Source organism: Podarcis muralis, chromosome 17 (assembly GCF_964188315.1).
Source record: "Podarcis muralis chromosome 17, rPodMur119.hap1.1, whole genome shotgun sequence".
NCBI classification, from domain to species: domain Eukaryota; kingdom Metazoa; phylum Chordata; class Lepidosauria; order Squamata; family Lacertidae; genus Podarcis; species Podarcis muralis.
In genome coordinates this window covers 15,892,397-15,963,071 of record NC_135671.1, presented here as the reverse complement: position 1 = coordinate 15,963,071, position 70,675 = coordinate 15,892,397, and the positions used below count along the sequence as shown (strand labels likewise).

At 43.6% G+C, this 70,675-nt stretch overlaps 1 protein-coding gene across 1 annotated transcript; it reads left to right on the top strand.

The window, feature by feature from the left end:
• The first annotated feature begins 10,305 nt into the window (after positions 1–10,305).
• Positions 10,306–44,137, top strand: UGCG (UDP-glucose ceramide glucosyltransferase). Its single transcript, XM_028712252.2, has 9 exons — positions 10,306–10,771; positions 25,041–25,182; positions 28,620–28,722; positions 30,289–30,390; positions 32,454–32,566; positions 33,890–34,068; positions 36,146–36,232; positions 39,366–39,555; positions 41,563–44,137. The coding sequence occupies exons 1-9, from the start codon at positions 10,674–10,676 to the stop codon at positions 41,731–41,733; spliced, it is 1,185 nt and encodes a 394-aa protein (XP_028568085.1). The 5' UTR covers positions 10,306–10,673; the 3' UTR covers positions 41,734–44,137.
• Positions 44,138–70,675: the final 26,538 nt, after the last annotated feature.

The following is a 70,675-nucleotide window of genomic DNA, read 5'->3' as shown; positions in this document are numbered from 1 at the left end:
CAGAAAGGGTGAAAACAAGAGTAGAGTCAGATTTTGAAATCAAATGTACTGGATGTACTGCATTTGGTTTTTAGAAAGACTATACATTTGCTTTTATATTATCACGGTCCTGTACAACTATTACAGGTGGGGATTGAAGAGGAGGAAGGAGGGTCTTGCATACACTTGTGTTTAATATTTATTTTTCCCCTGCATGCACAATTTTGATGAATGAGAAGCTTCATTAGCATGCTTTTTAAGGAAAAGGTAATCTCAAAACTTACCTAAATCGTTCTTTGATTTCACCCTCCCCCATTAATTTCAAACGTTTAGTTATTCCAACTAGAAGCAAAAACTGAGTTCTTTTTAATAAGACCAAGGTGTTTATAAATAATCAAAGTCTGGGTTTTGCATAATCTGCGACTAGTTTGTGAACTATTCAAACACATTCAGAATGAAAAACGCTTTCCAATCTTTAGGTAAGGTAAACGGACCCCTGACCATTAGGTCTAGTCGTGACCGACTCTGGGGTTGTGGTGCTCATCTCGCTTTATTGGCCGAGGGAGCCGGCGTACAGCTTCCAGGTCATGTGGCCAGCATGACTAAGCCGCTTCTGGCGAACCAGAGCAGTGCACGGAAACGCCGTTTACCTTCTCTCTGGAGCGGTACCTATTTATCTACTTGCACTTTGACGTGCTTTCGAACTGCTAGGTTGCAGGAGCTGGGACCAAGCAACGAGAGCTCACCCTGGCGTGGGGATTCGAACCGCCGACCTTCTGATCGGCAAATACTAGCTCTGTGGTTTAACCCACAGCACCACCCACGTCCCTTTCCAATCTCTAGTACCCAGTTAATTCAAAAATAAGGTTGGGGGAAAGGTCTAAGGGCCTTTCCAGAAACTGTATTTTCCTTGGACGGATTGCTGCCACTGAACCATTAAGATGACATCACCCAGCAAGTTTACTCAGGCTGCTAACTCAGAGCTAAACTAGTTCCTATCAGAAGCAGAAAGCTGCTGTTGCGCCATATATGTTCTCTCTGTGTTCCCTCCCTTAGACATAAACACTGTGTGAAGTAATGCCATTGCTCCACCAGCCTACGATGCAAAGGGAACATAGGAAGCTGACTTAAACTAGGTAAAACTATGCCCATCTAGTCCAGCTCTGTCAACTCTGGCAGTTATTGCCCAGGGTCCGAGCCACAGTTTCCCATCGGCTGCTACTTTTAACTGAAGATGCTAGGCTAGAGACTGAACCTGTGCTATTACAGAATAGCTATAGCTCACAGGTTCAGCAATGTTTCCTGTCTTGACAGGTGGTTATGGGATGATGATGAAAGGGAAGCAAGTGAGCTAGAGCAGGGCTTCCTAAACTTGGGTCTCCAGCTGTTTTGGGACTACAATTCCCATCATCCCTGTCCAATGGGTGTTGTAGTCCAAAACAGCTGGAGACTTGAGTTTGGGAAACACTGCTCTAGTGCAGTGGCTACACATATTTCCCCCTAAGTCTTCTCCAAAGAGACAAAATAGGGGTAAAACAAGGACAGTGGTTTAGCCAGGGATGAAGGATCAGGAAATGCAAGAAGCCAGCTCACCTTTTTCATGCGGGCGGCATTGCAGGACGGAGGAGGCTTCACTGGGGCCCTGATGAGGGAATTCAAACTGGCTGTGCCAGGGTGGATTAGATTAAGACTTAAATCACTAGTCAGTAAGACTTGATTTAAATCATATTTTATTTTTTTTACAGAAAGACTCATTCTTGCTGGTATAATCTTAATATTTACAACCAGATGAAGGTTTCATTTTTGGAATAATAAATTTTCAGAGTAGTTTTTACAGCTATATCAAAAATTAATGATTTGAATATACAATTAGAAATACATTGACAGATAATTATGAAATTATTGCGATGTTTAATAAGTTAACTGTATTTGCACAACTTTTCTGCTGTACCTTATTGAAAGGAGAAAAATAATCATTTCCTTAATAATAATGTAAACAATTTATTTCACTAAAACAATAACATTATAGCAAATCTATCTATGTTTGTTAACTGATGTGGTTAAACAATTTTAAAAAAAACACCAATAACCTTAAACTGAGTTTTAGCACACATGAAAAACTTAAAACAAATCCTAATTTCCTGATGAATAGCCTTTGGACTATACTGTAACCAAAATAGAAAACTATCTTTAGAAAGATTTCCCCCCCAAAAGCATTTTATTTTAAAAGTCCAATTTAAATATTTTTAAAATCCTATTTAAATTTTAAAATTCCAATTTTTTATTTTAAAAATCATTATTTTTATCCACCCTGGGCTGTGCCCTTCCTGATTGGCCTATCAGGAACCGTATCCTGGCCCGCTCCTTGCTTTGGCAAATGGGGGTGCAGGCCGGGGCTTGGGCTGTGCCAGGGGCGGAGCTGACGGAGCTGACAGTGGACTTCCCTCAGATTCACCCCTTGCCCATTTAAGCAGCCAGCACCTGGGGCCCAGCCTGTCAAGCATTTGCTCGGTTGGCGGCTGGGCATTGGGGTAATCCTTTGTATTGGACGGAGGGGAGGTTGTAGTCTCCGCCTACCCCTCCAAACTCTGGGGTATCCCGTTAAAGGGATCCTGGGGGAGTGGCCATGTCCGCATGCCGAGGGGGGTCAGGGCCAAAGGCACTCCCCCAGACGGCGGTCCCTGCGGGGGTCACCCTATTGGGTCTTAGGAACCCCTGCCTGGATTGACCATGCGTCACTTCCGGCGGGCGGGATTGCCCCATGCCCAAGCCAAACCTCTTTCATCTGTATTCAATAAAGTTGTGGCCTGTTTTGACCCAAAACCAGTCTCATTGGTCTCTTGTTACAGTGGTACCTCTGGTTGCAAATGGGATCCGTTCCGGAGGCCCATTCGCAACATGAAAAGAATACAACCCACAATGGCATGTCTGCGCACGCGCTGGTTGTGATTCTCCGCTTATGCGCATGACATCATTTTGTGCGTCTGTGCATGCGTGAGCGGCGAAACCCGGAAGTAACCCTTTCCGGTACTTCCGGGTCGCCACGGGACATAACCTGAAAGAACGTAACATGAAGCCGACGTAACATGAGGTATGACTGTATTTGGGTTGGGCTATGGAAAGTCCGATGCCTGGTCCTGCAAGGGGCAGTTGGAGCCTATGCTGTTACGGATTGGGTAGGGGTGTATTGATGAAGAAGCAGGAGCCAGCCAATCAACACCATGCACTGCCATTTTGTGTTGCTAACTTGCATACCTATCTTGGCTTTTTATCCATTTGCAAGGCATTTTGAACAGAGGGAAGCAAGGTAAAAAATAACCCTTGCCCTCCCCACACCAATGTGAATGGTTCTGAAATGATAAGCTCTTTTGTGCTTCCTTTCCCCACTTTCCCCCATAGATCTTATGCCTGGCACAGCCAAGCTGGTGCCTTCCACATGTCAATGGGCTACAGTTCCTATCATTCCTGACCATTTGCTATGCTGATTGGGGCTGATGGAAGTTGTAGTCCAACCATGTATGGAGGTCACCATATTGCCTAACCTTGTCTTATGCTCACCATAACCTGATGCCATCTACAATCTTGTAAAACATGAGGCTCTCGTCTAAAATATTCATCCTCTGTTATGTAGGGGCAAAAGAATTCCATTATATGGTGCTACCAGTAAAATGAGAAAACATAATTGTCTCTATAGAAAAATTATCTTTATTTGGAAAGCCCCAAAGTTTGAACAATTGAGGGCAGTTTCCTACATGATATAGCAGCAAGTTTTTACAGAGAACTGCAATTAATTCTGGATCTCTGAAGAGTGCCTTGTGTTTGCAAGTATGAATGCACTGCATTCATATTTTAAATTTGTATATGGACCTGAAAACAAATACTCTAGTTCCCAGGCTCTTTCCTGCTTTCCAGTCTCTGAATCTTCACTGATCTAAGTGCTCTGCAAATGCAACACAAAATATAGTGGAATTACTTCTGCACATTATGTTTCCTGGCATTTAAACTTTTCTCTTAATGTGAACAGTTTTGATCGTTGGCAAATGCCTCTCTCTGGGGCCTTTCAAAGCAGGGAAGGTCACCCTGCCTTTTAAAAATTGCTGTCAACCTCCGCCTGCCACAAACACACACTTCACCACACTTACCACTAACAGACAATGTTTCATGTGTGAACGTGAACAGAGGCAAAGCGTTTGCATCCATGTACTGTGCTGGCAATCATGTTAGCGGCGACTGCTATTTTTCTTTTTATTTATGTATTTATCCAGAAGATGCCTTCAGTGTTTCCCACCCTCATTGTTGCATCTTCCATAAAAAAAATAAGGGGAATGGGGGAATTAGCACCCAGTAAAAATGGGAAGTATGAGTGCTCCTACTGCCAGGAGGACACAGATAGTGAAGGGGTGGGGTGGGTTTTTTATCTCCCTCTCTCCCCTTTTGAACTAAAAACAAAATTAGCTAAGAAGACCAAAAGCACTCTTGAACTAGTTTGTGAATAAATTATAGTGAGCTAGCTGCTTTTAGGGATACTTTGCCTCCCTTTTCATTTTTGAAACAATTTTAGATAAGATGCAAATATACTAAATGAAGAAGATGATGATGATGAAGAAGAAAAGGCTTGATGAATTTTGACTGCGCTCAGAAGGCTTGTAGACTGTATACACTAGGACAGGGGTCTGCAACCTTTAAGACAAAAAGAGCCACTTGGACCCGTTTCCGAAGAAAAAACAACAACTGGGAGCCGCAAAACCATTGCGACATTTAAAACAAATATATCTCCGGAGCCGCGATCTGACAGCGGGCGGGAAGGTGACGTCGGGACGGTGCGTGACTAATGCACGCACTGCCCCATGCGACGTCACAGCCAGTACAGCGCCCGCCACAGTGAGGAGTGTCGGGGCGCACAATGCGCCTCCTCCCCTCGCTAGTATCCGCCCCGGAGCCGCGGCAAAGATGTAAAAGAGCCACATGCGGCTCCGGAGCCGCGGGTTGCAGACCCCTGCACTAGGATGTTTAGAACTCAGGTACAACTGCTGAACCTCCCCTATTATTTTTGCTACTGCCAGGAGGTATAACGTTGCTACATTTTAGTCTTGAAACGCTGTTGTTGTATGCTGTTACATTTTGAATATATTGCTGCTTATTACTGCTGTTACTATGAAATTCTTCACGGTAGATTTTGTGATGTATCGGTCTCAGTGTTGTAAGCCGCTTGAGCCGAATTTTTGTGTGTGTGGAAAAGGTAGCATACAAATAAAGCGATGCTGGTATTCATTGATGGAAAGAATTGCATTCTAGATGATTTACGAATTAATTCATCCTAGGTAGGCAGAGGGGTGTGCTTTGCGTAGTGAAATATGTTGGCTTGCTGGCTTGCTTGAGTTGGCAAGAACATAATGCCTTCTTGCTCCCCCCTCCCAACCTGAGATCTAGATTGCATGGATTCATCCATAAGGGCTGGTGGTCAGGTGACCCTTCCTTGAGCCATGCAGCAGGACAGGCCTAGAAGACGGCTATTTTATGAAGCAGTACGTCAGCTTGGTAACAACACGAGGCTCAAAGAGTGTTCTATTTTAAGACATCTCTACCAGCTACAGATTGGCATCTGTCACAGTCACAAAAATGGTATGCAGTTGGACATGCAATTCGGATTTATCAGTAAGTCGGTGGCTATTCCTGATATATCTGTGACACTGGCTTTAGATTTCCCATCAAGAATGAACAAAGTTCCCCAGCCCAGAACTGTTTCTCCTCTCTTAAAAACATAAGAAAAGCCCTGCTGAATCGAGCCAGCATCGTGGTCTCATGATAGCCAACCAGAACCCCCCCCCCTTTTTTAAAGTATATCTTTATTGATTTAAAATAAATACATTTATGGGAAAACTGACAAACAAACAAATAATGAAGTCAAACAAACAACCACAATATAAGAAACAACAAAATTAGTATAACCAAATATAAAATACAGTGAGAAAGTCATTTTTAATTTCTTTCTTTATAAGTTTTATAATTGATTTCAGTATCGGGAGTATAAATGATGTTAGATAGCCAACCAGATCCCTATGGGAAGCCCAAAAGCAAGACCTGAGTGCAACAGCACCCTCCCCACTTGCCGTTTCCAGCATAGAATCATAGCATTGTAGAGTTGAAAGGGGTCACAAGGATCCTCTAGTCCAGTCCCCTGAAATGCAGGAATCTTTTTGCCCAGCCTGGGTCTCGAACCCATAACCCTGAGATTAATAGTCTCGTGCTTTACCGGCTGAGGTATCCCAAAGGCTATCCTTCACGAATTTGTCTAATCATCTTTTAAAGCCATCCATGTTGGTGGTCATTATTATGTCTTGTAGGAGTGAATTGTTCAACTGTGCACTGTGTGAAAAACTGCTTTGTTTGGTTTGTCCTACATTTTCCAACACCGGATGTCCCTAATTTTGAGTATTATAGGAGGACAGAAACCTCTCCCTATCTGTTTTCTCTACACAGTGCATAGTTTTGTATACCACTTCCATGTCCCCTCTTTCTTCCCTTTTCTCTAAACAAAAAGTCCCACATGTTGCAGCTATGGATTGCGGGGGGACGGGGGACGGGCGGGGGGGGGGGGGGAGATTTGATTCAGTTCACAACTAAAGGTCAGTCTACCCAATCCACACCTTCTGAAACAAATGCAAACCAAAACACAACCATCGTTCAAAATTAGTAGTTTTCCAAATTCTGCAATACAGTTCTCCAGCCAATATGTACCAAAACATACTAAGGTAAAGTGTGCATAGAATGCATATATGTTAGTGAAAAGCACGTGCAGAAATGCATTTTACTATGGGAAATGTAAATATTAGGGAAAATATGCTGTGCAAAAATGTGTATATTGGGCAAAAATGCATACAAAAATGTGTACTTTAGGAGACACACTGAAATCCTGGTTCATTTTCGTAAGGACTTTAAAAGAATCATACTGCTGTGGTAATGTGGAGAGCTGAACTTCTAAGATAGGAGAAACAAGAAACTGAGAGAAACTAAAAATGACAGAGTTGCCCGTTCCTATTTGCAACCTTTCCTGATAGGTGAGTTGCTCCAGCCTGTTAATTATTTTGGTTGCCCGTTTTCTGAACTTTCTCTTGGCTTGTAGTACTGGACACCTTTTCTAATTTGCCTTTGTTTTGCTCTTTCCCCCCATCTATAATTGGAACTTTGCCTCCTCTTTCTGGTGCTCCTTCTGCTTGCAACAGCCAATCTCTTATCTTTCATACCTCCTCTCCCTTTTCAAGTTCTTCCTCAAAATAATTGTCTTGATAAGGTGTTTTGTTAACCATCCTACCACCATTCTTCCTGTTCCTCCACAGCCATCATACTCAATCCTCAGAACTCACAATTCCCTGGCCCCTCCTTCTCCCATTTTCTGACAATGCCATTTCCTTTTTAGAAATTGTCTCTGCAAAATTCCAAAGCTGCTGTCTAAACTTCTTGAGCTGAAAGTGGGAAGCAAATGGAAAAAAGCAGCACTGGAGTTCAGAGAAGGGGTTACAGTTTGAAACTGGAGATATATAACTGCTTTGTACAAGGAAACTTCCCACTTCTTACTACAGTATATTGTTAACAACAGCCATAGTAGTGGTGGCGGAAGCATATACATAAAGGCTCCTGACTCCTTTGGAGCAATCCGTTTAGAGGATGCAACAAGAACGGGATAAGGACTCTGTCTTACTCTACTAACTCAGTGTGTTCCACAAGCTGGCTGCTGTTGAATGAAACTTGTGTGGTTTTCTTCTCTTCTGTCCTTTTAAGGTAAAGGTACACCTGCCCGTACGGGCCAGTCTTGACAGACTCTAGGGTTGTGCGTCCATCTCACTCTATAGGCCGGGGGGCCAGCGCTGTCCGCAGACACTTCCGGGTCACGTGGCCAGCGTGACAAGCTGCATCTAGCGAGCCAGCGCAGCACACGGAACGCCATTTACCTTCCCGCTAGTAAGCGGTCCCTATTTATCTACTTGCACCCGGGGGTGCTTTCGAACTGCTAGGTTGGCAGGCGCTGGGACCGAGCAACGGGAGCGCACCCCGCCGCGGGGATTCGAACCGCCGACCTTTCGATCGGCAAGCCCTAGGCGCTGAGGCTTTTACCCACAGCACCACCCGCGTCCCTTCTGTCCTTTTAGAAGCAAGCTATTGCCTAACGTGGGAGTCTGAAACTGATGATGTACTTCCTCTCTGTTTCAACCACAAAGGATATTTCAGACAAATTTTGATTTTGAAACGCAATGATAAGGAAACAGCTTGGGTTCAGCGGGTTGAATCTAGACTTATCGTTATGCTTAGAATGACCAATTTATAGCGCAATCCTAGGCATGTCTTCTGTGGAACTTTCTTTCTAGTCAGTGGGCTTAGGGTTTCAGTCTTAAGTTCCATTGATTTCAGTGGGTCTGCGCTAAGCATGACCAAGGAAGCGATTCTAACTCCCATTCCTGCTGGAAAAAACACTTCTCCATCCACTGGCCTGCTGCTCATGGCAGCCATGGCAAAAAAAGACAAGACGGCAGTAGGATTGAACCCTATCTGGAAGCAATCACTGCACCAGTGGGCCTTCTGCCTGCATGTCTGGCAGCCAGAAGGAGATTGGCTAAGCTGGATGAAAGGACACCTAATCCACATACACCCCTCACAGCCTGATGTATAGGGGAACTGAACCAGACAAGCCATTGACCGAAGCCAGCAGGCTTGTCTTAAGTTCACCAGGTTTATCTACCATCCTATCCCATTTGCCACATCTTTTGAAGAAGTAGGAGTTCCAGAAAAGCATCTCACCCATATTAATCACTAAGCTTAAATGTGCCATTGCAACACCATGAGTTTTGCTACAGCAAACAATCCGCTTTTTCTTTGTCAGAGGCTCTGCGCTGGAAAGGGTTCCCTTACAGAGGATATAATGAGGGATTTGCATGTGTGGTGTGGGGTTTCCTGCTTTAAAAACTACCCACCAACTCACCTTTCTGTCTGCCCCCTTCAAGACTTTTTACAGTGCTATATGAGGTTTCTCCTTTAATTGATTTGTGGGATTTCTGTTAATTTCTGGAACGGCACAGGTGCTTCCTTTTGCTCAGTGGCGTAGCGTGGGGGGTGCAGGGGGGGCCGGCCGCACTGGGCGCAACATTTGGGGTTAGGGCAAATCCACGGGTTAGGGGGCGCAAATCCACAGGTTAGGGGGTGCAAATCCACGGGTTAGGGGGCGCAAATTACTTGCCTTGCCCCGGGTGCTGACAACCCACGCTACGCCGCTGCTTTTGCTCTTTGCTCTCTTGCTACAACAGAGAGGGTTGTGTTACTACAGCCATCAAGAGAATGTGTTTGTGTGGGTATATATAAAATACATGTGTGTGTGTGTGTGTGTGTGTGTGTGTGTATGTATGGGCATAGCCAGGATTTTTATTAGGGAGGGCCAGGCTTTCTGTGTGTGTGGGGGGGGGGAGAACCTCAGACTTGTATTGATTTGGGGGGGGGGTCAGCACCTGCCCCCCGTTATGCCCATGTATGTGTCTATGTGTGTAAAATCAGGGAAAGGTTGGGCGCGGAGACATGACGCTGTGAGGGACAGAAAGAAAAAACACAAGTGCTTCCTTCCATACGCTTTTGACCCCAAGTGCCCAGAAAAATCTGCCCAAATCTTTCCACAAGTATTTTTATTTATCTACTTGATTCAGGGGCGCAGCTGACCCCTCCCGATCCCTGGCTACTCCCATGAATATACGTGTGTGTGTGTACACACACACACACACACGTGTGCATGTGTCTACACAAACACACACACACGTGTGCATGTACGTGTTTGTGTATAGATATATTAAAATGTGTGTGCATGTGTGTAAAATCTGGGAAAGGTGGGGCGGTGGAGACCTGGCACTGTGACGGACGGAAAGGACAAAAAACAACAACCCCAAAGCCCTTGCTGCTTGTCCTTCCCCTCCCGCGCGCACCCCTCTCTCCTCCCCACGCGAGCGGGGCTGAATGCCGCCCAGTCCGGCGGCGGATGACATCACCGCCCCCTTTCCCGCCCGCGGTGACTCACCCTCACTCTCTCTCTCTCTCTCTCTCTCTCTCTCTCTCTCTCTGTGGCCTTTCCCCGCCCCTCCCTGTGACGCGGCGGAGGGGCGGGGCTTCCCTTGAAGCGGACGGCGATGACGTCAGCAGCGCCTGGGGAAGAGAAACTTAAACGGAGAGAGAGGGGAAAGGAAAGGAAGGGAGGGGCAGAGGGGAGGGGGCGTGGCTTCGGAGGCTGACAGCATCGGGGCGGGGCGAAGGGCGCGAGGCAAGTCCGTTTGGCTCAGCGGGGAGGCAGTCAGTTGCGCGCGGGAGCGAGCGGGCTGCAGCAGGAGCAGGAGTAGCAGTAGCGCTAAGCGGGAGGCGGCGGCGGCGGGGCGAGAGCGAGCGAGCCCGAAGGGAGGGGGAGAGAGGAAGGGAGAAGCGGCCGCCGTCAGGGGAGGAAGCGGCCTGGCAGGCGAAGAAGCAGCAGGAGGAGGAGCGGCGGGGGAAAGGAGCGAGGCAGAGGGGGAAGGAGGCGGGTGGGCGTCCGCCTGAGGGGCTACGTGAGGGCAGCCGGCGAGTGGGAGGGGCCTCCTCGCTGCCGATTCTTCCGCTGCTCGTGTTGAGGAGGACCGACTCCCCCTCCTCCTCCCTCCTCCTCCTCCTCCCGCGTGTGGCCCACGGCGGGGATGGCGGTGCTGGATCTGGCCCTGGAGGGACTCGCCATCTTCGGGCTCATCCTCTTCCTGGTGCTGTGGCTCATGCACTTCATGTCCATCATCTACACGTAAGTGAGGCCTCCCTCCCCGGTGTGAGGGTCTCTCCTCCGTTTCCACAAAAGGTGGGGAGGAAGGAAGGAAGGGGGGAATTTGGGGTGGTGCCAAAATATTAAGGGGTGGGGGGGTCGCCCAGGTAAGTCCCGCCCTGCATAATCGATCACAAGGCCACACACCATTTGAATGGCAATGGTCATCCCCTTGTGTGTGTGTGTGGGGGGGAGGGCTCTCTGGCTCCTTCAAATATTTTATTTGGGGGGGTGGGCGAAGGTGGAAATGTGCCCCCAGGCTCCTATGGGGGGGATTGAGGTTTCTGGATCTCGGTGTGCTTGCCCCCCCCTTCAGAAACCTCCATGCATTCTTCCTCCCTCTCTGGTTACATATCTGAGGCACCTGCTTCGCCCTGCCCTGCCCAGCCCATAATACTGATAAAGGCATGAATGTTGCCCTGTAACCGTAGGCGTGTCCCCTTGCCTTGCCAGTCTATCGTGTTTTTGGCCATCGCCGAAAGTCACCCGCTCCTTTCATGTGGGTCCTGGGGTGCGGGTGAATGAAATATCGGGGGGGGGGGGGAGAGGTAAGCTCCGCCTGCATAACTGATGTGGCGCATGCACACCTTTCGAACGACAACACCCATCAACAATTTTATTGGGAGGTGGGCCAAAAGGACCTTGGGGCCCTAGGAGTTGGGTCCTATGGCTGTCCCCCTAAAGTGCCACATACCTCAAGCCGGCTTTCTCCTCCCACCTTCACACGCATGCTTTGCACACACCAATGAACCTCGCTTGTGTTCAGTGTATCTGTAGTCGCACTGTCCCTTTGGATTAACATAGCCTGTGCTAAGCAAGAGCAGAGGAACAAGTGGAGTGCCAGCTACAGAGTTGATGCTGATAGTCATAATCATAGTCCCTTTCAATTCGTCTTGTTTGCCAGCTCAGCTCATTCCTGTATCACAATGTACATAGTTATTTGAACCTGTTCCTTATGGCGTCTGTCCAGATGGCCACCTACACAGTTGCCTTTATTGCAGTGTAGGTGGTCTATGCATGTGAATTTCATAACGAACATTTTTATGATACTGTGCTTTGTTGTTGTTCACCTGTCTTACCTATTTAGAGGCAATGGCTATGGAGCAACCATGGCAGACTTTGATGATCAGTGCTAAACTGCAACCCTACCTCTTAACTCCCATTTCAAAACACTTATGCTGCTCAGTGGAATTTTATGTTGTCATTGTATCGGTAGCCTGTCTTTCCTCCTAGATCCTCAAGGCAGTGCCTGTATTCATCCCCCCTTTAAGTAAAGGCTATAGCTGACAACTTGTTTCTGGTTTCCTTGTTAGTGCTAATATTGCAGGCATGTGTGTGTTCTTCACTCTTCATTATAGTCATATAATGCTCTTAATGTTCACTGCAACCTTGCATGGATTCATTGTGCATACATACATTTAAGGGTATTCTGTGAAGACAGGTGTTCATTGTCCTTCTATGCTTGCTTCAGCTTGTACAGGCAAAGTGTGAAATAGAACACATGATTTCAAAGTAGGACATGTTCTGCTTCTCAGCGAGGAGCCAAAAAGATGTGACAGTGCAATGTTATATACTGTACATTACATTGGCTTATCACCAAAGAGATTGCTACTCATAGCTATGTTGCAGTGGAGGTGTAAGCAAATGTTGGAATATTGATATATTATGGAATTAATCTCATATTGAGAGAAAAAGTGGCTAGAATATTTTACGAGGTAAAATATGTTTTGTTCTTGAGAAACTGATTTGGTGGTGTGTTTGAGGAAGAAAATAGCATATAGGAAAAAAGATTGAGAGATTACTATTTGTTAGTGTTGATTCTTACTTGAATGAAGCACTGGATTTCTCATGCCTGCCACTAATTACTACAGATGGATTCCTGACTTACACATGATGTATTGAAATGAATCCAGTGTCACTAAAGTTCTCTTGTTTGACCTTTTTGGGGACTCTATTGCAAAATTATATGGCTGTATGTGTGTGTTTACAGGACTGAAGTAGTAATGATTTGATAATAAAGCAATAATTAGTTTGGAACTGTAAGCCTATTTATGAGCCTTAATACTGTGATTGTGACAGATCTCTCTGGTTTTCCCAGGAAGCCTCCGGATGTAAATGCAATACACCACACTCCTCTGTACTCTGTCATAAACTTTAGCGTAAGGAGTGTCATCCTTCTTGTGCAACAGAATTCTGCCTGTGCAATAAAATTTCTTCTTCTGCAGCCTCCTGTGCCTCCCAAATTTGTTTTGCAGGGTTAGGGAGGCTGCCAGAGGTGATGGGGGGGGGGGGAGGGAGGGATGTCTTGTTGCAGCCTATGGTGTGTTGTTGGCTATTGCCTTAAAAGTGCTGCCAAAAAAGAGCTTTCTCTCTTTTTTCCCTTTTGGTTTGCTAAAAACTGCTGTGAAAGGCAATAGGACTTAAGCTGCAAAATTACAACAGGGTGCCATTAAACAGATCTGCTAATTATGAACTTTTTTTTTTGGTGTGGTGTTCATAGGAAGGAAATGTTCCTTTTCATTTGGTGTGTATGGCACACTAATAAAAGTTAATGCACTGTGAACAAAAATATCCATCATCATCTTGGATGACTCCAATTATCATGCAGTGTATATATGAGTACAGCTGCAGAAAGTAGTTGAGGAATTGCCATACAAACAACTATGCCAGTGAATTTGTTACTCCCTCTTTAGCATGCTTGAAATTTCCTTGAGCAGCATGCATATAGCAACCTATGCATGGTGGTTATATGAGGGCAGGTAGCTGCTAGCATACTAGGCTTGTGTAATGCACAAAAATAAACTTGTGCATGAAAATGCATATGTCCCTGTATGTCTGAGTATTAGTACTGACCTTTTACTGTTAAATGATTTGCTTTCAAGGATTATTAGTTCTAAAGTCCTGTCAGTGACTTCTTCAGCAGTTTATCAATCAGTTTTAAAGTTAAAAACAGATCTGCTACTGCTTCTGCTGAATTTTCTTTAAGTCTACAAGGAAGAAACATATGCACAATGTTTCCAGAAATAATGGTTGTTGCAATAATACAGCCAAGTACTGTAGCAAAAACTGTATCTTATTTGAACACCTTTAAGATAATTTGTAGCATAGCACTCTCATACTATAATAGCTAATGGTTCTATTATAAAATGGATAAATCTGTTGTTCAGGTGTAGGGCAATGGCCTAAAATGGGTATGTAATGCTCAGGGAATAAAAATATTGCCTTCTAATACTTGTTTTAAATGCTTTTCACATATTAAGTTATAGTGGGTCTGTTCAAAATTGTGACTCTTTCTATACTGTATGTATTTAGATGTATTATCTACCCTTTTGATCCTGCATTTTCTAAATATCACCCCATTTTGGAATTCTTTTAATTTGATATTAATAGTGCATGGATTGTGTTGTCATTAAACAGCATACCGGTAATCGGGAGACCATGCTTGCAGACATCATAAACACAGCCCTATAAGCTGCATTTAAAACCACCATCATACAGTTTTGTGCACTTTAAGCTACAGGATGTGTGCAAGTAAAAATAGGGTTGTCTTTATACAGAATTCCTTCCATGTAACACTATGATTCACTGATAATGGATTGGGGAAGTACTTGAATTAAAACAAAATATGGGACAGGGATACTAAAAAGACAATTGAATACTAGAACACTCATCTGTAGTCCCTCTGTAGGAATGGATACACTCCTTTGCTCTGGGTCTCTACATGCATGCTGATCAGAAGCGCTTGCAGTACTGATCTGTTTGGGATATGAGGAGCATCCCACTTATCCCCCTTCATTGATGTCAGAGCTGACTATACATTGGGGTGATAGTAGCTCTAGTTCCAAATGAGCACACCCCACCTTTAAAAAATAATAGTGAAAAGTGGCTAGTAGTGATTACCGTCTACAGCAGAATAGTGTTAAGGGAAGGTGGTTTACTTAATCCTTTCTCTTAAGGCCATTTAAATGCTCAGTATTATCCCTCAGTTGCTTTTCCCTGTAGGAGAAAGATAACAGATCTTAGTGTATTTTGCCCTGTGGGGACTGGAGATAAGCAGCTTGAAAGGCATGCAATTTATGCAGGGAAAAAATCACCTGGAGAAAAAGAGCCCCTAGCCCAAAGGTACTCTGTTCAGGATTGTATTCTCCTGCATCAGCTTCTCATTTAAGAAAAGTGGAGGATTTATGCTTCACTATATGTATTTGGACAAAAAGCATTTGGATTGCTCTTGCAGTTTTCTTTTACAGTTAATATTTCTCTAGCATTATGAGGTAATTACTGATGGCAAATAAGTGGATGCTGATATAAATCTAGGAGGAAATCCGAATAAAAATGGTAACTCTCCTAGCATTAATAATGCTTGAGAATAGTTTTTAAGGAAGAATAGATTTTTTAAAAACCCAGAATGGTACTTATATTAATTTATCAGACTCAAAAGGTTGTTAATACAGACAGGAGATGCTTCTGAATAGTAAATCTCTTGAAACATTAAATGAATGTCTAATGTATTGTAAGAAAGGAAAATGTGCTTCCCTACATAAAATACGTTGACTTCTGTAATATACTGCAACATCACATCTGAGCATAACATCTTGCTAAGGTGGGACTTGTGAACAGCCCTCTGGTTTTTTTCTATAGCAAATACCCCCCCCCCTAAAGGTATTTATGTTCAGTCTAGAGGCTTAAAAGGGGGGATGGGAATGGAGTGAATGGAAGTGAATGAATAACGTAGCAGAGTTTGGTTGCCTACCTTGCAGTGCTGGGAGTGCCTTACTGCTATCCTTTGAGCCGATCTGTTCCTCTGTAGCAGCATGTGTTGCTGCTAATAAAGGTTACATTTATTGCACACATACTATGCAAGGAGCTTTATTTGGTGTAGAGGAAGTAGAAGGTGGATAGAGTCTCAGAATAGCATCCAAAGGGCTGAGAGGAGCAGTCCTGCCCATCACCCTAAAAAGTATTGCTGAACAGTTTTGGCCACCAGTGATAAACTCTCCTTGAGCTGAATTCTTACTTGTGTTGAGTAAGCAGTATTGTAGGCTTGCAAATAACTGCCTAGTCCTCTGATCAGCATTAGAAATTAGCCAGGTGTGCTTTGTGACTAGTGTGGGTCCAGTTGCGACCATATGGAGATCTCTGGATGCCAGGTTGGTAACTGACATCTCCATCTGGCTGGCCTCTCCAGCTTTCTTAAGCAGGTAAGCAGAAGAGCTTATTTATTGCATTTATAGCCCACCTTTTTCTCCAATGAGTACATGGTTCACCCCTCCCCCTCTGCAGTTAATCCCTACAACAACTCTGTGAGATTGAGGCTGATCTTCCAGGTCCTAGCCTGACACGCTTACCACTCTCCCACAATGGCTTCCTAGGGTACTTCTGCTATGGGGCAGCTATATAAATTAAGCAGGTAAATAAATATAAAGAAAGCAAAATGTCCCTTGGAGAAGGATCTGAAATACTTTTCTTGAAGCTTGAATTTGTTTTATTCTGGATTGCTTTATTTGGTGTTTTAATGTGTTGTAAACCAATTTGAGATTTTTTTTCTTTAGAATATAAAGCAGTATAGAAACGAAATGAATAACAATAAAAATAAAAGGTGCTTAGACATTTCATTGTGACAACCACAAACTCTGTTTAGGGTGCCATTTGGTGATTAGCTTATATATCTAGTTTCTAATACTGCTTCTGAGGCTTCTGATAATTTTCTCTAGGTGGCCAAGTGGGATAGCTCTTGTGCAGTCCCAGCCCCCCTTGTAGAAATGAGGGAACTGCCTGGAGGATAGTCTTAGTCCTATTTAACACAGATATATCTTCTGGATTAGGTAGATGAGAATGTTTCCCTTCTTGCAAGTGTGAGAAAATAACTAAATGAGTTTTCTTTAGAGTCTCTCCTGAAGATTGCATAAAGGGCTTGCTCCCTCTGTCTATTCTGGGCTGTGGAAGATGGGGATGTTCTTACATGGTTCCTCCAGAATGGAGCTCCATTTTATGTAGAATTCTGCATAAGGTAAAGGTAAAGGTAAAGGTACCCCTGCCCGTACGGGCCAGTCTTGACAGACTCTGGGGTTGTGCGCCCATCTCACTCAAGAGGCCGGGGGCCAGCGCTGTCCGGAGACACTTCCGGGTCACGTGGCCAGCGTGACAAAGCTGCATCTGGCAAGCCAGCGCAGCACACGGAACGTCGTTTACCTTCCCGCTGGTAAGCAGTCCCTATTTATCTACTTGCACCCAGGGGTGCTTTCGAACTGCTAGGTTGGCAGGCGCTTGGACCGATCAGCGGGAGCGCACCCCGCCGCGGGATTCGAACCGCCAACCTTTCGATCGGCAAGCCCTAGGTGCTGAGGCTTTTACCCACAGCGCCACCCGCGTCCCCAGAATTCTGCATACAATATGCCAACTGGCAGGACTGTCTTCCTTTTCCATCCCTGCAATAGGAACAGAAAGAGGATGCAATTTCTGCCAGACCCACTTGTTCACCCAGTCAGACAGACACAGAGGAGCTGGCTGCTTTATTTCTTTCTGCCTCTCACCTCCTGCTAGAGTGAAAGAGACAAAAAGGCCTGGATGGCTATATTTTGCTTTCTGTCTCTTTCCCTGGTAGTAAGAATAGAAGGTTGTACACTCTCTCTATAGCAGGATAATGCACTTCTGGCATTTCCATTCCTTCCTGACTTCCCGTGTCTTCTAGGATGCTGTGGCATAAGAGCGCAGCATCTTTTCAGGTTTTATTGTACAGTTTCTATTTCCTTCTGAGACGGGATTATGGTTCTAGTTGTTTCTGTTTTTCTGCTGCTGAGCTAATGGAAGTTTTGGAGTTTATTTACACCCATAAAACAGCATCAGGGAAAGGTTGAACACTCTTGCTCAGCACTATTGCTCCAGTCAAATTCATACTCTTGTGGCTGCTTTCAAAGTTGTTTCTAAATGCAAAATTAGATAGCTGATTTTGCTCCCACAAATTGAGCAGTTTGGCTTTTAGTTCTCTCCTAGTGCATTTTGGTGTTTTCCTTTTAATGCCATTGTATAGTTTTTACTGTCTGCAAATCTATCCAAGATTAGGTTTTTTTTTAATTTTTTAAAAAAGATAATCTTAGATTTTTCACTTCATTTTCTAACTTTCACTCTGCAAGTCTGGCAAGCATACATTTAATTAATTCAACAAGTTATTGGCAAGGATACTGAATACCATTGAATCCTTAATATTCCCACATTCATCTTTCCCAGTTTGTTGTGTATTACATTCTGTACTTCCATCTTACGTAATTTTGGTCAGCTCTGTAATTTCTCAAGCTTGCTTATGATAATGATATCTGGAACTGCAATAAAAAAAACCTTACTGGGATCTATACACATTGTAGGAACTGAATTGCATAATGGACCAATTATTTTTCCAAGTAAGGTAAATGGGCTAGTCTGCCACATCAAATGATATAGATTACTAGCATTCAGTTTCATCCAGTGTTTGAATATTAATATTTCCCTGGTATCTTCTAAAATAAAATAAAATTACTAAGTCTGCAATTTTTGGCTTTTCTCTTTTTAAAACCCTTTTCCTGAGACCCTTTAAGGTACCATATATACATAATAGTGATTCCAATTTAAATGAATTCAGATTTTCCTGATGCAAATGTCCTTATCATTTCATGATCATCTGCTTCTCTCTTAGTGTTCTTTTGTAAAGGATGAACCAAAGTAAGTGAGAGTCCACTGTTCATTCTTTTCAGCATTTCAGCTCCCTACAGTTCACCTAACCATCCAGTATATTCTCTAGTCTCTTCCTTTGTTTCTAGCATATTTCTAAACACTTTAAACACATATTTTTAAACACTATTTTTAAACTTTGGCCTTTGGGTAGTGTAATACTTTTTGGGAAGGTATTTTCCCACTAGATAAATCCCATTATTGTACCATTCTTTCCACATTCTGTAACATTTCCCCCCTCTTGAGATAATTAAAAAGATTCCAGTCCTAACTGCATGAGTTTTATGCTGTAATTTTCCATGTGGATATAATTTAGCATGTGCAGCTTCAAATATAGATTTACTCAAAACCTAGCAGACCTTTTGGAAACAACTTGTACAATAACAATATAATTTATATAGTGCTTTCAGACGTTCAGAATAGCTTCACACGCATTACTAAAATCCCATAAGATACATTACTGTTACTATCCCCCATGCTGCAAATCGGGAGAGGAGGTTGAGAATAGTGGCTTGCCTAAGCTCCCTAGTGATTTCACTAGGGACTTCCTCATTTGCATGCACCAGCTCTATGGAAAATTATTATAATGAAGATGAGCTTGTTTTCTACAGAAATCCGCTGCTTAGGAAGTTTTTTTAAATTGAATTTTGCTTGCATATTTCATACACAAGTACCCTAAGCATGATCTACTTACCAGAATATCAAGAAGCAGCATAGGGGCTTTAGAACAATACTTTGGAGTTTGCAAACCTCTGTAATACCATCCTAGGCCATCGGTGTTATGCAAGTGTAAAAAATTCAGGGGGCTCAGTTTGGCTGACAGTGTGTTGAGATTCCAGATTCTATTATTCTACCACTTGTCATGTTTTATATCTATGCCATTCCTTTTATATCTTATATATGCACCAAAGTTGCATGAAATAGCTGTTGTCTTTAAATACCAACTGGAGAGTTGCATTAGATCACATCAAGGGCTAACATGACCCCATAGGCACTTCTTCCCTTTTTGGAATGCTGTGTCCTCAGGCTGTAACACAAATTGTTTCTGAAACTCTCCTGGGTTCTTTTGAACCTGACTCTCTTTTCCGATATAGGTGCGGTTAAGAAAAGTGCACCTGTGTACACTTGTGTCTGTTTTGCTATTTATAAATATCTGGCAGCTTTGAGTACACAGTGAGGATCCTTGGGAAAACAGCATTGGTTAAGGGAGAAATTGCCCTTGGACGAAATTCACCTTTGATCAATGCTATCCACCTCACCTGTTGGTTAAAGGGGCACGCCCTGCTGTAGTTTACAGATTATGATGGACTGATCCCCTATGGCAAAACTTTATCTCCAATAATGCTCTTAACCTTTGGAGGGGATTGGTCCTTTACAGTTTAGAAAGCTTTGGGGAGCATTCGACAGGTGTCTTAAAAGATAATCCCTTTTCAGCTAAGCCTAAAATGTTTGCTTCCCTTTGTCCTCACTCCCAGTCCAGGCTGACTGTAGGGAGGAAAAAATGCCAGTTTTCTGAAAAAATGCAAAGTTTGTGCTTTACTATTGAATCACAGCCCTTCCCCTATGATTTAATGGGCCTTACCTCTGAATAGAATTAAACATTGATTTTGGTGTCCTCCCTTTAATGTTTTGTATGGAATTACATTTGAGGGGGGTGGTTGCTGCTGTTCTAATTATATTGTACTTTTATAAACTGTAACCTGCCTTGGGATTTTTCTGGTGAGGGGGGTGGCCAAGAAATACTGTTACTACTAATAAGCATTTGATTACAACCTTAGTCCCTCATGCAAAGGTTCTTAGTCAAGCTACAGAGCAGGGGTGGGGAGTTTGTGGTCCCCCAGATGTTATTGAATTATAACTCTTATCATCCCTGACAATTGGTCACAGTGGCGTAGACTGATGGGAAATGGGGTTAATATAATCTGGAAGGATATAGATTTCCCACCCCGATATAGAACATTTTTTGGTTCTACCTCTCCTTGCTACTCAAGAGGTTACTTACAGGAATGGGTCATTTCCCACTGACTCTTCCAGCTGACCCTTAGATAAAGTTAGTTGGAAACAGGGTGTTTTTTTTTAATTAAAAAAACCTTTCAAAATATAGGTCTTTTTTTGTATGTATTGTCATCCAGACAGGGTTTGTTTTAAGTTTGTGTGGGTGAAAAGATGTGATAGTCACCTCCTTTGTACACTTTGCAACATCATCTTAGTACACAGGATTTCAGCTTAGTCATGCAAAGCCAAAGTTGCTAGCAAGAAAAATAAGCTGGACTAAAATTGTTTATATCTCTGTAGTGGGTGAAATATGGTGCAAGTGAGATGAGATCATAAATGCCTTCTCCATCTGCTCAGTGCATCTTGTTAAATCATTAACAGTAACATAATAAAAAGCAATCACAAACATAATGCTTAGAATTAAACATCATGAACCATACAAATCTTGGAAAAGCTGGCAGCTAAGTCTTGCATATCTTTCAATGAGAAAAGTGCATCCCTGCACTTTATCTTGGAGCCCATCTCAAATCCAAAGCCTATCACAGAAAAGGCCCTGATATTGTTTGCTAAAATAATTTTAATTGTGGGCTGACCTGCTTATCATAAAGGTGTGCACACACTCACAAAGTCACTTGACTTTGGACTGTGGTTATCACAATATGCAGAATGATGGCAAGTACTTGGGTGTCTCATTAAGCTGTTCTGAATATACCATAATAGGGTATAGGGTGGTGACTTGAACATTCCTTTATTTGTGAGTCTTTCAGTGCAATCCAAACCCAAGATCTGCCAGAATGAGTGAGTCTGTATTTGGGTCTTGGGCTTGCCTGGCTAAACTGGGGCTAAGATAGCATAAATCCCTCAACTTAGCTCGTCCAATGGAACTGAGCACTGGCAGAACATGGCCTTAATTCCTGAAAGGGCATTCTGTGGGTAGGGCCAGGAGTGACTTGCACCTGTTTTTAAACCCTTTCAGCTCTGTGACGTGACTTAGCAATGCAGTGGAACCTAGCCAACACCAATGGTGGTATATTTCAAATTCCTCCTGAACAGAGTTTGGAACAGCAGTAACTAAGTGCTGCTTTCTGTAGTTAGGTTTGGTCTGTTGGTCACTCACCCCCAATGCAATGGCATGCACAGTATGGACACAAGGGAAGAATTGCCCTATTAACTTTGGTGTTGAGGAGTTCTTCTGCATGCATCACATAATGGAAAATTGTCTTCTTCAGAACATGGCTGAACTGCTGATGTTTGGAAATTTAGATGATGCTTAAAATGCAGAATCTCGAGGTTACAATCCATGAATGGTTTTCATATAGGTTTTACTCAGAGTAGACCTGCTGGAATTAGTGGACACAGCTTGGCCATGTACATTCATTTTAGTGAATCTGCTCGAAGTAAACTTAGTTGAAATACTGCCCTCTTTGCATGGCTAATATGTTTGTGCAAACAATGTGCCAAGCCTTAGAGAAATATGAGATGTTCTGTTGTCAGAACAGCCTGTCTAAACAAAACTTCATTAGTAGCTATGCTTCTATTAGTGTTTTGTGTGGAACTGCTGCACCTCATGTTTATTAGGCATCCACATTACATCATCCAAGTATTAGCCAGTCTTCCTGTGCTTTCTCTCAGTTTCTTCCATCATTTCTCATTGTGTACAAATCTGACTTATTTGGAGAATTGGAACAGTAATGCAAACTCCATAGGTGTAAGTGATTTTTATTGCTATTTTCTGCCTTACCATAAGGTGTGCTTTCCATTTATATAATGTATCAGGAAGGTGAACCTCTAGCACCTTAACATGCCTGCACGCTAAACTTTGTGATGGGCCATTTGAGCACCATATTTATTTTCAATCTAAAAATAATTCGTTTATGGTCAGCTGACCACCAATAAAATAAAGTTGTAAGGCAGGGGGTGGGGATCAAAAGGCAAAATCAAAAGGGAATATTTGATTATCCAAGTGAAATAGCTGCATTTAGGAATTTTGCAACTTGCCCTTTGACTGAAGAGTCCTCCAGTACAGTCATACCTCGGGTTGAATATGCTTCGGGATGAGCGCGTTTGAGTTGCGCTCCGTGACAACCCGGAAATAACGGAGTGCTTTACTTTTGGGTTTCGCCACTTGCGCTTGCGCAGACACTCAAAATGACGTCACACACATGCGCAGAACCGCTGAAACGTGACAAGTAGATGCGCAGACACGGGTTACGTTTGCTTCTATATGCGAACGGGGCTCTGGAACGGATCCCGTTCGCATCTAGAGGTACCACTGTACTGTATAAGTAAAGATAAACAGATTCTTCAGTATAAACTGCATTTAAAAAGATGTACACATAACTGACGCACGACAAAGTGGCAGTTAAATTTCAGGCTGGCAGTTGCAAAGAATGGTAGAGTCAGATAAAATGATGATTTTTCGTAACTGATATTGTGAATGATGACAGCGAACTTGAGTCAAGAACAAAGAAAGTGGACCCTAAAGCAGCATATCTACTTTTGGGCCACCCTGTATTTAGGAGCAGATAGTCAGTTTAAATAAGGCACCCCATTCATAGAATTAAGACATGGCAAACCTAGTAATGAGGGAGTTTTAGTTAATTCTAAAACTCTTTTCTGGCATTAATCACTCCCGGCCCTTGCAGTAGACCTTAAGGAAAAGTGTGTTAATGTGTGTTTGAGATTGGCAAAAGGGACAAATGCTTCATTTCTTGTCACCAATATTTTAGCAACTTTTTTCTTTCTTAATTAAACACTTCTGATCTACAATTCCACTCCAAAACATATTGAGCACATTGAATAAATGACCAGCCACTTAATGCTGACTTAAATGGACAAGGATGTGGCTACTCTTTTCCTCTTGGGTAGCCTTGTGGAAAGAGACACTCCTGGCAGGGACGTTGCTACAAAGGGTGCATGAAAGAGGGTTGATATTGCAGCCACTGTATGGAAGGTTTTTAAATGTTGGGCTTTCTGGGTTTCGTGATTTGTGATGGAAGCTTTATGAAACTTGGTTCTTTTCTTTTAGAGCACACAAATCCTTTAAGGCAGAAATATGTGGGAGGACTGCTAAAAATGTTTGTAACCTAAGCTTATTTGTGAACCTACTTGCAAGTCTACTAATTAAGCTCCATCAACTCTCTGCATCCCAAATTGCTGGAACAGTTTTGCCTCAAATTTACTTATTTAAAGGCATTTCTAAACCACTTATGTAAAAATCTGTAAGTGGTATTCAAAAATAATGTAATATAAAATATCATAAAAATCATAAAACAGTATCAGAAAGACCATAAAATACTTTTAAAAACAGACCATCTTATGAATCTGGCACAGAATTACCTTCTTTTGACCACGAGGGGGGAAATGGCACTCGTATCTCAGTTTCAGATTCTGTTTTCCACATTTCAGCTGTTCTAAAAGCCAAAATACATTAATAAATGTGTACATTATTGTGATAAAGCCATTTTTTTAGATGAGTTTCTATAAGCAGCCGGAAAATATTATTGGAAAGCTGACTTAGGTGTAGAAATAACTTCAGGGAGAGTGTGTAAAAGGGGTGGGGGTAAATTAATGGTTGGGTTTGCAGGTCCTTTCATAGTTAACCTTCTGCTACATTATAAGGAAACCTCAACAGTTATTTTGCAGTATAAACTCTACAGACATCTAATTTATGGCAACTCCCCAAATGTTTTTGTGCTCTATTCTAGAAAGTTACCAGCCTCTGTGCATGCAATTTAAAAACACAGGACTTACGACAAACATCTTTTTTTTAGTGTGAGCCTGTTTAAAGTACAGTATAGATATGGATTAATAACTCATGATTAATATAATCACTAGGATGATTTTGTACCAAACTAGATGCGACATAAAATGCCACTTGGCATTTTATATGCATTTTTTTTTAAAAAAAACACCCTGTCAGCTGGAGATGGCTGATAATTATCAGAGCAGGTGTGGAGAGGAAATTTAACACTTTTCTTCAATGCTTAAAGACTTGAGGGAAAACCCTTTTCTGCAACCAATAGAAAATATTTTTGGGGAAATTTGTCACTGTATAGAGAGGAGATATCTATTGCTGTAAAAACTCAGAGGAGGGATTCAACATTAGCAAGCTAATTGGTTTAAAATTCTTACCTCCTTGGACAACAACTGTGATCTGCAAAACACAGTTCTTATTTCTGCAAACAGTTCCTGTTTCAGCTGTTGGGAACGAAGAGCAGTGGTCCCATAGCACTGATTGACTCTATAGCTTGGTGGGCACTGAAAAAAGGGAGACCTCGACTGGTCCTGTGCATCCATTCTGCCCTTTGTGGTCCTAGTCAGATAAGTGGAGTCAGGTGTGTGTGCTGTACATAAACTTGTAGAATTGTTGGATGTGGTGTTTCCCTTGCGTCCTAACCTGCTATTTAGAGCACACCAGCATGCAGAAAGCTATTTTTGCAGTCTCCACTACAGAAACTTAACTGTAATTAGCCTTACATCAAACTGTAAATGAACAGCAAAATACGAATGTTTAAATAACCAGTGTTCCTAACCAGCATTTTTCTTTTTTTAGGCACTTACACCTAAACAAGAAAGCGACAGACAAACAGCCATATAGCAAGCTTCCTGGTGTTTCACTTCTGAAGCCTTTAAAGGGTGTTGATCCAAACCTTATCAACAACTTGGAAACCTTCTTTGAATTGGATTATCCCAAAGTATGTATCAACAGTCTTCTTTTTAAAAAAGCTATCCTCTTGGTCTTCTCTCTTGCCTAATGGAATATTAAAATGCATAATACTTCAAAGCAGCCTTCTCCAACCTGGTGCCCTCCAATGGTTGTTGGTCTCCAGCTCCCATCAGCCCCAACCAGTGTGGCCAATGGGCTGGGCTGGTGCAAACTGTAGTCCAGCAACATCTAGAGGGCACCACACTAGGTAGGGATGGCTGCTTCAGAGATTGTGTGTGTCTGTGTGTCCTGTAACCCTTGTGGATTACTGTCAGAAGTTTTGCATCTGTAACGATAACCAAAATAGGTTGTAGCAGGCATCTAATTCCATACCGATAAATGGACTGAACGATTTGTTTTCTATGCCCCCGCTGGGTAACAGGCCTTTGGGGTCAGAGTGCATAACAAGCTTACACTTGTTCCTGCATGGTTTGTTGGACTTGAGCTACTTTCATTTCAGTATTCTCCTCCAGTACAGAATACTGTGTTTCTCAGAAAGATCTTTTGCAGAAGCACTAGGAATAGAGTTTTTGCCAGCCCAGCTCCAGTTCATTTCAGTGGTTCTGGCAAAAGTGATCAGTGAATTTTAATGACTTTATGCACCAGTAATCCATGTTTTACTTTTATTTGTGCTTGATAAGATAGCTAATGTTGTAGATGAATAAATTCCATATAAGAACAGTATTATGTAAGTTCACAGATGTTGACACTGTCTTCCCAGAACTTGTGATGTGAGTACGGGGTCAGTTGTTTCCCCTTACTACATAAAACTTGTTCAGACCTGCCTACTATATGCTTTGAACTGTAATTTGCTGGCCAAGTGCTCTTACTCACATCTGTCTTAGCTGATACTGACCTATATGAACTGAAGGAATTCCCCTGGATGAGCTAAGCACTGTAGCATATAAAGTTACAATGTGCTACCCGGAATCTTGGCAATATCTGACAATCCCTCAATTCATTTTCTGGGATACAGATGTCTTGTTCTTAATTTCATCTGTCTTTTCCCTTTCTTTGTAATTTTATTTTTCTTGGTTTTCTCTAGTGCTTAAAATTGCGGTAGCAGTGACTGGCTTGTTTCGTAAGAGAAGGGGGAAAAGTCCTAATTAATATCATAATAATAATAATAAATTTTATTTATATCCCGCCCTCCCCAGCCGAAGCCGGGCTCATGAAGAGCTAATTTGAATAAGTGCAGTATGAGAAGAGCCATACTTTATTTCTTTTTAGATATTGTATTATATTTGGCTCAGATTCTAAACTTTTATTTACTGCAGCTTTGTATAACACCAAAAGTTTCATAGAATTGTAGATAACCCCAGGGGTCATCTACTCCAGCCCCCTGAAATGTAAGAATCAACATTCTTAGAACAACATTCTTCAGGGTTGTTGTTTTTTAAATGGAAGTATTTATATAATGCCCTCTATATAAAAAAACATTTAAAAGAACACTAAAAGCAATGGAAAACAATAATTAAAATGATTGGCTACTCAAAACAGCTGTATTTGCCTGTTAGCATACAGTCTTCTAAAGATGCTTGAAAGTCAAATGCACGGTTTCTCCTAAATCTCCTGGAAAAATGTTCCACAGTATGGGACTGTTGACTTTAAATTCCTGGCTTCTGGCTGAGGCTAATTGGGCCTTTGTAACATTGGGGGACGGGGGACTAACAGCACTCCTCCAAATAATCTCAGTCACTGAGCTAAAATAGAAGGGCCCAAGCAGTCTTTAAGGTATTTTGGACCTACCGTATTTTTCGCCCCATAGGGCGCACCGGCCCATAGGGCGCACCTAGTTTTTTTGGGGGGAAATAAAGAAAAAAAATATTTCCCCCCCAGGCATGGGGCAAGCCTAGGGAGCCCAGCGGGAAGTCGCGCCGGGCTCCCTAGGGTTGCGGAGAGCTGCGCGAAGCCCGGGCGTGCTCTTCAGCGTGCTCCAGGCTTTGGCATGTAGGCAGCTCTGCGCAACCCTTGGGAGACCGGCGCGACTTTGCGCCCGGCTCCGTAGCGTTGTGGAGAGCTGCACGAAGCTCGTGGTGCGCTCTTCAGCCCACCCCAGGCTTCGGCATGCAGGCAGCTCTGCGCAACCCTTGGGAGACCAGCGCGACTTCGCGCCAGGCTCCGTAGGGTTGCGCAGAGCTTCCTGAAGCCTGGAGAGTGAGAGGGGTCAGTGCGCACCGACCCCTCTCGCTCTCCAGACTTCAGCGAAAGCCTGCATTCGCCCCATAGGATGCACACACATTTCCCCTTTATTTTTGGAGGGGAAAAAGTGCGTCATATAGGGCGAAAAATACGGTAAGTTCAAATCCAAGTGATGGTGACATTTATTGAAATGGTAGAATTTTAGAAAGGTGAGTTAAACATTATTGTCTGCTATCAAAAATGCTGATTCAGAATGTTAAGATCAACCTTCCCCATCCCCATTCACATTTATGCAAAATCAATACTTAAGGATAATTTGCAGTATATACTTAATGTAGAATATATCTAGCCTCGTTAGCTTACCCATCTTAGGTATGATTATTATTTTTTCAGCAGCTTTTTGGGTAAGCAGGAACTGTATAGTGATATTTATGTTAAAATCTTACTCACCTGAGCTCTCTTCTGGGAAAGCAGTTGAATTATATCCTGAGTAAAATTACGTCTGCACTATTACTCCATGTCTCTTGATTATTTTTCCTAATTGGAACAAAAGATACAGTCACATCCTGAAATGAATGAATGCATTTCATTGGTTTCTGGAGGGCAAGGGGAAAGGGCTTAATGGCTGCATTATTAGTGGCTGAATTTGTGAAACCATCAAATGAAATATTATCAAGAAGAAAAGGGAAGCACTGGCACATTCTGTTTTATAGAATGGATGTTTTCTATCAGCTTATCTGAATGCTGCTGCTCTAGTATTTCTGTGGCATAGGACTCATGGAAAACAGATTTATTTATTTTTATTCAACTAGGGAAACTGTTGGGCAATTTATGGCAGCAGCGCACATAGAACTCCTGTCAGAAATGTAAACCTTCTGTGAAGTTCCATTTCTGTTTATAGAAAAGCTTGTGTCTAAGGTTTTCTAGAGCAGTGTTTCCCAACCTTGGGCCTCCAGCTGTTTTTGAACTACAATTCCCATCATCCCTGACCACTGGTCTTGCTAGCTAGGGATGATGGGAGTTGTAGTCCAAAAACAGCTGGAGGCCCAAGGTTGGGAAACACTGTTCTAGAGGAAACAAATGTTATCTTCTGATGGGGAAAACTTAAGAATATTGCTTTGACAAACAAGATAGTGTAATATCTAATATCTTACATCTTACACCCTTCTCCTTTTTTATTCTTGTCATTAAACATTAAACTGTTTTCATATATATATATATATATATATATATATATATATATATATATATATATATCAATTTGCACTGTATCTCTTTTCACAGTTTGAAGTTCTTCTTTGTGTACAAGATCATGATGATCCTGCCATTGATGTGTGTAAAAAGCTCCTTGGCAAATATCCCAATGTTGATGCGAGGCTATTTATAGGTGAGTGAGGAAAGAGTTCTGTCATGCTGTTGCCTTTGAATAGATTGGACCAGTTGGCACAGAACCCAAAAGATTTTTTTTTAAAGCTTAATATGTTAATATGCAAGTACTGTTGGTCAAGAAGTATGTAAAGCATTCTTGCTGCAGAGTTGAAGATCAGTAAATCAAATTCAAACAGCGCTGAAAATAACTTTTCTGTGCAGGTGACTCCTTCCATATAAATCTAGAATTAAAAGATTTCCTACCATTTCGAAATGTATCTCTGTCATACACTGTTCCAAATGGAAACATGTGGATGTGGATGCACTTAGCCAGGTGCTATCTTAATCATGCTTATGTCCCCATCCATAGACGTCTGCAGATTATGGAAACATCCTAGAGCTCTATCACTGATTCCCAATCCCAGTCTTACTCAGCCCATCTTTACACTGATGTTAGGAATTGGCCTACTATTGTCTCCTCAGCTAGATCAAAATGTAACATTAAGGTTGAGAACCTGGTCAGATAGCAGAGCACCTTAATGTTGAGCTGAGAAGTATCCTTTCATCTCTATTTTTGTTTGCAAAGTAGTATCACTGGTGCAACTGGGGAATTTTAAACCAGGACTTAATGGCTTTGTTGGGTGGTGGTGGTTTAGATAGCTGTACATATTAATTAGTTTGGTTGTGAAGCACAATTTTAACATTTCTGTTCTCACCCTGTCCCCCACCATCATATATTAGAGGAAAGAAAGAAATGTAAACAGTTTGCCAACCCTGCAAAAAGAAAGAAAACGTTTCACATTTTAAATCATAGCACCATCTTGATTACAGAATAACAATAATAATTACTCTGTCCATCTGGGTGGCTCCCAACAGAACTAAAAGCACAATAAACCATCAAACATTTAAAATTTACCAAAACAGGGCTGCCTTCAGATGTCTTCTAAAAGTCAGATAGTTGTTTATTTCCTTGACATCTGATAGGAGGGCATTCCACAGTTCAGGCGCCACTACTGAGAAGGCCCTTTGCTTGATTCCCTGGAACTTGCTCCTGGTGCCCTGATGCCAGTGCTTTTTTTTCTGGGGGGGATGCAGGGGTACGTATACCCCTAAACATTTTTGTGAAACTAAGTTTGGCCTCATTGAGGGGCAGTATTTCCATATGAGTAGGAAAATGAGAGCACCTCTAAATATTTATTTTTAGAAAAAAAGCACTGCCTGTTGCTAAATATGCTTACCTGAGAATAAGCACCATTTTGTTGCAGAAAAGGGTGGTATGTTTTAAAGCAAAAAGAATGAAACAAGCACCTGTAATTCTGTACATAGCAGACCAGCTGCCTCTGACTATGAAAGAACAAAAGGATGCTGTAGTCCTGGTGGGCCCTAGTGTCAGCTGAGCTGCTGATGCAGGATCTGCTGATGCAGGGCCTGTTTGCTGCTGTCCCCACATGCCAAACTCCAGGTGGTAATTTAGGAGGGCTCCCAACCTCAGCCGTAGTTTTCAGCCCTCACTGCACTACTGAGCAGTATATTCTGAAAACATATGCATGATTTGTGCAAATAACTAAAATTTTGTATTTTTCAGGTGGGAAGAAGGTTGGAATAAACCCAAAGATCAACAATTTAATGCCAGCATATGAAGTTGCCAAGTATGATCTCATATGGATCTGTGATAGTGGTATAAGAGGTAAGTGTGTACCATCAGCAGTAGTAGGTTTTAAAAAATGTTTCCTAATTATATGCTCTTAAAGATGTTGCTGCTGTTTGAACACTATCCATGTACATAGCACTTGACAGAGTAAAGTAAGACAGGTAAAAAAGAGCAGAATTTAGAATTAGAATAGTAGGGCATAGACAGGGGTAGGGAAAAGCAAGAATAGCGTGGTTCCAATGTGAACAAGTGAAGTTGTGTTAAGATTAGAATATTTTACTTTAGGGACGCGGGTGGCACTGTGGTTTAAACCACAGAGCCTAGGGCTTGCCGATCGGAAGGTCGGCAGTTCGAATCCCCGCACATGGGGTGAGCTCCCATTGTTTGGTCCCAGCTCCTGCCCACCTAGCAGTTCAAAGGCACATCAAGTGCAAGTAGTTAAATAGGTACCGCTCCAGCGGGAAGGTAAACAGCGTTTCCATGCACTGCTCTGGTTTGCCAGAAGTGGCTTAGTCATGACCCGGAAGCCGTCTGCGGACAAACTCCGGCTCCCTCAGCCTATTGAGCGAGATGAGCGTGCAACCCCAGAGTCGTCCGCAACTGGTATTATAAGGAATGGCATGTAAATGGAAAATAAGTTCTCTCAATTCACAGCACGGATTAGTTCTGCTGCCAGCTTTGCTCTATGTATTACACTTGGATGAAGCTTGAGTAATTAAACTATATTATCTTGAATCGGCATTAGAGTAGAACATCTTGCACCTTTTATTTGCTGTATCTAGTGTAGCGGGTGCATCTTGTGAAATGTTTTTTATGGCCCAGTGTTTTGCTGTAACTACTGGGATACTGAAATCCACCTCAGAAATAAACAGCAAGCTTCCTCCTTTCTTACTATTGCTGTTTCAATCAAGATCTCCTTATGGTAACTGTCAGCAAGCTGGCCAGAGCTTTAGAAGACATATTACTTAACCAACTATCTGACAATGTCTTCTAGATCCAACACTTCCAGGCCTGAGCAACACTTTAAGCAGTTGAATTTGAATTTTAGAGTTTGCCTCTTACTCTTAAAATTGAAGTGTCTGTAATTGTTGTCTTTATCTTCTACTGCAGTGGGGGACAGACCTCCAGCCCACATGCCTCCTCACCTGCCCTGCACCTGAAATTGGATTTGAGGTGTGGGCGGATAGAGACATGGAAACATAGGCTAAAGCAGTGCTGATCAGTGATTGGCAGTGCTTACAAAAAGCAGAGTAGGGCTTTGTAAGTTCCACGGAACAGTTGATCATCAGTGCTTGCCTTAAAGTTCATTTGCAAATGTAATTTGGATTCAAACCATGCCTGCAAACAGAGGAAAATGTCTGTCTGCAGATGCAGTTTGAATCCAAACTGTGCCTGAGGATGGACTTCAAAGAGGGCCTTTAAATGTGCGCTGTCAGTCAGCTGATTGGTGCTGACAGCATACCTGTGAAGCAGCATGCTGTCAGCACTGATCAGTAGTTGATGCCAAGAGTGATCCCTTTTGAAGTTGTTGCCTGACATTATTATGTCAGGTGATTGACAGGTGGGTGGGGGGAGGTAACGATCCAGGTCTCAACCCTGATTCTAGTATTTCCCCCCACCCCGTGATTTCAACCTAATACTCATATTCAGAATATTGTAACCAACTATAAACAAAGAGTAAAGGATTTCTTGAAATTATCACTCTTTTCTGTTACTATTTTGCAAACAATATGTAATAATCTACTGCTGTTTGAAAACTTGGATATTATTGAGAAGACCAATATTTTACCAAACATATAAGGATTGTATCTAGTGATGTTGCTCAACTGATGGTAAATCTTCCATCAGCAGAATGGAAGGGAAGCCACTTTAAGCAATTCCCTTCTCCCCTGAGCTCCCCACCCCCCATAAATCTTCTGCAGTGGGTTGGATGCCCTTCAGAGCAAATTTAGGGATGGGGAATAGCTGAAAATGGCTTCCTTTACCATTCTGTGGACAGAAGCTTTCTGCCAGTTGAGAGACACAATTGGGATGTAAATCCATAAGCTTTTAAAAACATTAATCAATGGATGTAAACCACAGTCACATTTCATTTTTAGTAACGCCAGATACACTAACTGATATGGCCAATCAAATGACTGAAAAAGTTGGACTGGTCCATGGCCTGCCCTATGTTGCAGATAGACAGGGCTTTGCTGCCACTCTAGAACAGGTGAGTTTCTTTTTGTCCTCTTCATTTCTTTCCAAATTGTTCCACTCCTCCTATTTTATAAACTTAATTTCCATGACTTAGTCATATTTTCAAGCTCAAAAAGTATAAAAGAAGCACTGCTATTTGAGTAGGAAAAATGTGCATGACTAATAACAGGTTTTTGGTCTTTCACTTCTATTGTAATCCAAATTCCAACAAATTCCAGATTACTTGCTATCGTTGAAGAATAAAAACATTGAAATGTTTTATTGCTTACAATTCCATATAGAAAAAGGATAATAGCAGCAGCCCTTTCATCTGGGCTTTCAGATGACATTTAAGTGAGAAATCCATTAGAATTTGTCTTTTTTCTCTTGTCCACATGTCGTTTGCTTTGTTCTTCTGCACCCTGTATTTTTGTGTAAGCAATATATGGGGTGAGAGACCATTAGTCTACACTCTTGAATTCTGATCTACTGGTAGTTAGTACTACAAAGCCTGTAACATTTCCTTTAGGTGAATTGTTATATTTGTGGACATGACTGAGATTTTGCTCAGTGGCAAATATATTAGACTTAATTTATGTGCAGTGGCAGGAAGCAGTAAAGGAACAAAAGTTTCTTTAGCGGCTGCTAGTTACATCACAGGGCATTTGTTGCTTGCTTGATTTGATGTTTCATTGCTTTTTGTCTTGCTGTTCTAACTTTTATGTCTTAACACTTTTTGCCATGGAAAGCCTGTTTTGGACCTGACACTTTACGTCAAACAGTGTATTGTTTAGTGTAATTTCAGATGGATGTTACTGTGAAAAGAAACATTTTGAGGCATATCTTTCCTTGTCTGCATCCAACTCTATCTATCATACCTCTTTTCCTCATCTTATCCCTTGTCACCCCTCTCCATTTTTTCTACTAGAAAACTCTTGTTATAGAAATTCTGCTCAGGCTACTGTAGCTGGTGCTACAGCTTCTATCCTGTCTGAATAATGTTGACCTTCATAGATCTATACCTGCCATTTTAGCATGTGATAGATCTTTGATGCTCTAGCTTTATGGATCGTAGAAGGAAATTTCCTGAATAAGGAAAGTTGCATTTGGGATTCCTGCAGTGCTTGCAGCAGATGTTACTATAGCTATAAATGGTTGCATAAGGGTAAGATGTTTCTTTTCAGAGCAAAGCTTTACAAACAGTTGCAGCATTTCAAGATGACCAATTATGCATCTGTCTCTGCACTGATTAGAATTCATAATGATTGGTAAGCAAAGAATGCAAGTCTTAAAGAAAACTGCCATGATAGGAGAGAACCATAGATGATTACTTAGCCCTGCCTTTTTCTTTTAACAGGTATATTTTGGCACTTCCCATCCAAGGACATATATTTCTGCCCATATAACTGGTTTCAAATGTGTAACAGGAATGTCTTGCTTGATGAGAAAAGATGTTTTGGACCAGGCTGGAGGACTCATAGCTTTTGCACAGTACATTGCTGAGGATTACTTTATGGCCAAAGCGATAGCTGACAGGTAAGATGATATTCAGATGATATTCAGATAAAGTTCTCCTTGGAGTACATTATTTCAAGCTGACTGCATGCTTTGCTTAAATTTCTTTGCATACGTAGTCAAGCCCAGCCATAACCCACAGCCTTCATGTTAGTGTGGTTCATGCCTATTGGATTGTATCCATTCTCAAGAGTAAATGAATAGCCATGGTTAACTTGTCCATTGATTTCAGCAGGTCTACTGTTGAATATGATTTGTTTTAATACAACCCAGTGACTTCTGAAGCCTAAGTAGTACAATGGAGCACAGTTACCAGTGTTAAAGGGAGTGAACGAGTAATAATTGACTCACATCAATATAATGCTAAACTGATTATACTAATCTGTAAGCTATTTAAATAAAGATTCTATGTTCAGTGAAGCTAGTGAACCATTCTTCTAAACCTATTTATAAGAAAGAGTTCACCCTCTGGCCATCTGTCATGGATGCTTTAGCTGAGTTTCCTGCATTGCAGGGGGTTGGACTAGACAACCCTTGGGTCTCCTCCAACTCTATGATTCTATAATCCTATGAATTTCTTGACTAGTGTAGCAAATGGTTTGTTTGGTTGGTTCATATAAAAATAATTTAAACATATCAACAGTTTCAAAACCAGCAGCAATTAAGACCTTCAAGACAAAGAAGCAAATGCGTTTTTAAAGCCCATTTAAACAGTTGTACAGAAGAGGCCACATAACTTGGCAGGGAGGGAGTTCTGTAACCAAGGAACAAGAGCTGAAAAGACTTTCTCTCTTCTGCCTGCCAGCTTAAATTGATGTTGCTGTCAGCCCTATAATCGGAGCCTCCAAAGCTAATATTAACATATGGGCTAGTTTACACAGGTGAAGGTACTCTTTCTTCTAACTTAGTTCAAAATATATAGGCGTACCTTGGATCCCTAGAACTTGGACGTTTTGGCTCCTGAACGCTGCAAACCTGGAAGTGATTGTTCTGGTTTGCTAATGTTCTTTTGGAAACCAAACATCCAATGGGGCTTCTGGGGCTTCTGATTGGCTGCAGGAGCTTCCTGCAGCCAATCGGAAGCCGCACTTTGGTTTCTGAACGTTTTGGAAGCTGAATGGACTTCTGGAATGGTTTCTGTTTGATTTCCATGGTATGACTATATGTCTTTAAAGTAGAGGTGGGAAACCTCTGGCCTGCAGGCCTTATTTGGCCCACCAGGTCATGTGCAAAGTGCCCATGTGAAAGGTGCTACAATCAGATGATTGGTTTTGCAGAATGCTTTGAAACTAGTTTCACAACATTCAACAATCAGCTGAATAGCACATCTTGATAAAGCCTTCCACAATGGAGTCTTGCAGAGCACTTTGCTGGGCCTTGCGAAACCCACTGCAATCAGCTAATTATTGGGTCTTGCGGAGACGATTGTAAACTTGCAGAGTGCTTTGAAAAGCAGTTTGTGAGGCTGCTTTTCAACACTGAAATCAACACTGTTTAATTTCAAAATAGTCAGGTGACTGGCAAGTGAGTGGCTTCACCCACCTATCAAGTTTGGCCCACAGGGTGGGGGAGGAGAATCATCTGGTTCCCTGGCCAAACCCAATTCCATCACCAGCACTTTGAACTGAGCTCACCAGAAAACTCCTGGGTGTATCTGCTTACAACTTTGCAGATTAAATCTGCTTTGGAGAGGCTGCTACACTTGCAAACTATATCTGCTTCTGTGAAAAGAAAAGTTACAGCTGTTTTATAAATTCTCCATTATAGTGAATGGGAAGGAGAACAAATTCATCTTTAACAGATCTAATTCTGCCCCAAATAATAAGTTGAATTGAAAAGACAGAGAGTAACTGCAAAACAAATTGGACAGCTTCCCCAAACTAGAGATACAAGTAGAATCTTCTGATCTTTGCATACCCCTAGTAGTAGAGTAATAAGCTACATTCAGAAGCACTGTTAACAGCTGTAATAAACATTTAAGAGACGTATTCAGTAAACGAATTTAGTGTTTGTCCTTGACAAGTGTACAGAAGTAAAATGGTCACAAGAACTGTTGCCTGTTATCTTGGTTACATTCTTGGTGTGCATTCATTTTCAGGGGCTGGAAATTTGGAATGGCCACACAAGTTGCAATGCAGAACTCTGGTTCCTATTCAATTTCCCAGTTTCAATCCAGAATGATCAGGTAAAAATTTGAACTTTTTATTATTTCGTTTTCTGGTATCTTCAATTGTAGATCATAGTTTTGATCCAATCTGCAACAGTGCTAAATACCAGTTTACTATTTCACACAAAGTTTTATGCAGGAATTAGCATTAAAAGCAATATAGAACAAGAGATTGTTTGAAACATTAACGCAAAGTAATTACAAACTGGGCCCTGCAGCAACTGTTGCAGCATGGAGTGCTTCTCTTCGAGGTTGTAGCCCCTTCCTTGTCCCCGCCCCACATTCCTGCTTCTCCTCCTAAACAAGGTAGCATTCTGTGCTCCCTGAGCAATCTCAGTCATCGTTGAGTCATCATTTTTAAAATCCATTTTGGATGTGTGTTTGTGTGGAAAGACTTGTGTCTGATCTTGGCTATGTTTATTTAATTCTTCCATTGATGCCCCTCCCAGCCACCCAGTTGTCACCCCACCAAAAAAACCACACACATAAGAACTCTGCTGGTTCAGGTCAAAAGCCTGACATAATCCTTTTCTCACAGTGGTCCCCCAGATGGCTATGGGAAGGCCCACAAACAGGATCTGAGTGCAACAGTGCTCTCTACACTTGTGATTCCCAACAACTTGTATTGGGGCATGGGGCTAGTCTTTGAAATTGCCCCCAGCTTTTTCCTGGCAGATTTTTCTGTACCTGGGCATAGGTCAGAGTTACCTTGAGTCTGTTAGTACTTTTCTATTATGTATTAGTGGTGGTATGGCTACATGAGTATGGGAAGGCTTGGTATTGGCATATAAATACGATCAGTTTTCAATTTCTGACTGCCAACCTGCTGGTTTTTCTACCTTTTCCAATATAGTGTGATTAAAATTATAGCAGTCATTAAACTAATGATAAATCAATTCAGTTTCATTAATGAGCCCTTGTTTAGTTTATTTTGTAAACAATTCTCAAGAATTAGAACAGAGGAAATCACTTATTTCTTGATGAGGTAACTCTGCCTTCTTCAACTAAGTGCATTGATAGATGGTGGTGTCATCTATTCTAAATAGTTTATCCTGCCTGATCTATTACAATGATTCACAGAGTGGTAGTAACCTTGTTTTTGTTCCACACTCTTAATACTGACATTGTCAAAGTGATCAGTTTTCTTAGTTTACTAGATCTTGGGTAAATACATTTGATGTCTTGTTCAAAGGAACACAGGTGAATAGTAAAGAGAACCTACACAAGCGACGCTGACACAAAACCCCACACATACATTAAGTAAAATAGAAACACCGCCACCCGACCCCACCCCCACTCACCATTCCCCCCCGCCTCTTTCCCCCTTTATTTCCTAATGTAACACTAATGAATCTATCTTAACCCATTTTAACCTGATTTGTAGATAGTTATGCTGTATCATAATGACCATTTCCTCTTTTACCACTGATTAAGAGACAGTGCCAGTCCTTATATATCCAGAATGGTATTTTCACTTGAAAAACGTGGATATATACCTATGCCATCTTGCAAAATGTCACTGTATAGAAATGAATCAGGTTAAACCAGAGAGAGAGAAATAAGTTAAAGGACACTCTTCTCAATCCTCTTATTTTTTCAAAAGAGATGAGGCTTTTCAAAGACAAAATGGGGAAAGCATCTGTTTTCTAAATGTCTACCTTGAGAAAGTGTTTGGGTCATGCAGCTACTTAGGAGTGAAACACATCTTAATCAATAATGATGCTTTCACCCATGTTACATTAAGGGCTTCCCACTCAACATGAGTGGGATTCAACCTCTTCTGGAGGAGTCGCACCCTCTCTGAAATATCCATCATTGTCATTAGAGGCTCAAGTATCCTCATTTTAGGCTAGTATCCTGGCTTGAAGCCTATTTAGGGATGGATACCTGTCACCATGCATGATTTGGTAATGGCTTGGATTGCTGTAATGTATTATATGAAACTTCGGCTGGTGCAAAATATGGCAGTGAGCATGTTACCTGTGAGCAGGCACGATGAATGCAACTCACTGGTCCTTTCTTTCCTGCGCTTGCTTCAGATTCATTTCTGGGCCTAGTTTATGTGCCGGTTTGGACCTATAAAGCCCTGCACTGTGTGGGAACTTAGTACTTCCTGTATGTACCTACCTGTAGTGCAAAGACCCTTCTGTATCCTCTCTCAATCTGAAGCTCAGAGGAGGGACACAAAAAAGAAGGCATTTTGATGATGGCCTTACAACTCTGAAATGCGCTCTCTAGAGAAGCTTGGCTGGTACCCGCATTAACGTCTTTTTGATGCTGTGTTAAATCCTTTGCTACTGTTGGTGGTTTTAGTGTACATAGGTATTTGAGAGCCGTTTTATCTTTGTACTTTCTATATAGTATGGTTTGCTGGCTTTATTGTGCCAGTTTTACATTCGGGTATTTATGTTGACTGTGCTTTTATTGTAGTGGGTTTTTATGCTCCTCCTGGATAAATTATTTTATGAGAAGTCTTCTAAATAGAATAAATAAACTTGAAAGCAAGTCCCACTGAGTTCAGTGGGAATTTTTCTCAAGAAAGTGTGTGCATAATTGCAGCCTAAGTCCTTTTTAACAGTTATTAAACCAAACAAAACTGGGGCATTTGTCTCCTGTTGGTTCTTCAATTATTATTCTCACTTCCTCCTAGGTAACATTGGCATTCAAAAAGACAATGTTCATTCTTTTTGAGTAGCTCTCCTTCCATATTGATTCCTTTGTATGCTCAAAGTGGTAGAATTCCAGCTGTTTTTCCTTCACTTGTTTAGCAGTCTGTACCAGCATTTTCCCTGGCTTGTCTCTACATCCCAGATATTTTTTGTGTTGTGCATGCCAAAGACTAGGTTAGCTATTGCCTTCAGTCCCCAAACACAGAAATGCAATGGGGAAATAAGGTGCAGGTGTTCTGCTGGCTGGTAAAAACCTAACTCCTCACGCAGACATTTCCAGGCACTGATCATTCATACCAACACTACTGAACTTTGGATATGTTTGTATATCGCTGCATTGTGTTGATTTTATTTTGTTAACAACCTTGGTATTTGCAATGGAAACGCATTCTATAAATGATCTTAAATAAAATAGCATCTTGTTAATATAACTTGACAAGTATTGTCAGGTTTAAAATACATTTCCCCCTTTTTAATTATAGGTGGGCCAAACTACGGATCAACATGGTTCCAGCCACAATAATCTGTGAGCCGATATCGGAGTGCTTTGTTGCAAGCTTGATAATTGGATGGGCAGTTCACCATGTGTTCAGATGGGATATAATGGTGTTTTTTATGTGTCACTGTTTGGCATGGTTTATATTTGACTACATTCAACTCAGGGGTGTCCAGGTAAGTTGTATTGATCAGAGCATTATATTTAACATGTGTGCTGTTCTAAATTAACTGAAATCATTGACATAACTTTTTAAAAATGTGTTAGAACTTTTTCATCCTGATTAGAAGACGTATTGTAAATAGCTGTGTATAGAGGTAATGAGAACTGTATTCTGACATCACTTGGAGGAAACTGCGCTGACAGCCTCTTATGTAATTAATGCTTTCACTGAATGAATTGGCTGGCTGACCAAGCGGTATGCTCATTAGACAGGCAAGATTATATTTAAACTTCAAGAGTGATAAATTAATTTGCTGGCAGGCCTCACTGAAACAATGTTGAAAGCATAATACCTGCTTCAACTATGCCAATACCCCTCTGGGATGTTAGTTCTGACACAATTTTGTGAAGCTTCATGTCTTCTTCAGCTACTTTCTCTCTGCTTTATATATTACTTGACTAGAAAAACTGCACGGACACCTGTTGTCTTCACCTTCAGCTAACAATAGAAGGATTAGCTGCTCAGAGTAGCCATAGTCCTTCTACTACTGAGTACATGCAGAAGGTCCCAAATTCAATTTCTTTTATCACCAGTTGAGAGGATTAAAAGACTAGTGTTTAGCATTTTGAAGACCTTCTCAACTCAGAGTGAACTGTTCTGAACTAGAAAAACCAATAGTTTATTCCTAAGGAGAATCAGTAAGCATCAATTATGAAATGCATGTATGCCCTTGGAAAGATTCCTTATCAAATTGAGTTTAGCCTGATTTGCATGTCATGCTGAGTCAAACCATAGCTTACTGCAAACATGTCAGTGTGTGGGATGTGGGAGAGAAGATTGCGGCTGCTATCCTCCGTTGCCGTTGTACTGCTGTGCAGCCATGGATTGTCTTAGTGTGTCATCCAAATTTAAGCTCATGGTATACTGTTATCCAGAGTAACTGATATGTAGCCAAAATTTGTCGTATGGGTTACAACATATAGTTTGTCCGGCAGACAAGTTCAGACAGCATATTAAGCCATGCCATAACAGTGTGGCAGTAGAATGGCCAGGGAAGACAGTGTGTCCAATATAGGATTGGGGGGGGGGAACACACCTGGCTTGCTAGTAGCAAATGTGAAAAGGATCTAGCAGGCTTAACATGAGTCAACTGTATAATGCAGAAAAAAGCTACTGCTATTCTAGGCTTCATCAACAGAAGTCTAGTGTCTAGTGTGGTGTTAAGGGAATTAATAGTACCACTCTATTTTCACTTGGTCAGACCACACCTGGAGCACTGTGTCCAATTTTGGGCACCACAATTTAAGAAGGATATTGACAAGCTGGAATATGTGCAGAGGAGGACAAGCAAGATAATCAAGGGTCTGGAAACCTTATGAGGAATGGTTGAGGGAGTTTGGTATGTTTGGCCTGGGAAAGAGGAATCTGAGAAGAGAGATGATAGCATCTTCAGATATCTCAAGGGCTGTCACATGGAAGATGGAGCAAACTTGTTTTCTCCACCCTGGAGGCTAGGACCCGATCCAATGGATTCCAGTTAAAAGAAAGGAGATTCTGACTAAACATCAGGAAGAACCTTCTCATAGTAATAGCTATTAGACAGCGGAATGGTCTCCCTCGGGAGGTGGTGGCCTCTGATTTTTAAGCAGAGGTTGGATGCCCATCTGTCATGGATGCTTTAGTTGAGATTCTTACATTGCACTAGATGACCCTCTGGGTCCCTTCCAACTCCACAGTTCTGTGATTCTATTATTGTAGTCTCCTCTTCCAGAGCCCATGTGTTCACACTGTGCCGTGGTTTGGCTTAGTGTGATGTGTGAACTAGCCTATGTTTCTCAAGTGTTAGCTTGGGTTTTGCATGGAATAGTGGCACCATAGTGTTGCAGAGCTAAAGAGCAATTGCTTAAGTTTTTCTATGTTAAAGTAATTTTTTTTATCAAGTTATGTTCATTAAATAATTATTTATTTTAGTTGTTGGCATCATCACTAAATGTGAACATCTGTTTTGTCTATTCCCCAGGGCGGTGCTCTGTGTTTTTCAAAACTTGACTATGCAGTGGCATGGTTCATCAGAGAGTCTATGACGATATACATTTTCCTATCGGCCTTGTGGGATCCTACTATTAGCTGGAGGACAGGACGCTACAGATTACGCTGTGGGGGCACAGCAGAGGAAATTCTGGATGTATAGCCACAGCTTTGTGACTGTGTATTTCGAGAAAAGAAAAAGGAGAAAAAAAGAAAGTATTATAAATTATGTTTATATAAAATGCTTTTAAAAAATCTACCTTCAATAGTTTTATTACCTGTATGTTTTCATATCTGTTCTTTAATTTATTTTGCATGGCACTTGCATCTGTGAAAAAGTACATCTGTAGTCTTGGCCAAATGGTATCTTGTTTTTATGTACAAAATCAAATCAAGAGAATTGGTTTCAGGATTCATTTTTCTTGGGAATGTTCTGCAGCAAGCTCTAAAGACAGTATCCTTCAGTATAGTAAAAGCTACTCTTTGTTAATCAAAGGACATAATCCACTGGGAATAAGTTCTACACTAGTCCCCTGGAAATGAAAGGGAGTTGTGCAAGAGTGCAGCAATGACTCTGTCCCCAAGGGCCTTCTGGCCACTGGATTTTATCCACTAAAAGGCTAGCAGCATTTTTATTTAAGTGCAGTTAGCTTTGGGAAGCACAAGTGGCGGGGCACAAGGAGAGAAGCCTTTTAGATGATCTATGCCTACCTCTTGTAGTTGCTGCGGAGCAAGTATAAATAGGTAACTAGGCCTTACAAGTTGAAGCTGGAAATTTGTATCTATGTGTGTGTATGTATATAGATATATATATTAAACAACTTTGGTCTCGCCGCAATGAGCCAAAAGTGGACAGAGTTTGATGTTGTGGGTGGGATGAATTAATGGTTAGCTATGCCTAGAGGGCATTTTTTGGCCAACTCTAATCGGTTCTGTCTTGAACCATTTTAAATCACTGTGCTGTAATTAGCCAAGCTAATCTCCTTCATTCCCATTTTGACTTTTTTAAAAGGGTGGGGGGTTTTGTGTTTTTTGTGTGTGTGAGTGAACGTTTGATAGTTATGGGGAGAGGGAATGCATTTCAGAAACATTTCACATACGAGCTATTTTCTTATGCACTGTGTCTTCTTAAGAATGTAATTTCATGATGCAGGTATTTAGTATCTTTTTTTAAGTGGGCATAGGTCTCTCTCTTACACTAGTCATCCTTAAATCTCTGATTGCAATAGATACTTGTCAGTATATTAAAATGCAAGATGAGTTTGCTGTTACTGATATGGAATGGTAAGCTTTAACTATCAAACTAGGTCCGCTCTAGGCTTTTTTCTTCCTTTAGTTAATCTGGTCTCTCAATTGGGTTTTTTATATTCAAGTTGTAACAACTGAAAAGACTAGGTTATAAACAAGTTGTAAATGCATGCCGTCTCTTACCCTGTTTCCTCCTGTTGGCTTGTTTTTCACTGGGGGGTAGCTGTTAATGTGGTGAACTGGACTTGTTTGAAACAGACTCTGGTTGCAAAGCAAAATGGAGAGGGGCACAACATAAGCCTTTGTTTTCTTTTTATAACCGTATTTATGTTGCTTTTTCCTCCAAATGGGCATGGCATGCTGTCACCATAAAAGTATGCGTATTCCAGTATGGCAGCTTTAAATCCTAAGTTTTGGTACTTCTGTGACAAAGAGCTTACTCTGTAGCATATTAGCAATAACTCTGAGCATTTATAGAAGTACATTTTTTCCAGTTTACTGAGCCAGTCCATTTAATTGTCCTGTACACACACCGTGTAATATAATAATGTGCGTGTGTGAACACGCATGTTTGTGTGTAGACAGATCCTATGAAACATTCCCTAGACCAAAATCTTTCATCCTGCATTCTCTTTATTTGCCTTATGACATTACAGAATATGTTTTGAAGGGCATCTTATTTCCATGAACAGAGGCTTTTTAATGTGTGTTCCATTATTTACATGTGAATTGGGAAGAAATTCCCGAGGAAGGCTGCACACAGCAAACTAGTCTGGTTATGACCCACTCAAGTTGCGTTTTTGTCATCTTCATTGTTTTATCACTGTTGTCTTGATTAATTTTGCTTATAATGTTTGTGTGGGGTTATTTTGTGTGAAGTTTGGTTGATGCCATCCATTATACTGCTAAAGTGAAGCTTAGCTGGTCTAGCTTGATGCTAATCACCATGTCAGCAGTGTAACAGAAAAACCAAAAAGGCCTGACAGACTTCAGTGTGTGTGTGTGCGTGTGTGTTGTCACTATGAATAATTGTGTCAAATAGGTGTGTGTGTGTGTATATGTGTGTTTGCATTAGTGAAACCTTTATAATTAAAGGAAACTGATGCTTCACTCAGATGAACAACTTGATTTCTTATATAAGAAATCCGGGTTGATTATGAAATGGAAATACTTTGAAAATATTGTAGTATGGCACTGTGACAGAACAGAGCAATGGTTCACAATGGCTAATTTAAACTGTCAACATGTTAAGAATACCATGTTTATTTAAAATCATTGTCTTGTTTTTTGTTTAAAAATAAATTTTGAATACAATCAAATGTTTTGAGAAAGTAAATCTATTTATCGCCTTTCTCTCCATTATATCCTTTTAAATGCATTTCATATACAACATGTGTGTGACTGTTTCATTAGAAGACCAAAACCTAGTGTCTCTCCCCACCCCCCAATCTTGTATCATTTACATTGTTCTGTAAAATCCACTCCGGATAATTACATTTTCTGATATCAAATTAGGGTTTTTAATAGCCATTCACAAGGAGTTTGTCTCTAAAACTTCAAAGTTCCTTAGAAGCCCAACAAGCTGGAAACCTGTAAATACGTCACTACAAGCGTCTTGCACTCTGGGAGTTTCACTGAATATACTTGTTTCCCATCTCAGATGCAGAATGGGTGGACCCCTGTAGCTTTGCTACAGAAACATGATTTATTGTTCTTACACCATGTTCAGTCGTTTAGTCGTGTCCGACTGTTCGTGACCCCCATGGACCAGAGCACGCCAGGCACTCCTGTCTTCCACTGCCTCCTGCAGTTTGGTCAAACTCATGCTGGTAGCTTCGAGAACACTGTCCAACCATCTCGTCCTCTGCCGTCCCCTTCTCCTTGTGCCCTCCATCTTTCCCAACATCAGGGTCTTTTCCAGGGAGTCTTCTCTTCTCATGAGGTGGCCAAAGTATTGGAGCCTCAGCTTCACGATCTGTCCTTCCAGTGAGCACTCAGGGCTGATTTCCTTAAGAATGGATAGGTTTGATCATCTTACACCATACTAACACTTGAATACCTTGTCTGGGAGATGTATTTCAATTGGCAAACCTTCAATAATTTAATTTAATTTGTTATATTTAAATATATATCTGCACTTAATTGGGATTCATAGTGGATATTTTTCACGATTGTACCTTTTTCAGTTGCTTGTTTGCGTTTGTGCAAGCTCCTGTTCTAATTCTGTGCCCTTCCTTAGTTTGGCATTTATCTACGTTCTGATTTAAGCACCAGGTGAAATGCTGTGGGGTTTTATGTTGTTGCAAGCCAACGAAGTAGCAGCATAACTGAGGTTTCAAAGGAGCAAACATGTATTATCTTTACAAGTCCATGATGCAGAGATAAGGGCTGAAGAACATATGGTTATCTTTAAAGGGGGGGGGGTTTGAGGAGGGTGCAAAACATTCTACCAAGATTTGCCACAAAGAGAAGAGTGTAAGCCTGCTGGCAGGGTCCTGTAGTTTTGGTTAATTTTTGGTTGTACACAGCACCTACAGACCTGTTAGGTAATTTCTAAATAAAGTACGATGACACCTTGCCTAAAGCCACTCAATGACTGCTGTGGTTGAATTGGTATTTGAATATCCAGTCATCTTCCTTTTATGGAGCTATGCTAGGGAGAAAGGTGACTGGGAAAGATATAAAATGAACGACAGTTCACTAGCTTTTGAAAAAGAAATGAAATATAATTCAGTAGCTTTTCACTCTCAGATCAATTTTGGCTCTAGTCACACCATTGTATTTTAACATTTGAAATTGCTATTGCAGTTGAGAAGGGTTGTTTATTTTAAAACTCCTCATAGAGGCTGATGAGACTGAGCCTATAAGGCCTGATCCATGTTGAAAGGGCACACACAGTTTTAACAAAAGGCATGCTCTGTTCCATCAGCCTGGACTTACATTCGCACATCAGCACAGAGGATGGATTTTCCTTCAGCTAAGTGTCTTCCTTAACAATTGCTTCATGCTGACTAGTCAGCATTGTGTTTGTGAAAGACATCAAATGCTGCGTTGCAACATATTGGATAGACATGCTTCTGGTGCAGATGCTTGAAATGGTGTTGCAACATGCCTGCTGCAACTCATGGCAGCAAAGCACATTTATTAAAGTGCATTATACCCAGCACTGCACTCATAAGAGTTGCACCCAAGCAATGGGACTTCCCCTTTCTCTCTCTTCCCTGTGCACCCTCAAAATCTGTTTTAACCCTTTGGAGCAAATTGAGGGTAGGGGAGAGTACCGGGGGGGAAGAGAGGGAATGGTGATGATGATGATAAGGATAAGAATACCCCACCCACCTGGCTGGATTTCCCCAGCCACTATGGGTCTCATTCAGCACATATAAAAACATAATAAAACGTCAAACGTTAAAAACTTCCCCATACAGGGCTGACTTCAGATGTCTTCTAAAAGTTGTGTACAGTGGTACCTTGGGTTACAGATACTTCAGGTTATGTGTTTTCGGGTTGCGCACTTCACTGAACCCAGAAGTACCGGAACAGGTTACTTCCGGGTTTCGGCGCTCGCACATGTGCAGAAGCACTAGATTGCGCTTTGCGCATGCACAGAAGCGCTGAATCATGACCCGCACACGAGCCAGTGTGGTGTAGTGGTTAAGAGTGGTAGTCTTGTAATCTGGTGAACTGGGTTCGTGTCTCCGCTCCTCCACATGCAGCTGCTGGGTGACCTTGGGCTAGTCACACTTCTCTGAAGTCTCTCAGCCCCACTCACCTCACAGAGTGTTTGTTGTGGGGGAGGAAGGGAAAGGAGAATGTTAGCCACTTTGAGACTCCTTAGGGTAGTGATAAAGCGGGATATCAAATCCAAACTCCTCTTCTTCTGCTACAGATGTGGCACTGTGGGTTGCGAATGCTGCAGGCTGCGAACGTGCCTCCTGCACAGATCACGTTTGTAACCTGAGGTTCCACTGTAATTATCTCCTTGCCATCTGAAGGGAGAGCGTTCCAGAGGGAGGGCGCCACTGCCAAGAAGGCCCTCTGCCTGGTTCCCTGTAGCTTCACTTCTCGCAGTGAGGGAACCGCCAGAAGACCTTAAGAGGGAAGCTCCATTGTAAGCAGAAATCTCTACTAGTTGAGCAACAGTGCTGGAGAAGACCCACTGTCTGCATTTCTCCTGCTAATACAGATATTTTAGAAGCAGCTATTCAAACAGCCAGTATGCTGGGGGGGGGGTGTCTTTAGAGATGCATTTAGTAGCCAAGTTGGTTATAATTCATTCTTGGTAGGCTCTGCAAAGGAGAATTGCTTATATATATATTGTAAAGCCTAGGACTTGCTGATCAGAAGGTCGGTGGTTCGAATCCCCACGACGGGGTGAGCTCCCTTTGCTCAGTCCCTGCTCCCGCCAACCTAGCAGTTCGAAAGCACGTCAAAGTGCAAGTAGATAAATAGGTACCATTCCGGCGGGAAGGTAAACGGCGTTTCTGTGCGCTGCTCTGGTTCGCCAGAAGCGGCTTAGTCATGCTGGCCACATGACCCGGAAGCTGTACACTGGCTCCCTTGGCCAGTAATGCGAGAGGAGCGCCGCAACCCCAGAGTCGGCCACGACTGGACCTAATGGTCAGGGGTCCCTTTACCTTTACTATATTGTAAAGCCTGGTACATCAAGGACCCTTGTCTTCAATCTGCAACCGTAAAAAGCCATGCTGCAGTTGGGACAACTTCATGCTATCCCAGCATCAAAAGCCCACCTAATTAAAAGTTTGCACTTGTTTCTGGGAGGATGCCAAGGAGAGGCAACACTGGGATCCAGTAATATAGTTGGGATACAACCTTGATGTGCCTGAGTGGAAAGTGCTTCCTCATGAGGTCCCTGCTGCTCCAGAGGGTTGGCTGGCCTTGGATGTAAATTGGCAGGTCAAGGCTGAGAGCAGAACACTCTCGGTTTGGATCTGAGCCCAATAGCTCTATGAAGCACATAGAGGGCTTTGCGACTTAAAGCTGGTGACCAGTAATGAAACCAGATAATGTATGAAAGCGATAAAACAAATTACAAACAATAGGGAACAGTAACAAAATTCAAACCGACATAGGGCAATAGTTGTTTTGGAGGGCTTATGGAATAGTTAAAGAAAACACTGTATCTTTGGTATTTCCTTTAAATTTGAATCAGGGTGAATACTGACCAGAACCCTGGACATAAAGCAGGACGCAACTTGGAGAAATCCACATCCATGGCCTGAAAGCATACAAAATCATTTCACCTGTTAGTGAAAGAAAAACAGGGAACCTGTGCACCTATTATCATATGACTGGTGCCATGAAAAAGAGAGATCGTAAGCTCTTCTGGCTATTGGCTGTCTGTCTCTTTGCAAAATTCCCCTGCTAAAAGCTTTGTCCCACCTTACTTGCTTTTTCATGACTCTAGTCCATAATACAATTTGCTAGTCTCTTAAAGTACTGTAGGGCTTTTCGTTTACACAATACCCCTCCTAACATCTGTCCAAGTTACATTCTGCCTATAACAATGAGGCCTTCTGTGTCCATTCTTAGATCTAGCTAGTGAACGGCTGCATTATAGAAGTCAGACTGTCATTATTTGGGGCATTCAGGAAGCCAGCTACGCTTTATTGGAAACATGCAGTAAGAGCTGTCGGGATAATGTTTTCCTTCAAGTTTTAAAGGGAAACAAGATACTGTTCTGGATACTGGAAGCTTTCAGTTGTGTTTAAAACATTCTTCTTAATGGCTTTTAAATGATAACGAATTCTGAGGGGACTTAAATGACTTCTGGGGAAAGTTTAACCCTTCCTGGTTTTTCCTCTTTCTAGAGAATGTGCGTTTATGCATCACATCTGGCTCTTATGACTGCCAGCTGTTGAGACGCATTATTTTCTTTCTCTGAAAGCTTTCAGTGACATTCTCTCCCCGTCCACCCTGCCCCGAGCTAAGGAAGCTATGAACTATTGGGTGAGCAGGGGCCTGTAAGGGAGAGTAACCACTGTGTAAACAAAATTTTGTTTAAAAGTTCCTGGCTTTGTTTTCCCCGACGTTGCCTCTTTTTAATGCTATAAATCGAGAGAGAAAACCCCTCAGAAGATGCAGACCATTAAAAGATCTCTGCTTGATCAGACCAAAGGTTCGTCTAGTCCAGTGTTTCCCAACCTTGGGCCTCCAGCTGTTTTTGAACTACAATTCCCATCATCCCTGACCACTGGTCTTGCTAGCTAGGGATGATGGGAGTTGTAGTCCAAAAACAGCTGGAGGCCCAAGGTTGGGAAACACTGGTCTAGTCCACAGTGGCTGGCCTATGGGAAGCCACAAGCAGAAGAAGAAGAAGAAGAGTTTGGATTTGATATCCCGCTTTATCACTACCCTAGGGAGTCTCAAAGCGGCTAACATTCTCCTTTCTCTTCCTCCCCCACAACAAACACTCTGTGAGGTGAGTGGGGCTGAGAAACTTCAAAGAAGTGTGACTGGCCCAAGGTCACCCAGCAGCTGCATGTGGAGGAGCGGAGACGCAAACCCGGTTCCCCAGATTACGGGACTACAGCTCTTAACCACTACACCACACTGGCTCTCCAGTGCACTCTTGCTTCTGATCATGCTATGATGCTAGAGCGGTATAGGCTCCCCTTTCTTTCGTCTCCAGTGAAAGAGAGCCTACCAACCCTCTAGGCAATTGGTTCCATTGCCAAACCCAAACATCTCCTATTTAACTGGAATCTAACCTCCAGTGACTTAAACCCATGGAGAGCTAACCCCATACTTTTGAGGCAGCAACAAGCCAGTCTTTGCCCTCTGCTAGATGGCAGCCCTCGGGTATTTGAAAGAATGCTATCCCCTCCTTGCCCAGTCTTCCCAAAGCTGAACATGCCCAGTTCCTCCAGCCTTTCCTTGTTTTCCATATTGCTGGCCATCTCTGTTGCCCTCCTCTGAACCCATTCCAGTTAGATGAGAACCTTCTTAAACCTGTGATGCCTTTAAAGAATTGGCAGGACCAAAGGTGAAGAGCGTGTGTATTGATTGTAGCCAGAAAAGAACAAATTGAACTGCAAAAGCACGACCATTGTATGTGCACCATTATCCCCCCCCCCCATTTTTCCATGTACCCTTTTTATCATTTCTCCATGTGATACAGGTAATCCTGCTAGCCAGGCTTTAGAGATGACTGATAATTAGCAAGTACAGTATGTGAAGCAAAGTGATCCATGGGAAGGCGATTGAAGGGTTACCAGCAGTTGCATTTATAGCTCCTGCACCTCAAGGCTCCAGCTTTCAGTGCATGAAATGGAAAGGAATTGAGAGCCTGAATATTAATCCTTCGCTTCCAATATGCCTTTGTTGTAGCCACAAAAAGAATCTTAGGTAACTGAGAACACAGACTTCAGAAACGATGCTATCTGAAAGAGCTCGCTCATAATGGCAAGCCACAATAGGCTCTTTGACTAAAGGGAGCCTGAGCTGCAGGGAGGATGGAGCTAGAAAGCTTGACATTCCTGGGAAAATGTTGAGTGTTCGTTTTAACTGTTAGATGACATACCTAAGTTATAGAGTCCTGCGCATGCTTTTCCGGGCAAAAGCCCAATTGAGCAGAGTGGGACTGGCTTCTGAGCGGTGATGACAGATGTGCAGGTTGCCTTATTGCCAGCAGGTTACCTTATTGCCAGCAATTTGCCCTGTAAAACGTCTAATGCTGCAATAATAACCTCTGGCCAGCAGCAGGGAGACTTGACAGAGCAGCACACCCAGCACTGCATCTGTAACCCAAGTGTTCTGATCAAGACAGAATATTAAGGGGGCAGGTAGGGGGAAATGCCCCTTTGCTGTGCAGCAAAGAAGTCTGGGTTGGCCTTATCCCTTCCCCAAATTCCGTGTTTTTTGCTTCCCCTCACAAAGCTACAATTGTCAGAGTTCCCTGGGAAGATCCACTGTAGACAAGTGGAGCAGAGGGGACTTAACTTTTGTGATTGCAGTCTCTTTAGGAGACATACCTGATGTGTTGTTGTTAATATGTTTATTACTCCCCTCTCTTCTCTTGAGTGTGGTTCCCTTCATACATCAAGGGAGGGACTGCTGGGAACCTTAGTCTTGCCTGGTTAGCAAGTTCTAGTTGCTAGGCTCAGTTGCCTTTCCATTGTTCATAAATAAATACAACTTCCTGAGATTAGGGCAAATCTATTTTCCTCACACAGTGAGGAATTCCCACGGGATACTACAGGGATGGCCAACTTAGCCAGCATTTTTAGAACACTACAAGGGAAGGTATGATTTGACTCAAATTGGAGAGTGGGACTTGGGTAAGTAGGGCTTGTGGCTTTCATTAAAGGTAAAGGTAAAAGGGCCCCTGACCATTAGGTCCAGTCATGGCTGACTCTGGGGTTGCGGCGCTCATCTCGCTTTATTGGCCGAGGGAGCCGGCGTACAGCTTCCGGGTCCTGTGGCCAGCATGACTAAGCCGCTTCTGGCGAACCAGAGCATCGCACAGAAACGCCATTCACCTTCCCGCCGGAGCGGTACCTATTTATCTACTTGCATTTTGACGTGCTTTCGAACTGCTAGGTTGGCAGGAGCAGGGACCGAGCAACGGGAGCTCACCCTGTTGCGGGGATTCGAACCGCTGACCTTCTGATCGGCAAGTCCTAGGCTCTGTGGTTTAGACCACAGCGCCACCTGCATCCCGTAGCTTCATTAAGAGCCCCCTAATGTTCCCCCCTATAATGTAAACATGGAAATGGCTTCTGCCTCATACCTTGATGATTTGTGTGGTGTGGAAGCCTGCCCTCCAAATTTAGTAGCGTCACCTGACCCATAAACACACATGCTCTTCGTGACAAACTCATGTGTGGGTAGGCCGTCACCCATATAACACCGCAAGCAGATCTTTCATGTTATCTTATTTGTACTATTTGATTCTGCTGATATTCTTCTTGCTCTTTTTTATTTATTTTACCTGCTGCTGTGACTATATACATTTTTAGAAGTGCAGTGCTTTTTTCTGGGAGTACATAGTATTGTCACCTTCCCCACCTCATCCCCCAACATTAAAAGTGTGACACTTACCGTAACAACTTCATAGTGAATATGGGTACCTTTTTTTAAAGGACCGTATAAGTGCATATTTTTAAGTGTGCTTTTTTTATGATCTAAAGTTTGTTATAGACTGTGTCTATACATCTCAATAAGTAAGTAAATAAAACACATTATGCATGGTTTTCCAGTTGCATCTGTCCACACATGCAGAGGTTAGTGATCCAAATATTAATTATAGGTAAAAAAGGTAAAGGACCCCTGGATGGTTAAGTCCAGTCAAAGGTAACTATGGGGTTGCGATGCTCATCTGAGGCCGAGGGAGCCGGGCTTTGTCCACGGACAGCTTTCCGGGTCATGTGGCCAGCATGACTAAACCGCTTCTGGTGCAACGGGACACTGTGACAGAAACCAAAAGCACATGGAAATGCTGTTTACCTTCCTGCCACAGCGGTACCTGTTTATCCACTTGCACTGGCGTGGTTGGCAGGAGCTGGGACAGAGCAACGGGAGCTCACCCCGTTGTGGGGATTCGAACTGCCGACCTTCTGATCGGCAAGCCCAAGAGGCTCTGTGGTTTAGACCACAGCGCCACACGCATCCCTTTTGTTAATTATAACAATTACATGTAAATGTGCATGCACCTGTAGTCGAGTGATGTGCATACGTGAGCCCGTCCATCGGTTTGAAAGACTCCAACCCATCGTGTTAGCCCTTTTTCCTGCCGTGTTCTTTGTTTCTCCAGACACTTACCCGCCTTGCCCCCTCTGACTCCTCATTCTGCATTTCCTTCCTTTCCTGGTTTCCACAGCTGAGCTAGCATCTGAAGCAGAAATCTGCTTTTGCTGTGTTGCCTTGGGGAGGCAGCTGGGAAAAGGCAGGCAGCAGAGCCAATGCCACTGTTCCCCTTTGCAGCTGATGCCTCTGGCGATGCCCTTCAGATCTGGAGTTGTAACAATTTAACTTTGGATCCTGTGGCGGCTGCAGCAGCCGCTGCCGCTCTACTTATTCTTGAAGGCGGAAGTGTGAAGGCTCCTGGCAAGTTAAGGGATTTAATCGGTAGGCTGGAGCATTATTAACGTCTTATTTCCTCTGGGAGACCACAGGACCAAATGGAGCTGTCCGCTTTTAAGAAAGACTCTCGGAAAAGTTCACTGGCAATCTCATAGGCCAGATGTTGTTACCTTTATGTGGAACTTTGCTTAGCTGGCCATGTGCAGAAATAAAGCTGCTGCCATAGCTAGGACAAGACAGGCGACTTCAGTGACACTTCAGTCTCATTTTGTAAATTTTCTCCCATAGAGATAGTAAATTTTCTCCCATAGAGATAGAAAGGGAAATGGACAAACAGAATCTGTTCTCCAGAACCACTGAGTAAAAAAAGACACCCCAACACAGTTACGCTTTGAAATTCACACTTTTCTGAATTTTGCAGCACACTTCTCCTGCCAAGAAATGTGCCTATTAGGGGAAAGTGAACAGAAAACACACTTATTAATGGAAATAACATAAACAAGTTCAGATACAAATAGCAGAGTTGCAGTTGTCAGGAGTGCTGTAGTTGGGTGAGATTTATGAAGCAAGGCAGACAGAAGCGAGGAGGGTGGCGCTCTCTCTTTACCTGGCCTGAGGAAGGAGGAACAGAGACAAGAAGTTACGTTTAGGTGTCCACAGTGACCTAAAGGTGCATTGTCACTGTTGGGTTGCTGGCTGGCTGTTTCTTTGGGTGGTGGTATTCCTGACACTGAAGCAGAGATGGCTTAATATCTCTCTGCTTACTGCTCAGAACATCCAGGCAGCCTTCAGACTTCGCTTGCTCACTTAGGGTTATACAAGCCAAGCCAAATTTCCTTGGGTTGCTAGAAACCCTCCTAATATGGTTAAGACTAAGTTGGGGGTGATATTCTCTGGTTAGACTGGCTTGCGCTTCACACAAAGATCCTGAGAAATGGTAAACAACAGGCATGGTTTAGAGGTAGGGGGACAGGGAAGAGGGGCAAGAATAGCTCCCACAACTGTCTTTGGCTGTGAAGCATCTTGGAAAAGAGGTGTGTGAAGCAATCTCCTGGGCAGAAGGCTTGAGGGACTGGGTGGGAACAGCCTTGGTGGTGAAATAGCTGAGCAATGGAGGGGTTGTGAAATTTCTAGTTAAAGAAGAGCAAGTTCTTGAAGGGTGTGAGCTCAGAAACAATAGGGTGATCTGGTTCAGGATGGGGCTGAGTAGAAGCGTCATAGTGATAAAAGGCAGGTAGTGAGCTGCTGTGTGTTATCACACAATGGAGAGTGTCAAGGAGGTTGCAAGAAGTCTCTGGGCTAATCGCAGCATGCACTTAGGATATAACTCTCTTTTTTCCATTGGGGAGATGCAAATTTAGGCTATCCAGCTTTCAGGTGAAAGTGCTTGCTGATGTTATTTGATAACTTCCCAGAATTAATTTAATGCTGGTGTTTACTTGCATTACACGATGCAGAAGTTCCAGGAACAATTTAGGCATGCATTTACATGTCCAATTATGTGTTTTTGTCGCTGTGGGAAATTCACCGGTCTAGGGTAGGGTTGCCATATTACAAACAGTGAAAAGCCAGACAGAAAAGTTGTTGAGCAAACATGTATCCCGGTTGGAGGGTGTGATAAACAGACTTAAACTGGTTTAGCAGTGGGTGATGACAGCAATGCCATTTTGAGGTACATCCGCTGCCTTGGAGAGGGACAACACAGTTCTGTACATTTCCAGCTTATTGGAAGGCAACCGTGGCGTGCGCCCATTGAGAAGCACCTGAAATGTCACAAAAAACCCTGCAATACCTGGAACAATTTTGCAACTGTCTTTGAAGTGCACCTTGTGTCTTTTTTTTTTAGAAATGATGAGGAATTTGCATATAAATGAACAAATGTGCATCTGCCACTGTGTGTGTGTGTGTGTGTGTGTGTGTGTGTGTGTTTTAAAGGGCAGACATTCTGTATGAAGCCCAGGGAGGAAAGAATCTCTCTCTTTGGCGATCACTCGTAGAAGAAGGGGCAAGGTTGACATAGCATTTGACCTGGGAGACTTGTATGTGAGCAAAGGAAAAGGCAAAATGACAGGTTTGCCCCTGTGGCCCCCCCTCTACTGAGGTCCAGTGCTGAGGGCCTTCTGGCTGTTTCCTCAATGCGAGAAGTGAGGTTACAGGGAACCAGGCAGAGGGCCTTCTCAGCAGTGGCTCCCTCCCTGTGGAACACCCTCCCAGCAGATGTCAAGGAAATGAACAGCCATCTAACTTTTAGAAAACATCTGAAGGCAACCCTGTTTAGGGAAGTTTTTATTGTTTGATGTTTTAGCGTGTTTTTAATATTCTCTTGGGAGCCGCCTAGAGTGGCTATGGAAACCCAGCAGAATGGGAGGGGCATAAATAGTAAATATTATTATTATTATTATTATTATTATTATTATTATTATTATTATTATTATCTTAAGATGTGAGAGCCAGGCTTGAATCTCCTATCATTAAAAACAACAACACCAAACCCTGAATCAGATTGAGGCTGGGTCTTCCCCTTTCCTGCATGCTCTTAGTGATAAAAATGATACCTTGTGCATTGGGCTACAAAGCTGAGCACCATGCATGCATCTCCCCACACATCACCCCCGCAGAGCTAAATTGCAGCTTCTGGGGCAAATTCAACCAGGAAAACAATGCAAAGGGGAAAGATGAAATGCCTATCCTGCAGCGCTACATCTCCTTGCCATACAAGGTGGGGAGTCTGTGACTGCTTTTGAGTTTCAAAACAAGTCAAGCGATCCAATTGCAGATTTCCCGTACTGAGTGGAGTTTGGTCTGAAGAGTGATGCAAGCCTCCGGTTTGAAATCGGGGAGAAACATCACACTCACTTCCAGGTTAGGAAACAATGTTATGAACTCCTTGCCTCAGATGAAAATTCAGTGCTCTGTTGTCTGTTTCAAGGGTGGCTGTTGGATCAAAGCTCAGCTGTATGCATTTTAATAATGTATCTAAAACAGTTGATGTCAAGAATTGTGTGCATGAGTATTTTCTTGCGAGGATGCCAAAATCTAAATTAATAATAATAATGATAATAATAATAATAATAATAATAATAATAATAATAATAATAATGTGCCAAAGAAACACCATCAATTCAAAAATTGGACTTTTACAGGCCTTTCCTCCCCCCATATAAATCATTTTACTTAGTATGGGTAACATAAGATTCTCAAGTGTGAATTAAGAATGGGAATAGATTTATTATGTGGGTTGATTGCTTTGCCCTCCTGGAAGCATTCTGTTAGACCAAATTTGTTTGTCTTGTTTTCTACTGTCTGAAAAACTCCTATATTGGGGAAAGCTCCAGAGCCAAGAAAAGGGCGCTCAGAGATGGAGCTTTAAAACATGGGCAGTGCCTGGCAAAAGCAGAAGAAAGATAAGATTGGAAGGTTGATCGCCGAAGAATTGATGCTTTTGAATTATGGTGCTGGAGGAGACTCTTGAGAGTCCCATGGACTGCAAGAAGATCAAACCTATCAATTCTGAAGGAAATCAGCCCTGAGTGCTCACTGGAAGGACAGATCCTGAAGCTGAGGCTCCAATACTTTGGCCACCTCATGAGAAGAGAAGACTCCCTGGAAAAGACCCTGATGTTGGGGAAGATGGAGGGCACAAGGAGAAGGGGACGACAGAGGACAAGATGGTTGGACAGTGTTCTCGAAGCTACCAGCATGAGTCTGACCAAACTGCGGGAGGCAGTGGAAGACAGGAGTGCCTGGTGTGCTCTGGTCCATGGGGTCACGAAGAGTCGGACACGACTAAACGACTAAACAACAGCAAAGCCCCTGGAGTGTTAATTAAGTCAATGGCTATTGCTAAACTGACTAAATTATCCTTTGAGTAGGAAAAGAAACTGGGAGGAGGCGGCAAAGAGAATATAAGGCTGGCTTTTTTGTTTACGCAACAAAGTTAGCTTGGCTACACTGGCAGATTTGTGCAGCTTTCTAGCGGCATGTCCTTTGAATTTTAATTCTCTGTCTTTATCTCAGGAACCATAAATCAACAAATTGCTCAGCTGGGCAATTGCAGTTGACATTTATTATCCACGACTGCAATGAGTGAAACTGCTTGTGCCACTAGTTTTGAACATGAGTGCAATGCTTTCCCCAACCACTATTCCCAATGTGCAGCATGGGAACATTGACATTCTAATGAGACCTGCTTTCATTATGCACGGAGGCCGTCATAGTCTCACCAAATACCTCCAGCGAGCTAAGCACGCAATACGTGGTAGGCTGGCATGGGAAACGACATAAAGAACAAAATTGTGTTCCGCAAAGACAGCATAAAAAAGAGATAAATGCAATGGAAGGATCCTTTAACTGCCAGCAGAGGTGTCATAGGTCAGTGGCGTCATGCGTGCTTTGCTTTTAGAAAGCCTCAGGTTCAATTCATGTCATGTCAGGCAAATCACAAGTAGAAGAAGGGCTGAGAAGACCTCCATCTCAAGTCATGGGGTGGAAGCCAACTAACTTGCTCCACCAGCGTAATGATTTCTGCTTGTGCAACAGAAACACCGCTCTCCTTCCTGCACTCAATGCCCCCTAAATTTGTTCTGGATTCTCCCCCCCAACCCCCTGGAGCAGATTTGGGGACTGCAAAGGATGTGCACAGGGAAAGAGAAGGAGTGGGGGGATTTTCTGCTGCCCAAGTGAAAATCTTTGCACTGATGGAATGAGCTAGTTGGATAGCACCCTTGAAGAGTAGCCACAGTCAGAATAGATACTTCCAGTTGAGGATCTTATATGAAAGTCCTTCGCAAAATTCACCAGCATTTTAGTGCAGATTTATTCTAGTATGCACATTTCGTATGTCGTTTTGAGATACACACACACACACACACACACACACACACAAAATGTATATACATAAATACATACTTTACAAAGCATAGTTCTCTAATATTTATATTTCCTACAATATATTGCATTTCTGCATATTAATGTCGCTAACACACCCATTTCTGTTCATACTTTATCTTAGTGTACAAAATTTTGTTCTGCATTGCAAGATTTGGAGAAGTACAAATTTCGAGGGATAACAGCGTTTCAGTTCACGTACTGTTTTGGAAAGTACAAATTAGGTAGAATTGCCTTTAAGAAAGCACCAAATCATATTTCTCCCCCATCCCATGTTGTAAGTGGATGTCAGTCCTGAAGTTATCATGCCAAAGATTTGTCAACCACCAGTTCCAATGAAGTGGATTTGTTCACTATGAATTCTTGGGGTTCGCTTTACATAAAATAAGTGCAACTCCTGCCAAGTGTTAGAGGTCAAGTGGCAGCAAAGTTTTGTTTAGCCCCTGCTATCTCTCATCTCCCCCTCCATTCCTGTTTACCAAGCCCTCCGATGACTCTCGCCGTGACTCATCCCTATCCAGAACGTTGGTAGAAAACCTCTGTGGTGTTTCAGCTGTTGCTGACCAGCTGAGAAAACCAGAGAGAGAGAGAGAGTGCATAGCGATCCCATTACTCCTGCTCTTACTGTATTCCAGTAATTGCCTGTGGCCAATAAGTCAGCAGTACTGGAAAGAACACTCTTGAATTCCCCCTCACAGCAACGTGGAAATGCATTGCAGCCCTGAGAAAGGGTCATTTTACAGAGTCGATTAAATTTTCCAGTAATTGAAAAGTGAGCAGAAGGAATGTCATGTTCCTCCTCTTCTTGTGCTGACCATGGCATTGCGGAACAACGCAACAGTCACATTCTTCTTCACAGACGCAAGATCGTCGCTACAGTTGCATTACGCTTTGGAATCTACCACCAGTTCACCGTATGAGCTGAGGGAGGTTTAACCATGAAGGAGTGTTTAAACATGGGACAATCCCCCCTCCATCCATGAAGTGGTACTGCCCAGGAAAACCTACCCCTAATGGCTTGGTTCTGCTGAACGTATTGTTATAGGTGTGTGTGTGACTAAACCCTAGAAATTAATAAATGGTAGGCTTTTGGTTATTAGGGCTGCAGAGGACTTCCTGGGCTAGCCTATGCAAAGCAACCTGGCCAAGCTAGAGCTATTAAGAAACAATACAGGGCCATTGAGAGCCACTGGCAAGGCAAGAGAACTGTCCTCCCCCGTTGCCCTGGGTGTGAACAGAGCCTGGGGGTTTGGAAGGTTGTCAGGTAACTGGGTCAGAATAAATTCCTTCACATGCACAACAGCAACCCTACCATGGAGGCCAGTACTTTCAGCCCTAGCTTTCATGGTTTGGGCAGGGTGCAAGGCAACAGTGCCTTGTGCAATAAGATTAAGGGCTTGTCCTCAATTCTGCTTCGGTGCCTAGAAAGCACTGGGTCCAATCAGTTTTGCATTCGCTCCACGACTTTCCACTGGAAAAATCTACTGCTTACTGCTAAATCAGAATGAATCTGCGGAAAACCCCATTGTCGTCCTTTCCAATCCAGTGCTAAACCATGGGTTTTCCTGGGGGAAAGCAATGGGCCGAACGGAAGTGTGGATCAACCCCGTATTTAGTCAGTTGGAGGCCGAGTTGTAGCCCCTCCACTGCACCAGGTGTTCAGCCACATTCCCAGCCCTGGTAACCAAACTCTCGTGCCTCAAATTCTCTCTGTAATTTCAGTCAGGTAGGCTGATCTTCATTTCCTGCTCTCTGTTGTTGCGCATTGAACAGCTGTCACGTTCTAGGAGGGAACTGATACTTGCATATGGAGAGCATTTGGTACGCCAGGCTCTCTTGACCACGGTTATTTTTTGTTTGTTAAGTAAAAACAATGCACAGCACGTGGGAAGAGGGGAAGATTTTGTTCAATCAAATGAAATTTAAAGAGGTCTTCAGAATGTTTTGTGTTCCTGCCAGAAGGCTGGGCACACATGATACCTTTAGAGCACATTCAAAGCACCTTCCCCCCCCTCAGTGAGTTCTGGGAACTGTACTATCTTAAGGGCTGCTGGCAAGTGTAACTTGGTGAGGGACAAACTACAGTGCCCAGAATTCTTTGAGCGAAAGAATTTGCTCTGAATGTGCCAGAGGACAAGACAATACCGTAAGTGTGAGAGGAGCCAGAGAAATACACCTGTGACTGAAAGACCCTGGAGATTTACCACCTGACCGTCTGTGCGCCTCTGCGTTCTCTAGTACAATGTGCACCCATCTTTTCTTTCTTTTTTGGCTGTTTTATTCAAGTGTGATTCGAGTTATTAAATAAACATTTTCACAGCTGTAAGACATCTTGTCAAAGGTGTTTAATGACAGATATTGAACAAGCCATGGCTGAATTCCAGGGAACAGTGACAAAACCAGCGCGTGTAAAAACATTTACAGTGGTACCCCGCAAGACGAACGCCTCGCAAGACGGAAAACCCGCTAGACGAAAGGGTTTTCCGTTTTGGAGGCGCTTCGCAAAACGAATTTCCCTATGGGCTTGCTTCGCAAGATGACAGCCCATAGGGAAATCTCCGGGACAGCGGGGAAGCGCGTCTTCCCCACTGTCCTCGGACCTCCTCCCGCCGCCAGGCTTCGGAAGGCTGCTCCGAAGCCTGGCAGGGGGGCGGAGAGGTTTTTAAAAAACCCCGATTTTAAAACGCTGCCGTCCCGGGGGAGCAAAGTCTTTCGCCCCCCGCCCGCCTTCAGAAGAGGTCCTGGACTTTGCTCCCGCCTGCCTGCCTTCCCGGGAGAGCGGAGAACGCAGCGCTTCTCCGCTCTCCCCGGCGGCTTTTGAAGGCAGGCGGGGGGGGGCAAAGACTTTCGCCCCCCGCCCGCCTTCAGAAAAGGTCCAGGACCTCTTCTGAAGGCGGGCGGGGGGCAAAAGTCTTTGTCCCCCCTGCCTGCCTTCCCAGGGGGGCGAAAGTCTTTGCTCCCCCGGGACGGCAGCATTTTAAAATCGCCCCGGACAGCGGAGGACTTCTCCGCTGTCCGGGGCGATTTAAATGCCCCTGGGAAGGCAGACAGGGGGGACAAAGACTTTTGCCCCCCGCCAGCCTTCAGAAGAGGTCCAGGACCTCTTCTGAAGGCTGGCGGGGGGCGAAAATCTTTGTCCCCCCTGCCTGCCTGCCTGCCTGCCTGCCTGCCTGCCTGCCTTTAAAAGCCCTCCCGGGAGAGCGGAGAAACCGCTGCGTTTCTCCGCTCTCCCGGGAAGACAGCCAGGGGGGACAAAGATTTTCGCCCCCCGCAGCCTTCAGAAGAGGGACCTCTTCTGAAGGCTGCGGGGGGCGAAAATCTTTGTCCCCCCTGCCTGCCTGCCTGCCTGCCTTTAAAAGCCCTCCCGGGAGAGCGGAGAAACGCGCTGTGTTTCTCCGCTCTCCCGGGAAGACAGCCAGGGGGGACAAAGATTTTTGCCCCCCGCCAGCCTTCAGAAGAGGTCCAGGACCTCTTCTGAAGGCTGGTGGGGGGCAAAAGTCTTTGTCCCCCCTGCCTGCCTTCCCAGGGGCTTTTAAATCGCCCCGGACAGCGGAGAAGTCCTCCGCTGTCTGGGGCGATTTTAAAATGCTGCCGTGGGGGGGGGGAGCAAAGACTTTCGCCCCCCCCCCAGCCTTCAGAAGAGGTGGGGGGCAGATTGTCCCCGGACCTGGTCTGAAGTCGGTTTCCATAGGAACGCATTAATTGATTTTCAATGCATTCCTATGGGAAACCGTGCATCGCAAGACGAAAAACTCGCAAGAAGAAAAAACTTGCGGAACGAATTAATTTCGTCTTGCGAGGCACCACTGTATCTTTACACACTGAAACTGCCTCTTCACTTCCCTGTGTTGCAAGTAGGCTGCTTGATTATACAAAATGGCTCCCCCTTGTTAAGATATTTTTTTCCCCATAGCATGATATTGAGGTGGTCTGGATGAGCAGATCATCCTGATTTATGGCCTTGGCTAGCTAGTGGCTACTCCCAGCTTCTGGGATTTGTATCGTACTTTGCCTACGTCGGCAGATGTTGAAAAAACAAGCTTTTGCAGTTTGAATGCAGGCGGAATCGTAGAACTGTAGAGTTGGAAGGGACCATGCAGGCATTTTTTGCCCAACGTTGGGCTCAAACCCATAGCCCTGAGATTCAGAGTCTCACGTTCTGCCAACTGAGCTATCCTAGGCAAAGGGTCTTGAGTTTGAAACTCCCTGGGCAAAGTTGCTACAAGGTGTTTGGCTGCCAGAAGCAGCTTCTAGAGCCTAAGTTATCAGGGTTTGTCCTTATTTGTGAGCCTGCTCCCTCCCCATCTGTTCAACCTATGCATTTTTAAACAGTTTGTTACAAAAGGCATAATAAAGTCTTCCCTTTTTGTTCCTTGTAAAGGAAGGTGATTCTGTAAAATGCTGCCCTGGAATCTCTCAGAGGAGTGTGTCCAATGTTGATGTGTGAACGGAAGATGAGCAAAGTTGGAAGCGTTTGTCCCTATATTAGCCAAGCTTGAATGTTAAAAGAGAACTGTTGCTACACAATCCCTTCACACAAAAGAGGGCTATAACAGAAAAAAAATGTGCTAGTACTCATCATTAAGTTGTTACAGTTATGCCACACTTTTCATAGCACAATTCAAAGTGTTGGTGCTGACCTTTAAAGCCCTAAACAGCCTTGGCCCAGTATACCTGAAGGAGCGTCTCCACCGCCATCGCTCAGCCCGGACACTGAGGTCCAGCTCCGAGGGCGTTCTGGCGGTTCCCTCACTGTGAGAATTGAGGTTACAGGGAACCAGGCAGAGGGCCTTCTCGGTAGTGGCGTCTGTCCTGTGGAACACCCTTCCATCATATTTCAAGGAAATAAACAACTATTGGACTTTTAGAAGACAACTGAAGGCGGTTCTGTATACGTTTTTAATTGATGTTTTACTGTGTTTGATGCTAGAAGCTGCCCAGAGTGGCTGGGGTAAACAAGTCTGATGAGTAGCACAACAACAACAACAACAACACCACGGGGGGGGGGGGAGAGATGGTACCTCAGGTTAAGTACTTAATTCGTTCCCGAGGTCCGTTCTCAACCTGAAACTGTTCTTAACCTGAAGCACCACTTTAGCTAATGGGGTCTCCTGCTGCTGCCACTCCACCAGAGCACGATTTCTGTTCTCATCCTGAAACAAATTTATTATCCCAAGGTACTATTTCTGGGTTAGCGGAGTCTGTAACCTGAAGCGTATGTAACCCGAGGTACCACTGTACTGAGTATCTTCTTCCAGTTTTAGAAACAGTTCTTAAATAGAACAAATCTCTCTCTCTCTCTCTCTCTCTCTCTCTCTCTCTCTCTCTCTCTCTCTCTGTGTGTGTGTGTGTGTGTGTGTATGTAAATCTTTCCTTTACATAATACTCACTGGAACAATTCTACTGAAATGTATTCAGGAAAAATATTGTCCTGGCTGAACTTTCTTCTTCCATGGAATAGAAGAAGATTGCTCAGTTGAGCATTGATGGCTCTTAATGGCTGACAGCTACTGGTTACCTATTATTCACTGCCTGCTTGGGCGTCGTCTAGGAAGAAACATTGGCAGCTGGATCATAGCCAGTGAGTTTTACTGCTGTCTGGGAATAAAGACTCCCAGTAGGGCTCCAAGTTTCCTTGTTGCCATTGGTGCTGCATTGCAGAGTAGCACCCTTGATGCAACTTGCATACTTTGCAAATAAACAGATATCACAAAAGTCTCCGATGCTCATTCCTGACCCGGCCCTGTCAAATGCTGACGTTGAGGTAAACGGGGAGTACAAAGCAATGCTGTTTCATAGCAAGCTGTGAACGAGACGTGCTCTGTCATCACAGAGATGCTGTGAGGAGCAGAAATAACAACAACAACAACAACAACAACAACAACAACAACAACAACAACAATTTATTTATACCCCACCCATCTGGCTGGGTTTCCCCAGCCACTCTGGGCGGCTTCCAACAAAGATTAAAAATACATTAAAATGTCACACATTGAAAATTTCCCTGAACAAGGCTGCCTTCAGATGTCTTCTAAATGTTAGGTAGTTGTTTATCTCTTTGACATCTGATGGGAGGGCGTTCCACAGGGCAGGCGCCACTACCGAGAAGGCCCTCTGCCTGGTTCCCTGTAGCTTTGCTTCTCGCAGTGAGGGAACCACCAGAAGGCCCTCGGCGCTGGACCTCAGGCTGAACGATGGGGGTGGAGGCGCTCCTTCAGGTATAATGGGCCAAGGTCGTTTAGGGCTTTAAAGGTCAGCACCAACACTTTGAATTGTGCTTGGAGACGTACTGGGAGCTAATGTAGGTCTTTCAAAACTGGTGTTATGAGGCCTCGGTGGCCGCCCCCAGTCACCAGTCTAGCTGCCGCATTCTGGATTAGTTGTAGTTTCCGGGTCACCTTCAAAGGTAGCCCCACGTAGAGTGCATTGCAGTAGTCCAAGCGGGAGATAACTAGAGCATGCACCACTCTGGCGAGACAGTCTGCGGGCAGGGAGGGCAGCAGAGTGGAAGGATGTGGCACACTCCACACATATGGAAAGAAAAGAACCAATAATAATAATAATAATAATAATTTATTACTTACCCCCCCCCCATCTGGCTGGGCCTCCCCAGCCACTCTGGGCGGCTTCCAACAGGATATTAAAAACACAATAAGACATCAAACATTAAAAACTTCCCTAAACAGGGCTGTCTTCAGCAGTGGTTATGGGTGCTGGATTAAAGCACTTGGGAGTCCAGGCATCAAACTTGGCCATGAAGCCCATCGTGTGACTGTCACTGTCTCTCAACCTATCCTACCTCACAGGGTTGTTGTCAGCATGCATTGGGGAGGGAGTCCCATGTTCCACCCTGAGGTCGTTGGGAGGGAAACTGGTTGGAAACATAGCAGCAGCAGCAACATTTTTTAAACCAGTGTTTCCCAACCTTGGGCCTCCAGCTGTTTTTGAACTACAATTCCCATCATCCCTGACCACTGGTCTTGCTAGCTAGGGATGATGGGAGTTGTAGTCCAAAAACAGCTGGAGGCCCAAGGTTGGGAAACACTGTTTTAAACAGCAAAACAAGCACATCACATTCTCGTGTTTGCAACTGTGGCTTTTCTTTTTCCCCTGCTCCAGAACACAAACTTGTTTTTCGAGAGTTTGCTCAACCTGCCTTCCACTAAGGTGTTTCTATTATTTGCTAAGGAAACAGCCCGCAACACAGCCAACCGTGTAACAAAAGCCTTGTTTTGTGGCGAGAGGGAGGTCCCCAGCTCCAAGAAGCCACCTGCTTCCTGAGTGACAGAGCAGCAGGGAGGCTGGTGGCCTGATGTGTCCAATTACATCTGTGGGAACATCTCGTTTCCTGTAATGGGGCCACAGCTTACGCCAGAGCAGCCAACCAGTACTGATGAGGTTACCTGTGGGGCGAGCTGCCTTGCCACTGTTTGACAAGAAATCTAATTACACACCAAAGTGCCCAGTCTGGCTTGGACCTTCTCCCGCTCCCACAACTTGCTCCTTGAACAGCTACCAGTGCAAAATTAGCCGCTGGCTCTTGTGATGAGCCTAACAATGGAAGTAGACTTGATGATGGACAGCGGGGGGGGGGGGGAGGGGGGTAGACCCGTGACTTCAAACTCAAACTGCAAAGCTCAGCAGCTGTAAAATGAGAACACAAAGGGGGAGAGTTTGAGGTGGAAAAATGGAGGGGAAGGATCGGGGTGGGCAAATCTCTCGGTTTCTCTCGGTTTCTCATTATTCCAGTTTTCAAATTCTTAACAGTTCAACATCATTTCGTTATTTGCAGGGTGGGGGTGGGGACCATGAAAATTCACCAGCATTTTTAATGCGATTTTCTCTTAATGTTGTACAGTGGTACCTTGGTTTAAGAACAGCTTAGTTTATGAACAACTTGGATGAAGAACGCTGCAAACCCGGAAGTAGGTGTTTTGGTTTGTGAACTTTGCCTTGGAAGCAGCACACGTTCTGCTTCCTGCTGAGTGTGTTCCATTTGTAAATTGAGTCCCCCACTGTTATGGGAAAGCATGCCTTGGCTTAGGAATGCTTTGGTTTAAGAACGGACTTCTGGAATGGATTAAGTTCATAAACCAAGGTACCACTGTACACAGGTTTGCCTAAAATACAGTTCTTTGCAAAGCATTTTTCCCTAATGCACGTTTGTTTGTTATTTTCAGAAATTATTATTATTATTATTATTATACACTTGACCCCTAGCATATGCATTGCTGGCTGCAGAAATGGTCACTCAGGGGGTGAAGGTTGCAGCCCCTTGACTCCACCTTCATCCTCGGAGGCCAGAGCATGCTCGCCCAACCGCCATTGTTGAGGAATTCCCCTCGGCCAGTGTTATTAAGGGGTGGCCTTCCCGCCAAAGAGTGCTAATTTGAATGGGCCAGTCGGAGGCCCCGCTTGGAGGGCAGTGCACCGCAAAATCCAGAGGAGTGCAGATTTCAAAGGAAGGCTGTGTTTAGGTTCCCATCTCTGCTTTGTGAATGGAGAGTTAGATAGGTCTACCTATAAATGTGAACTGAATCATTTCTCTCCCCCATTCCTACTGCAGACGATGCTAACACATCTTCCATTTCCAGCTTTCCCCTCTACATCCCAACCTCCTCCGGCTTGGTTTTCTTCTGACTGGGTTTTCTTCTGGTCTTGGAGCCCAGCGAGGAGAAAAGCAACTGAGGGGAAGGATTGAAGCAGGGGGAGATTTGAAGATCCTGCCACCACACCAAGTCCTATTGCCATCCATTCTTTCAGCAAACTATTTGCTTAATGCCAATTGATTTCTCCAGCATACATGCCCTTAGTTCATCCCATCAGCCCACGTTGTATTTACTGATAGACCACAACTCCCATCATCCCCAATTATTGGTGATGCTGACTGAGGCTGGTGGGAGAACAACTGGAAGGCCACATGTTCTGCCATTACTGTCCGAAGGGGAACAAGACAGAAGGTGAGGAAGGTGGTGGGAGTTTTGCCACAGCTGCAGCAAACGGAGCACCACAAGGAGAGAGAAGGAAAAGAAGAGAAGGAAAGAAAGGAAAGAAACAAGATGTAGAAAACAAAAGAGGTAGGCACTGAAGATCCACAGAGGAAAATATAGTCAACAAGCTGGCAAATCAGTGGTGGTACAAGCTATTGCACCAAGCAAATAAATCTGGAATATATGCTCCAATGATAATGGAGTCCTTGTCGAAGCCACCTAGAGCCTCAGTGTACTTTGGAGGTGGGAAATAGGAACTGAGAAGAGAATAACACAAGAACTGCAGCACCTGTGACGCATCTGGGCAGAACAGATGCCCCACACCTAATCGGAAAATAAATGCAGGAGAACCTATCTGTATATCCTGTGTGCTGGATCCTGTGGTCATCTGGAGACCACAACTTTCCACACAGTCAACCTTGAACACAGCTGCTTTTACATGTGGCACAATGGCCAAAGCAAGCGCAAGCAACTACCGCCATGCCAGGCCTGGCCGTAAGAATGGCTCATCGATCAGAGCAAAGGCATTCCAAACTGATTCCAAACACCTAGTTAAAATCCATTACAATTTTAAACAGAAACGGATGACTGGAGTAACCAGATGTCGATTTACACCACCAGATTGGCACATTCAGTGTTTGGATTCCATTGGATACCCATATTCAGTTGGGTATGTTGTGAAGCATATGCGTGATTGCGTGGTAACTATGGGGCTTGAGTCAGTGGGCACCTAATGGGAAGATGACAAAACAGCTGGCGGAAAACTCACTCTGAATCGGATCGGACACGGGTTAGAGCTCAGTGTCGAGCCTACCAAGTGGCGATAGCGGCGGTGAAGATGACCTTCTTCGCCGCCTCTGTTGTATCTGCAGAAAACAGCAGCAGGAGATTCTTTCAGGTGGTTCGCAATCTATCAGAACAACCTTTGTCATCGGGGCCTGGTAGGAACCCCAAGATCTCCTGCAAAGCTTTTGCAAAGTTTTTTGCAGATAAAGTCTCTCAGATTCAGAAGGAGGTAGACACCACCGTGGGAGCAGGGCCGGGGCATGAGAGTGTCAGAGTCCTGTCTAGTCATGACATATGGGATCAATTTCAATCTGTTACCCAGTGGCGTAGCGTGGGGGGTGCAGGGGGGGCCAGCCGCACCGGGCGCAACATCTGGGGTTAGGGCAAATCCATGGGTTAGGGGGCGCAAATCCACAGGTTAGGGGGCGCAAATCCACGGGTTAGGGGGCGCGAATTACTTGCCTTGCCCCGGGTGCTGACAACCCACTCTACACCACTGCTGTTACCTCCAAGGATGTGGACAGGCTGCTTGGGCAACTGAAACCAGCCACCTGTCTTCTTGATCCTTGTCCATCCTGGCTGATAAAAGCAAGCCGGGAAGGGCTGGGCGATGGGCTCTGTGGGGTGGTGAATGCTTCCCTCTTTGAGGGAGCCTTCTCAGACCCACTGAAAGAGGCGGTCATTAAACCGCTTCTTTAAAAAAATATCTTTAGACCTGGCCAATATGGCCAACTATCGCCCAGTCTCAAATCTTCCATTCTTGGGCAAGGTGATTGAGCCGGTGGTTGCTGAACAACTCCAAGCACACCTGGAGGATGCAGACCATGTGGATCCCTTCCAATCGGGAATCAGACCTCCCCATGGGACTGAAACTGCCTTGGTCGCGCTGGTCGATGATCTCCGGTGGGCTAGGGACAAAGGTCAGAGCTGTTTCCTAGTTCTGCTGTATCTCTCAGCGGCTTTTGATACTATAGACCATAACATCCTTCTTGGACCCTCTTGATGGGCTGGGAGCTAGAGGCAGTTATATAGTGGTTCCGCTCCTTTCTCCTGGGCCGTGTCCAGAAAGTGGTGGGGGAGATGAGTGTTCAGACTCCTGGGCTCTCATTTGTGGGGTGCCTCAGGGTTCTGTCCTCTCCCCCATGCTCGAAGCTGCTGGGAGAGATCATCAGGGGGTTTGGGTTGGGTGTTCATCAATATGCGGATGATACCCAGCTCTACCTCTCTTTTAAATCAGAACCAGTGAAGGTCCTGTATGAGTGTCTGGAGGCGGTCAGAGGATGGATGGCGGATAATGGACTGAGGTTGAATCCTGAGAAGACAGAAGTACTGTTCTTGGGGACAGGCTGGTGTGGAGGACTCCCTGATCCTGAATGGGGTAACTGTGCCCCTGAAGGACCAGGTGTGCAGCCTGGGAGTCATTTTAGACTCACAGCTGTCCATGGAGGCACAGGTTAATTCTGTGTCCAGGGCAGCTGTCAACCAGCTCCACCTGGTACGCAGGCTGAGACCCTACCTGCCTGCAGACTGTCTTGCTAGAGTGGTGCATGTTCTAGTTATCTCCTGCTTGGACTACTGCAATGCACTCTACGTGGGGCTACCTTTGAAGGTGACTTGGAAACTGCAATTAATCCAGAATGCATCAGCTAGACTGGTGACTGGGAGTGGCTGCCAAGACCATATAACACCGGTCCTGAAAGAGCTTCATTGGCTCTCAGTACGTATCTGAGCACAATTCAAAGTGTTGGTGCTGACCTTTAAAGCCCTAAAAGGCCTCAGTCCTGTATACCTGAAGGAGCATCTCCACTCCCATCGTCCAGCCCGGACACTGAGGTCCAGCGCTAAGGGCCTTCTGGCGGTTCCCTCACAGTGAGAAGTGAGGTTACAGGGAACCAGGCAGAAGGCCTTCTCGGTAGTGGCGCCTGCCCTGTGGAATGCCCTCCCAGCAGATGTCAAGGCAATAAGCAACTATTTTACTTTTAAAAGACAACTGACAACAGACAACTGTTTAGAATCGTTTTTAATGTTTGATGCTGTATTGTTTTTAATATTAGGTTGGAAGCCACCTAGAGTGGCTGGGGAGTCCCAGCCAGATGGGCGGGGTATAAATAATAAATTATTATATAAATTATTATTATATTTCCCACAGGGCAAGCAGCTGCACTGGTGTGTTGACCAAGAGGGAAGCGAAACCAGACAATCAGATGGCAAACATAGATTAGCAGCAGGAACCACATGCTTCCCATTACACACACACACACACACACACACACACACACACACACACACACACTTCAAATGACAAGGCCTCTTTTGTCCCAAAGACCTTACTGTATGCAAATATGGTAGCTGGCAGTCTTCCACGCACTGAACACAAAGGATAGGTTGATTGGCTAGTAAGCAGGGCTTTTTTTCAGCCAGAACTAACTGGAACTCAGTTCCAGCACCTCTCAGGTTGGCACCATTGCCATTCCAAGAGAACAAAGGAGGTGTTCATGGTGAGTTTCTACCAACATAGCAGTTCAAAAGCACACCAGTGCAAGTAGATAAATAGGTAAATAGGCGGGAAGGTAAATGGCGTTTCCATGCGCTTTGGTTTCCGTCATGGTGTTCTATTGTGCCAGAAACAGTTTAGTCATGCTGGCCACATGACCTGGAAAGCTGTCTGTGGACAAACGCTGGCTTCCTTGGCCTAATATGAGAAACGCAATCCCATAGTCACCTTTGACTGGACTGAACCATCCAGGGATCCTTTACCTTTACCTTTATACCTCATGGTGAGTTCCAGCACCTCTTTGTCTAGAAAAAATAGCACTGCTAGAACCCTGAATGGAGGATAGAGAAGGGTGTGTGGAAACCAGCCTACGGAATGAAGGTAAAATTCCCATTTGTTGTTCTGTCCACTTTTGCCTCTGTTATGCACCCCTTCTGAAGATTGCCCAGAAAGGAGCATAGCCTTCAGGCCGAAAAAGGTTCCCTATCCCTGGTCTGGACGCGGGTGGCGCTGTGGGTTAAACCACTGAGCCTAGGACTTGCCGATCAGAAGGTCGGCGGTTCGAATCCCCGTGACGGGGTGAGCTCCCGTTGCTCAGTCCCAGCTCCTGCCAACCTAGCAGTTCGAAAGCATGTCAAAGTGCAAGTAGATAAATA

Coding starts and splice junctions, on each gene's coding strand:
- UGCG (XM_028712252.2), top strand. CDS start 10,674: ATGGCGGTGCTGGATCTGGCCCTGGAGGGACTCGCCATCTTCGGGCTC. Junction 30,391..32,453: donor CTGTGATAGTGGTATAAGAG/GTAAGTGTGTAC, acceptor TTTCATTTTTAG/TAACGCCAGATACACTAACT. Junction 39,556..41,562: donor TTCAACTCAGGGGTGTCCAG/GTAAGTTGTATT, acceptor TCTATTCCCCAG/GGCGGTGCTCTGTGTTTTTC.